Source organism: Glycine max, chromosome 16, assembly GCF_000004515.6.
Source record: "Glycine max cultivar Williams 82 chromosome 16, Glycine_max_v4.0, whole genome shotgun sequence".
Lineage (NCBI taxonomy): Eukaryota > Viridiplantae > Streptophyta > Magnoliopsida > Fabales > Fabaceae > Glycine > Glycine max.
The window spans coordinates 22,174,364-22,246,452 of record NC_038252.2 but is presented as its reverse complement, the minus strand read 5'-3'; the positions used below and the strand labels follow the sequence as shown (position 1 = coordinate 22,246,452).

The 72,089-nt window shown below is 39.0% G+C and overlaps 2 protein-coding genes and 1 pseudogene across 2 annotated transcripts; 2 read left to right on the top strand and 1 right to left on the bottom strand.

The window, feature by feature from the left end:
- Window positions 1-46,606: 46,606 nt before the first annotated feature.
- LOC100796114 (pentatricopeptide repeat-containing protein At1g77360, mitochondrial) lies at window positions 46,607-48,635 on the top strand. Its single transcript, XM_003548648.5, has one exon. The coding sequence runs from the start codon at window positions 46,911-46,913 to the stop codon at window positions 48,387-48,389; it is 1,479 nt and encodes a 492-aa protein (XP_003548696.2). The 5' UTR covers window positions 46,607-46,910; the 3' UTR covers window positions 48,390-48,635.
- A 17,024-nt stretch (window positions 48,636-65,659) lies between these two features.
- On the top strand, window positions 65,660-67,611 carry LOC100797168 (NDR1/HIN1-like protein 12). The gene has a single exon (XM_006599136.4). The coding sequence runs from the start codon at window positions 65,970-65,972 to the stop codon at window positions 66,591-66,593; it is 624 nt and encodes a 207-aa protein (XP_006599199.1). The 5' UTR covers window positions 65,660-65,969; the 3' UTR covers window positions 66,594-67,611.
- Window positions 67,612-70,022: 2,411 nt separating this feature from the next.
- LOC100798245 (serine hydroxymethyltransferase 3, chloroplastic-like) overlaps window positions 70,023-72,089 on the bottom strand; it is a 17,034-nt pseudogene continuing 14,967 nt past the window's right edge.

Genomic DNA, 72,089 nt, shown 5'->3' with positions numbered 1-72,089 from the left:
CTAAATACACTCCCTTTTTGCTTTTTTTTCTGATTCTTTTTCTGTAACGTTACGAATCACGTAACGATACTTATTTTCTTTCCGTAATGTCACGAAACTTTACGGATTACGCAACCATCCCCTCTTTGACTTCTGGAATGTTACGAAACTTTACGGATTACGCAATAATGCTTCCTTTTGACTCCCGACATGTCGTGGAACTTCACAGATTGCCTAACGATGGGTGTCAAGTACCTCGAAGCGGTCAAGCGAAGGTTGCCTCCCACCAAACAGATGGTCCCTGGACGAAATTAGGGTATGACAGTTGTCCCTCTTTACTTGTCTTTTATTGGAGATAAAAGGGAAGTAAGGATAAGACACTAATTTCGTTCGAGCGGAACATCATTCGGCCGGTCAATATCCCCGCCAGCAGAACCTGTCGTTTAGTAAGAAAAGAAAAGGCATCAGAAGCGTCAATAAACTTCAATGTTTTGAAAATGACAAAGTTTGGACAACCACGACACTTCTCTTTGCTATTGCACCCAATTGTCTCTGCCCAACAGAGAAGAATTCCGCGCATCGCTGGACTTGAATGTTTCTGGACGACGAGAGTGAAAAAATTGCAAAAATTTTGAAAATGATCAGCACCGAACGACCAACATCATCTTCATATTGCCGAATTCGTTCCTCTCGGTCGACGAAAGGCGCGGATGACCATAAGGTATCTCCACCCACCACCCGACTCGCTGCCCCTGGATGACAAAAGATGTGCGTGTCATCAGGCATCGAGTCTTACAGATAGCAAAAGCGTGCGGATGACCATAATTTGTCTTTGTGTGCTATCGAACTTGATTGTCTCTGGATAGTGAAAAAAAGGTGTGGGACCATATGGTTTCTCCACATGTCATTGGACCCGCCGTCTCTGGATGACAAAAGGCGCAGAATGACCATAATTTGTCTCTGCGTGCCAACGGACTCACTTGCCTCTGGTTGACAAAAAGGTGTGCGGATGACCATAATTTGTCTCCACCTGTCATCGGGCTTGCCGCCTCTAGATTAAAAAATGCGTAGAATGACCATAATTTGTCTTTGCGTGCCATCGGACTTGATCGTCTTTGGATGGCGAAAAGGTGTGCGGATGACGATAATTTGTCTTCGCATGTCATCGGGCTCGCCGCCTCTGGATGACAAAAGGTGCAGAATGACCATAATTTTTCTCTGCGTGCCATCAGACTCGATCGTCTCTGAATGGCGAAAAGGTGTGCGGATGACCATAATTTGTCTCCGCATGTCATTGGGCTCGCCGCCTCTGGATGAAAAAAGATGCAAAATGACCATAATTTGTCTCTGCGTGTCAACGGGCTCGCTTGCCTCCGGTTGACAAAAGGTGAGGAATGACCATAATTTGTCTCCACATGTCATCGGGCTCGCCGCCTCTAGATGACAAAAGGTGCAGAATGACCATAATTTGTCTCTGCGTGCCACATGGCCTCAGGGTCAGTATGACAGTGATTGTGGGGCGGCCGACAAAAGCGAGTCTCTTGCTCCTACGTATCCTCAATTTGTGATGAGGAACTCAGACCTACGTAGTTCTGGATAGTTGTGAGACTAAAATAGTCTCGGTGTTTTCTTCACTAAAATGCGAACATGCTTTAGTAAAGAGACAAAACTTCCAACTGATTAGAGCAACATATGCTTTTTTGGATGACAAACAATGTGTCTATCGGGGAAGGAGAGTATGCTGATGAAATTTTCTCATAACCATAAATGAGATTTTGGATGTTAGCATTTCGTTTCTAAACGACCATTCAGAGGAAACACTGGGTCCAACAAAAATAGAAGGAAACCACTCAAAGTGTATCAATCTCACACGGGTAAGTGTTTCATCCTAATTCCGAACCATAGATATGTCATGACTTGATTTCGCAAATCATTTCCTATCAAATCAGAGATTACATGCGTGATCATGGATCAATAGGACTTTTTGTTGGGAATGGTTTGTTTTCTTGGTGGGAAATTTGGCATTGAGTGTTTTTGGCCTTTTCCTTTTCTGTTTTTGTTTAGTGTGAGGTGAACAAGTCACCGACGCACAGGATTTTGGTTGGCAATCAAAAGGAGAGGACCACTTCAGGTCGTGGTTTCCCTTCTCTTCTTGTTTTTTTTTTTGTTTACTTGGTGACAATTCTGTATTGTTTAGATGTTGTCTGGTCCAAAGACCTTTTTTCATATTTCTTCTTTTTTCTTCCGATCCTTGATCAGGAATTTTCTTTCTTCTTTTTTTTGATTTCTCCCACTCTTTGATTGGGAATTTTCTTTCTTTTTTGCTTTCTTCCACTCTTTGATTGGGAATTTTCCTTTTTTTTTTTGTTTTCTTCCGAGGGCAAGGATTGACATTCTCACCCTGGGTCAAGGTTTATGGTAAGTTGGGATTTTGGCTCAAGGCTTGTAGAACGGCTGGACATGATATCTGTCAGGGTTTGGCCAGCGGTTCGGGGATAAAGGGGATGTGCCACATTATTTCCATGATACACATGCAACAATGATGATTAGGAAATTTTGTGCAAAACTGGTAATGCATGCACCTATGTGGACACTCAAGCATCAAGTTTTTATGGTCATGTGATACTAGGGCTCATGATTCATTTTCTCTATTTTAGTCAACCTAGTGTTTCCAAAATATGTTCTTTTATCGATTCATGCATTCATCCGAGTCTATTTTGGGCGTTTGGGAAAATTTTCATAGCATTCACTCTTCAGGTGTATTCACATTTTTTTCAAAAACTAGTTATGATCAGTGAATTTTTTCAAAGAAAAGCTGGAAGTTATCTGTTTTCAAAAGCATGTTGGTTTTTTAGCTAGACAACTTATTATTATTATTTTTCTTTTTTCTCTCTTTTTCTTTTTCCATGAGGTATTTTGCTACCTAAACATATGTATATTTTTGTGAGGTATTTTGCTATATACATGCATGTCCAAGGTATCTTGCTACCTAAACATACATATATATGTATTGTGAGGTATGTTTGCTATATACATGCATACATGCATATCCAAGGTATCTTGCTACCTAAACATACATACATATATATATATATATATATATATCACACACGCACGCGCTCTATATATATATATATATATATATATATATATATATATATATAGATATATATATATATATATATATATATATATATATATATATATATATATATATATATATATATATATATATATATATATATATATATATATATATATATATATATATATATATATATATATATATATATATATATATATATATATATATATATTGTGAGGTATCTTTTTGCTACATACATGCATATCCAAGGTATCTTGCTACCTAAACACACATACATATATTTTGTGAGGTATGACTACCTTCCGAGCTTGTGCTTGTTTTATTTAAATTCATATGATCATGAGCAACTAGGTGTGTCCTACTATGACTTGCGAAACAAAAGGTGATCAAATAACAAACAGAAATTTAAAAGTTACTAGGTTGCCTCCTAGTAGCGCTTCTTTAACGTCTTGAGTTGGATGCATGATGACTTGTCGGTCACGGACCTAGTACGTTGCTTACCTTTGGCTTTGGACTTGGTCGCTTATTGTTCGGCCATGTGTCGTAGGCAACACTCTAACCTTTTTGTGGATGAGCTGAGGTGAACTCTAGAGGTGGTGGCGGTGCGTCTGTTGCCCGCTGCCAGTCATCCCTAGGCTGCTGTGGTATTTCGCCTTGCGCCTGCCTGGGGGTGCAGTACTTCTTGATGAAAACTCGATTAGTAGGGGGCCTGATGACCTTGCTGGGGGCGACAGGCACTCCGTAGAACTGATAGAGACCCGTAATCAGAGCTGGCAACTCCAAGACCCTATTGGACTTCTTCGGGTCCGCTGGGTGTCTTGCAGGTGCGATCCCTGCAAACAATAGATGACATCCGAAATCAGTTGAGCGATGTGCATACTTACCTATGTCATGATGGCATGACCTTTCTGGGGGAACGGGCACCCTATAGGACTAACAGAGGCCTGTAACCAGAGTTGGAAACCCCAGGGCCCTGTTGGACTTCTCCGGGTCCACTAGGTGTCTTTGTGGGTGCGATCCCTGCAAACAATAGATGGTATCAGAAATCAGTTGAGCAATGTACATACTTACCTATGTAACAATGGCACAGACCAACTGATACTTCCGCAGGGGGAGATCGGCATTGTGGTCGCTGGACGGAATGTTGCTAAGTAGCAACGTCATCCATATTTGTGTAAGAGTGGTCATTTTGGTGCGCATGATTCGCACTCGTCTCTTTGCAGCGGCACAGGTGAAATCTTGCCCCTGTATGCATAGTAGATGCGTGATAGACTCCCTCTCTGGTTGTGCTCGCACAGTTGGTCGCCCTCCAATATTAAAGGGTGGCCCAAGAACTGATAAAAGGAAGCTATTGGCCCCTTAACCGGGAGTGCAAGTCTCAGTTAAGCATTAAGGGCAGAGGACCTTAAATTCTCTTAAAGTGCGGATGTGGAGCCCATTGAAAGTGAGGACGCATAGCCGTCTAAAGGCGAAGGCGTGCAGCCCTCTGAAGTCGAGGACGTATCGCCCTTTGAAGGTGAAGGCGTGCAACCCTCTTAAGGCGAGCACGTGCAGCCCTTTAAAGGTGAGGGCGCGTAGCCCTCTGAAGGTGAGGACGAGCAACTCTCTAAAGGTGAGGACGTGTAGTCCTATGAAGGTGAGGATGTGCAGTCCTCTGAAGGCGAGGACGTGTTGTCCTCTGATGGCGAGGACGTGTAGTCCTCTGAAGGCGAGGGCATGTAGCCCTCTAAAGGTGAGGACATGCAATCCTCTAAAGGTGAGAACATGAAGTCCTCTAAAGGTGAGGGCGCGAAGCCCTCTAAAGGTGGGGGCGCGTAGTCCTTTAAAGGCAAGGGCGTGTAGCCCTCTGAAGGCGAGGACGTCTAGTCCTCTGAAGGTGAGAACGTATAGCACCCTGAAGGTGAAGACGTGTAGCCCTTTGAAGGCGAGGACATCTAGTCCTCTAAAGACAAGGACATCTAGTCCTCTGAAGGCAAAGGCGTGCAGCCCTCTGAAGGCGAGGACGTCTAGTCCTCTAAAGCCGAGGGCGTGCATCCCTCTGAAGGCGAGGACTTCTAGTCCTCTGAAGGTGAAGGCGTCTAGTCCTCTGAAGGTGAGGACGTGCAGTCCTCTGAAGGTGAGGACGTGTAGTCCTCTGATGGCGAGGACAAGTAGTCCTCTGAAGGCAAGGACAAGTAGTCCTCTGAAGGCGAGGGCGTGCAGTACTCTAAAGGTGAGGACGTACAGTCCTCTGAAGGTGAGGGCGTGCGGCCCTCTAATGGTGGGGGCGTGTCGCCCTCTAAAGGCGAGGACATGTAGTCCTCTGAACGTGAGGACGTCTAGTTCTCTGAAGGTGGGAACATGTAGCCCCCTGAAGGTGAGGACGTGTAACCCTCTGAAGGCGAGGACATCTAGTCCTCTAAAGTCGAGAACGTCTAGTCCTCTGAAGGTAAGAGCGTGCAGCCCTCTGAAGGCGAGGACGTTTAGTCCTCAAAAGGTGAGGGTGTGCAGCCCTCTAAAGGCGAGGACTTGTAGTCCTCTGAAGGTGAGGGCGTGCAGCCATCTGAAGACGAGGACGTGCAGTCCTCTAAAGGCGAGGACGTGTAGTCCTCTTAAGGTAAGGACGTGCTGTCCTTTGAAGGCGAGGATGTGCAGTCCTCTGAAGGCGAGGACGCGTAGTCCTCTAAGGTGAGGGTGTGTAGCCCTCTAAAGGCAAGGACGTGCAGTCCTCTGAAGGCGAGGACATGTAGTCCTCTGAAGGCGAGGACGTGCAGTCCTCTAAAAGCGAGGACGTGTAGCCCACTGAAGGTGAGGACGTCTAGTCCTCTGAAGGTGAGAACGTGTAGCCTCCTAAAGGTGAGGACGTGTAGCCCTCTGAAGGCGAGGACATGTAGTCCTCTGAAGGGGATGGCGTGTAGCCCTCCGAAGGCGAGGACGTCTAGTCCTCTGAAGGTTAGAACGTGTAGCCCATTGAAGGTGAGGACGTGTAACCCTCTGAAGGCGAGGACGTCTAGTCCTCTGAAGGTGAGAACGTGTAGCCCATTGAAGGTGAGGACGTGTAGCCCTCTGAAGGCAAGGACATCTAGTCCTCTAAAGGAGAGGGCGTGCAGCCCTCTGAAGGTGAGGACAAGTAGTCCTCTGAAGGCGAGGGCGTGCAGTACTCTGAATGTGAGGACGTGCAGTCCTCTGAAGGTGAGGGCGTGCAGCCCTCTAAAGGTGGGGGCGTGTAGCCCTCTAAAGGCGAGGACATGTAGTCCTCTGATGGTGAGGACGTCTAGTTCTCTTAAGGTGGGAATGTGTAGCCCCCTGAAGGTGAGGACGTGTAGCCCTCTGAAGGCGAGGACGTTTAGTCCTCAAAAGGCGAGGGCGTGCAGCCCTCTAAAGGCGAGGACTTGTAGTCCTCTTAAGGTAAGGACGTGATGTCCTGTGAAGGCGAGGATGTGCAGTCCTTTGAAGGCGAGGACGCGTAGTCCTCTAAGGTGAGGGTGTGTAGCCCTCTAAAGGCAAGGAGGTGCAGTCCTCTGAAGGCGAGGACATGTAGTCCTCTGATGGCGAGGACGTGCAGTCCTCTAAAAGCGAGGACGTGTAGTCCTCTGAAGGAGAGGGCATGCAGCCCTCTGAAGAGAAGGACGTCCAGTCCTCTAAAGACGAGGACGTGTAGTCCTCTGAAGGAAAGGACGTGTAGTCCTCTGAAGGCGAGGACGTGTAGCCCTCTGAAGGCGAGGACGTCTAGTCCTCAGAAGGTGAGAACGTGTAACCCCCTGAAGGTGAGGACGTGCAGCCCTCTGAAGGCGAGGACGTGTAGTCCTCTGAAGGGGAGGGCGTGTAGCCCTCTGAAGGTGAGGACGTCTAGTCCTCTGAAGGTGAGAACAAGTAGCCCATTGAAGGTGAGCACGTGTAGCCCTCTGAAGGCAAGGACATCTAGTCCTCTAAAGGAGAGGGCGTGCAGCCCCCTGAAGACAAGGATGTGCAGTCCTCTAAAGACGAGGACGTGTAGTCCTCTGAAGGAAAGGACGTGCAGTCCTCTGAAGGCGAGGACGTGTAGTCCTCTGATGGCGAGGACGAGTAGTCCTCTGAAGGCGAGGGCGTGTAGCCCTCTAAAGGTGAGGACGTGCAGTCCTCTGAAGGTGAGAACATGCAGTCCTCTAAAGGTGAGGACATGCAGTCCTCTGAAGATGGGCGCGTGCGGCCTTCTGAAGGGGGGGCGTGTAGCCCTCTGAAGGCGAGGACGTGTAGTCCTCTGAAGGCGAGGGCGTGTAGCCCTCTGAAGGCGAGAACGTCTAGTCCTCTGAAGGTGATAACGTGTAGCCCCCTGAAGGTGAAGACGTGTAGCCCTCTGAAGGCAAGGACATCTAGTCCTCTAAAGGAGAGGGCGTGCAGCCCTCTGAAGGTGAGGACAAGTAGTCCTCTGAAGGCGAGGGCGTGCAGTACTCTGAATGTGAGGACGTGCAATCCTCTGAAGGTGAGGGCGTGCAACCCTCTAAAGGTGGGGGCGTGTAGCCCTCTAAAGGCGAGGACATGTAGTCCTCTGAAGGTGAGGACGTCTAGTTCTCTGAAGGTGGGAACGTGTAGCCCCCTGAAGGTGAGGACGTGTAGCCCTCTGAAGGCGAGGACATCTAGTCCTCTAAAGTCGAGCACGTCTTGTCCTCTGAAGGCGAGGGCGTGCAGCCCTCTGAAGGCGAGGACGTTTAGTCCTCAAAAGGCGAGGGCGTGCAGCCCTCTAAAGGCGAGGACTTGTAGTCCTCTGAAGGTGAGGGCGTGCAGCCATCTGAAGACAAGGACGTGTAGTCCTCTTAAGGTAAGGACGTGTTGTCCTGTGAAGGCGAGGATGTGCAGTCCTCTGAAAGCGAGGACGCGTAGTCCTCTAAGGTGAGGGTGTGTAGCCCTCTGAAGGCAAGGAGGTGCAGTCCTCTGAAGGCGAGGACATGTACTCCTCTGAAGGCGAGGACGTGCAGACCTCTAAAAGCGAGGACGTGTAGTCCTCTGAAGGAGAGGACGTGTAGTCCTCTGAAGGCGAGGGCGTGTAGCCCTCTGAAGGCGAGGACGTCTAGTCCTCTGAAGGTTAGAACGTGTAGCCCCCTGAAGGTGAGGACGTGTAGCCCTCTGAAGGCGTGGGCGTGTAGCCCTCTGAAGGCGAGGACGTCTAGTCCTCTGAAGGTGAGAACGTGTAGCCCATTGAAGGTGAGGACGTGTAGCCCTCTGAAGGCGAGGACATCTAGTCCTCTAAAGGAGAGGGCGTGCAGCCTTGTGAAGACAAGGACATGCAGTCCTCTAAAGACGAGGACGTGTAGTCCTCTGAAGGAAAGGACGTGCAATCCACAAAAGGCGAGGACATGTAGTCCTCTGATGGCGAGGACGAGTAGTCCTCTGAAGGCGAGGGCGTCTAGCCCTCTAAAGGTGAGGACGTGCAGTCCTCTGAAGGTGAGCACGTGCATTCCTCTAAAGGTTAGGACATGCAGTCCTCTGAAGATGGGCGCGTGCAGCCTTCTGAAGGGGGGGCGTGTAGCCCTCTAAAGGCGAGGACGTGTAGTCCTCTGAAGGCGAGGGCGTGTAGCCCTCTGAAGGCGAGGACGTCTAGTCCTCTGAAGGTGATAACATGTAGCCCCCTGAAGGTGAGGACGTGTAGCCCTCTGAAGGTAAGGACATCTAGTCCTCTAAAGGTGAGGGCGTGCAGCCCTCTGAAGGTGAGGGCGTGCAGCCCTCTGAAGGCGAGGACATGTAGCCCTCTGAAGGAGAGGACGTGCAGTCCTCTAAAAGTGAGGATGAGCAGCCCTTTGAACACGAGGATGTGTTGCCCTCTAAAGGCGAGGATGTTTAGTCCTCAAAGGGCGAGGGCATGCAGCCCTCTAAAGGCGAGGACTTGTAGTCCTCTAAAGGTGAGGGCATGCAGCCATCTGAAGATGAGGACGTGCAGTCCTCTAAAGGCGAGGACGTGTAGTCCTCTGAAGGCGAGGACGTGCAGTCCTCTTAAGGCGAGGACGTGTAGTCCTCGGAAAGTAAGGACGTGCTGTCCTATGAAGGCGAGGATATGCAGTCCTCTGAAGGTGAGGGCACGTAGTCCTCTAAGGTGAGGGTGTGTAGCCCTCTGAAGGCGAGGACATGTAGTCCTCTGAAGGCGAGGACATGTAGTCCTCTGAAGGCGAGGACGTGCAGTCCTCTGAAAGCCAGGACGTGTAGTCCTCTGAAGGCGAGGGCATGTTGCCATCTGAAGGCGAGGACGTCTAGTCCTCCGAAGGTGAGAACGTGTAGCCCCTTGAAGGTGAGGACGTGTAGCCCTTTGTAGGCAAGGACATCTAGTCCTCTAAAGGAGAGGGCGTGCAGCCCTCTGAAGACGAGGACGTGCAGTCCTCTAAAGGCGAGGACGTGTAGTCCTCTGAAGGCGAGGACGTGCAGTCCTCTAAAGGCGAGGACGTGTAGTCCTCTGATGGCGAGGACGAGTAGTCCTCTGAAGGCGAGGCCGTGTAGCCCTCTAAAGGTGAGGACGTGCAGTCCTCTAAATGTGAGCACGTGCAGTCCTCTGAAGGTGAGGACATGCAGTCCTCTAAAGATGGGCACGTGCAGCCCTCAAAAAGGGGGGCGCGTAGCCCTCCGAAGGCAAGGACGTGTAGTCCTCTAAAGGCGAGGGCGTGTAGCCCTCTGAAGGCGAGGACGTCTAGTCCTCTGAAGGTGATAATGTGTAGCCCCCTGAAGGTGAGGACGTGTAGCCCTCTGAAGGCAAGGACATCTAGTCCTCTAAAGGAGAGGGCGTGCAGCCCTCTGAAGGTGGGGGCGCGTAGCCCTCTGAAGGTGAGGGCGTGCAGCCCTCTGAAGGCGAGGACGTGTAGCCCTCTGAAGGTGAGGACGTGCAGTCCTCTGGAAGTGAGGATGAGCAGCCCTTTGAACACGAGGATGTGTTGTCCTCTAAAGGCGAGGGCGTTTAGCCCTCTGAAGGTGAGGACGTTTAGCCCTCTGAAGGTGAGGACGTGTAGTCCTCTGAAGGCGAGGGCGTGTAGCCCTCTGAAGGTGAGGGCGTGAAGACCTCTGAAGGTGAGGGTGTGCAGCCCTCTGAAGACGAGGACGTGCAGCCCTCTGATGGCAAGGACGTGTAGTCCTCTTGAGGTGAGGGTGTGCCGCCCTCTGATGGTGAGGAAGTGTAGTCCTCTTAAGGTGAGGGCGTGCGGCCCTCTGATGAGGAGGACGTGCAGTCCTCTAAAGGCGAGGACATGTAGTCCTCTGAAGGTGAGGGTGTGCAGCCCTTTGATGGCGAGGACGTGTATTCCTCTGAAGTTGAGGGCGTGCAGCCCTCTGATGGCGAGGACGTGTAGTCCTCTGAAGGTGAGAACGTGTAGTCCTCTGAAGGTGAGGGCGTGCAGCCCTCTGATGGCGAGGACGTGTAGTCCTCTGAAGGTGAAGGCGTGCAGCCCTCTGATGGCGAGGACTTGTAGTCCTCTAAAGGTGAGGGTGTCTAGCCCTCTGCAGGCAAGGAATTGTAATCCTCTAATGGCGAGGACGCGTAGTCCTCTGGAGGTGAGGGCGTGCAGCCATCTGAAGGTGAGGACGTGTAGTCCTCTGAAGGCGTGGGCGTGTAGCCCTCTGATGGCGAGGACATGTAGTCCTCTGAAGGTGAGGACGTCTAGTCCTTTGAAGATGAGGACGTGCAAGCCTCTTAAGGCGAGGACGTGTAGCCCTCTTAAGGTGAGGACGTGTAGCCCTCTTAAGGTGAGGACGTGTAGTTCTCTAAAGGTGAGGGCTTGTAGCCCTCTGAAGGCGAGGGCGTGTAGTCCTCTAAAGGTGATAGGTTCTAGTACCCTAGGGTCCATCCTTATGAGAAAGGAAGAGGTTGACTCATTGGGAGGGCCGGTCATCCGAAATTTAGAGGTAGGAAATCTATGCAGCTAACATGATTTTTAGGGATGCATATGTATGCAGCCTTTGTCGTGAAATTTGGTAAATGCGGACTTCATATGAAACAATGCAATGTAATGGAAAGTTGTACAATGTTCATGACATTCTTTCCCTATTTTATGATTTTGATTTTGATTTAATTTTTTTGGAAAACACAGATTGACTGTCCTTTTGAAAGAGGTGATAATTCATGCAACCTTATCCTATCCTTTGCAAATCTCTCCGTGAACTCCCTCAGAGTGTATGTTCTGTTTGATTTAGTCACTTGACCATTTTGGAGTGACGACAATGGAGTTGTTTGATGTTTAATCAATCCATTAAAATTCCAGGGTTTGTCCCCCCCTTTTTTTGTTTAAAAACATCGACGGGTGAGAACTTTTGATCTGCCCCTATGTTCACTTGAGGCTCATGCACGATGCCCCTCATTGCCCTAGTGTAAGGCTTTGAGGTACCGATTGTTATCTTTTGTCATGACCTTGTAGCTGGGAACCTATTGGGTGAGAACTTCTAATCTGCCCCTAGGTTCGCTTGAGGTTTATGCATGGTGCCTTTCATTGCCCCAGTGTAGGGCTTTGAGGTTCCAATCATTGTCTTTCGTCATGTCCTTGTAGCAGGGAACCTATTGGGTGAGAACTTCTAATCTGCCCCCAGGTTCACTTAAGGTTTATGCATGGTGCCTTTCATTGCCCCAGTGTAGGGCTCTAAGGTATCCATCGTTGTTTTGTTTCCACAACCTTGTAGCAAGGAAGAATGAAAGAAAGGTTGATTCTTGCAAAAAGAATTTTCCAAGGACGAGAAATAGTTGAAGGATTTTTTCAGTTGACGGGTTAAGTCAAATGACTCCTATTCTTGATAACTAACTTTTCTCTAAAAAAGACAAATTTTTTGGAATGATAAAATGAGGTCACATGAACGTCTATATTTTTACTTGAAACACAACCAATCAAATGTTTTTTTCTTTTATTTTGAACTTTTTTTGCTTTACTCGTCGTTTTACGGCACCCCCACCAACGTGCAAGATGAGTAATCTCTGATTGAACGGTCTTGGAAGTCAACACTCAGGAGCGCAGGTCGCTTGAGCAAATAGACCAATGGCTTGCACTCACATTTCGGTGGAAGTTGAATAAGCAAAGATGTGTTTGTGAGAGGATGAGGGACAAAGATGTCAAATTTATCCATTTTATTTAGCATTGTAACTGTGGTTTACAATAACGGCATAAACTTGAAAATCCTGATGAGTCATGAGAGACATCTAACAACAGCTTCCAAAATTGCCCCATGTGTGGTGTTGCTTGTCAATGTTAGGATTCACAAGCGATTCTCCTCAAGTTTCAGTCAGCCTGCATTAATTAGACTTTGCACCTTACGCTTCAAGGTCATACAGTGCTCAATGGAATGTCCCGGAACTCCTCCATGATATGCACACGTTGCGTTCGAGTCGCATCCTCGGAGAAATGGAGGTTGAGGAACCTTGGTTGGGGTCATGGCTACCATTGAATTATCGAGTGGATATGGAAGCAAGTCATCATAAGACATCGGAATTAGGGTGAATTCTACAGGTTTTTTTGCTGCAAAATTCATTTCTTGGTTGGTGCTTTGGGTTTGTGCTAGAGGTGGTGTTCGTCATTGGAAGTGCAGTAGACAGGCTTTGTGGTTGATTTAGGGATGGCCTTTGCAGATAACTGGGTGGTGGGTAAGGAGAAGGTTTGTTATTGGCTGAGTAATGACATTGTTGGGTTGGTGGGAAACTTGGTTGTATAGGAATGGCAGTCACAGCATGGGTTTCTTCCTCATTCTCACCCTCTTCATTTGCCCCAGTTTTTTGCATTTATCAAAGCATGATGATCAGATTTGCCTCTTTTTAGACCCACTTCGATCATTTCGCCAGCGAAGACCAAATCCGCAAAGCTTGAAGGTGTGTAACCCACCATTTTCCATAATAGAACACTAGTAATATGTCTACTATCATTGTTATTATTTCTTTCTTCGTCATTGAGGGAAACACTTGGGCTGCCAGATCCCTCCACCTTTAAGCGTATTCTTTGAAAGATTTGTGCCCCTTTTTTGCACATGTTCTGTAGTTGCATCCTATCCGAAGCCATTATACTGGCACTGCCTAACGAAGGCAACCATTAGGTCCTTCCAAGAATGGACTCGGGAAGGTTCCAAGTTAGTGTACCAGGTAACAGCTACCCCAGTAGGACTTTCTTGGAAGGAATGTATCAGCAATTCCTCATCTTTTGCGTATGCCCCCATCTTCCGACAATACATCTTTAGATGGTTCTTGGGGCAAGTAGTCCCCTTGTACTTGTCAAAGTCCAGCACCTTGAACTTAGGAGGGGTGATGATATTGGGTACTAGGAACAACTCTTCTAGGTTAGCAAAGGCATAATCTTCACCTCCTTCAATGGCCCTGAGCCTTTCCTCTAGATGATCCAACTTTCCCATTTCTGCCATAGCATGAGGGTTTTTACTTGTTGTGGAATGCAAGAGGTATAGTTGTGGGTGATACTGAGGGCCCTCCAAAGTGTTTTGCAGGGGTATACCACCAACTGCTTGCCCTCCAGTGGCATATCCGAGGCAAGGCTCGAAGTCGACTAGATTGTGGTGGGGAATTTCATGTGTCTCCCCCACAGTTTAAGAGACATGTGCATGATCAATTTGGGGTTGTTGGCTCTCAATGGGTATAGGAGTGGAGTTATTGACATTTTCATTGGGAGTGTACGCCACATTGGGTGGCGTATAGTTGGGAGGCAAGCCATAGGCGGGAAGGCATGCTCGTTTTGAATTTGCACATCATGGGGTTGTCCGTACTTCCCAAATATTTGCCCACCATATCTGAGGTTGGATGATTCATTTGGTTGAGATCAGATGGGGTCATCGGGTTCACCTTAGCAACATCCCTGGTAGCGGCAACTGCAACCGCATTGGCTTCCATTATCTTCTTCATGCTCATCATGGCCTCCATCATTGTGGCCATTTGCTCTTTCATGGCCTCCATGTCGGCCTTCATCTGCTCTTGCACCTCCTCTACTTCATCCATTACTCTAGCTCTAGCACGGGTTCAGTAAGGGCGCCCTAAAGCGTGTTCTTTTCTTTTTGATAACAATGATTAAGTTCTTTTTTTTTTAAGGAAAGAATGCAACGAGCAATGCAACCAATGAAAAGCACGGATGTATGCGAATGATGCACAGTATTGTGAATTTTTATGCAGGACATGGGGTTGAATCAATTTAGATTTTCAACATGGTCCATGACATCTTTGTCAAGGTGAAACTGGAAGTAACAAAAACATCAACAATCCTAAATGTGTTTGGCAGTAGACGAAGTAGTGATGTAACTCGATCCATCTTTTGCCCCAATTTTTGCAAGATGGTTACTTCCATATTTCAACTTGACTTGATGAACCTTTCCGTAAAAGCATGAGCTTGGTTCAACCCTATAATCCAAGGAATGGCAATTCTGATCGCCAATACTTCAACAACATTTCATAGGGATGAATGACTTGGGCATACTTTAAGCTATGCATGGAAAATGTAATTATGAAATTGAGATGCCCGAAGAAACATCATTTCCTAGTTAACCATGCATTAGGTACCATGCTCAATCATTTTGTTTTGTTTTTTTTTTTTAGAAATGGGTTTATGATCCCAACATGGTTGGCTCATGGTACCTCACACATGTAACTAAGAATGTAGTATGAATTTTCATGCCTCTCCTTTTTGTTTTCATTTTGCAGACGAAAAGGCAAGGATCATGCATGAGCAAACATGAAAACAAAAGGTATGCGGTTTGTAGAACAAAAAGTATGTTAAACGCATATGCATGATGATGCAATGACTCATGCAAAATGTGATGCTGGAATATGATAACGGACAAATGCAGGAATGATATGTTCATTATGATGCCATGAAGAGATGCTTATGTGATGCATGATATGAATGCATTTATGGACACGAGAGCCCGGAAAATTATCTCTTCTTACTTTCGTATTCGGGGACGCAGTGCCCCATGTGTGTAGTTAAGAAGGTGATATGGACCTTCCGGCTTCCCATGACAAAAGACAAGACCAACATACAACGCGTGTGTGACAACATGATGCAGATGCGCAAAAGCATAACACGGGGATGTACACAGCATGGCAATATCCACAAATAATCATACAGCAATGGCATACATGACATTTAGGTTATATGCATGGCAGTGTTTAAAAGGCATGCGGCGTGTTTGCTTCGTGCCCCTATTTTAGGGACCTAATTGGGAGAAACTAAAAGGCTTTTAGTGATGATTCCTAAGGTGGTCATATCTCTCTTGATGGTCTCTAGAGGTATCATCCCCTTCGAAGAACATATTGCGGTAGTAGGGACTACTAGCAACAATATGTTATCAAAGAGAAAAACTCTAGATGAGGGTTCACTATAATCAAGCAAGTCGGAGACCTAGCATGACCACAAATTCACCTCCACTCCTTATGTTCCCATGAACCCGGGTATAGGGCCCCATTCCAACTCACCGTGTGTGCAAATAGTGTTTTGTGTGCATCAAATGAATAAATATTTATCTCATGCACACATTTAAAGAACACACTAAAAGCATTAAAAGTGTTTATATACACAAGAACATAAGGAAAAAGACAAAGAAAAAGAACAAAAGGGAAGTCATAGTAAGGAAAGCACACTGATTGATTGGCCTAACTCTCTAACAATAGTCCCCAGTGGAGTCGCCAACTGTCGCAACCTACCCTTCAGCGGGAGGGCGACGTGGGGCTCACGGGAGCGTCTTCCATGGGAGGAAAATGCACGGAGTCGCCACCAACGTTTATTCGAGGAAAACGTCGGAAAAATCGGAAAAGGTGTGGTCTACGAACTTTAAGTGTGAAAGGTTCGGGAGTTGTATTTATGCACGGGGAAGATATTAGCACCCCACGCGTCCATCACAAGGGACGGCAGCCTTTAATCGAGTGTGCAAATATGACTTCAATTTGTTTTATTTCCCTTTTATGTTCTTATGTCTTTTATGCCTTTTTTGTATTTTTTATCTTTTTGTGGTCGACAAGGGTGTTTCCCTTACTCCTACGTATTCCTTAATTGTGATAAGGAAATCATACCTACGTAGTTCTTTGAGAACTAAGCGTTGGTTAAGTTGTTTTTATCTTTTTTTGCAAGATATATTTTGACTGAACAAAAGGTCATTTAAGGTGTTGGACCATTAAATGATCTTTTGATTTTGAAAGGAGAGAAACGTTAAGGTGCTGGACCATTAACGATCTCTTGTTTTTTGAAAGGAGAGAAATGTTAGGGCGTTGGAACATTAACGATCTCTTGGGGTGGTCGACAAAAGCGGGGATTTTGCTCCTATGTATCCTCAATTGTGTTGGACAAGTGGCCTCAGATATCTTAAGAAGGGGGGGTTGAATTAAGATATTACAACTTATTTCCCCAATTAAAATTCTATTTCACTTTTTGTTCAAGTTACAAATTCCCTTAATAATGAATTTCTTAAATATTGATTCGAATAGAACAATTTGAATATGAATATAAATCAATAATAAATAAAGGAGTTTAAGGGAAGAGAAAATGCAAACTCAGATTTATACTGGTTCGCCACACCCTTGTGCCTACGTCCAGTCCCCAAGCAACCCGCTTGAGAGTTCCACTATCTTGTAAATTCCTTTTACAAGTTCTAAACACACAAGGACAACCCTTCTTTTGTGTTTAGAATTCTTTCACAACAAGAGACCCTCGGTCTCTTAATCCCTTTTCAGAATGAAGAAGAAGAAATCTCTCTTGAAAGAGATAGATTGAACAATTTGAGCACTCAAATAATTCCTTATTGACTCACAAGTAATTTGGCCAAGGAATTTGTGAGAGGATAAAACGATTTGCTTATTAAGAGGATAATACCTTTTTGTTCTGAAAAACTCTTAGCAAATTCGTGTCCCAAGTCACACATATATAGGCCTTTGACAGCCATTCAAGAATCAAGTAAAAAGATGTGACTGTTGAGAATATTTTCTGAAAAACTTCTCTGGTAATCGATTACAGTATGTGTGTAATCGATTACAAGCTTTAAAATTTGAATTAAAAATGTTTAATAACTGCTGGTAATCGATTACCATATATGTGTAATCGATTACACAGTACAAATTTTGAATTCAAATTTAATAGCTGTTGTAAATCGTTTTTGGCCACTGGTAATCGATTACATCCTCTGGTAATCGATTACCAGAGAGTAAATTTGTTGAAAAAACCTTTTGAACTTAGATTTCTTGGCCAAACCTTTTGCGACTTCAATTGGAATTCCCTTCCTATTTAATATACCATTCCTAAGACTCTAGAGACTGTCTTGATCATTCATCTTGAATATCTTTGTCTTGAATAAATCTTTGAGAAGCATGTGATTCATGTAATCCTTTGGCATCATCAAAACATTCAGCTTGATCCTTTGTCTACAAATTGCGATGAGGAAATCAAACCTACGTAGTTCTTACAAAAGCGGTAAAGTTACATGTTGATTTTATGCTTTTGAACGGTCCATGTTAACCGATAAAAGCAAAAAGGACCGTTTAAGGCATTGGACCTTAAAACACTTTTTAATGATTTTTGCGGACAAAACTTAATTTGTGAGTTGATTTTAGCCTTAGTTTCACTTTGGTTATTAGTCAATTGATCCAAGAAAACTTCCAAAGAAAAACGTCCGATTGATTTTTTTGAATATTTTATTCAAAGATATTTTGATTATTTTATTATTATTTTTCAAGATATTTTGATTATTTTATTATTATTTTGCTTTTTTTTTGTTTAACCGAGGTTACAACGTGAACCATCGGTTAGATTTTGTTTTAACAGTGATTAAATGAGATTACAACACAAATGATCGGTTGAAATTCATTTTATCATTTATTAGGCGAGATAACAGCTTAAACGATTCGTTAAAGCGCGTTAAAAACAGATGAAAAGAAAACCGAAAATGAACGAAATGAAGATGAAAGCTAACAAAACAAGAAATGAATTGAAAGTCTCGAATTCGAAAACTTACCCGTTGAAGAACGAAGAACGAACGAAGAACGGATGAAGAACAGTGAAGAACGACGGAAAACCTTCACGGATTTGCTCACGGAAACGTCTCGGAAGCGCTACGGAAGCACCTCGGCATGGATTTTCTTCACGAAAACAATTTTTTTCACCCAAAACAGCTGAAATGCATAGCCAGGGGAATGAGGGATATTTGGAACAGCCCCTTTTCGCCTATTTATAGGAAAAAGGGGGAGGAGGTTGCCGCCCAGGATTGCTTCTGGAGCAACCCTGCTTCGAAAATATTTTGGAAGGGCCCAGATTTGAAATTTGAAAATTGCTATTTGCACCCCCCCCCTTTTGATAAGTTCACCCCCTTCTTTCATAATTTTACGGAAAAGTTACGGAAGTATATAGGACTTGAATTTCTTCTTTTTTCTCTTCCTTCTCACCCATATTAAGTGATATATGTTTATTTAGGGTTTTAGGAATTTTACGGAAGCATTACGGAAGTTTTAGGCAAGCATATAGGACTTGATTTCCCTCTTTTCCCTTTTCTCTTTCATCAATATTAAGTGAAATAAGCTTACTCAAAGTTTTAGGAATTTTACGAAAGCATTACGAAAGCGTCAGAAGCTCCGGAAACCATTTTCCAACAAAACGTGGAGGATTTTGATAAGTTCACCTCCCCCCTTTGCTAAATGCACTACTTTTTATTTACGCACCCCTGTTTACTAAATACACTCCCCTTTTGCTTTTTTGTTGCTGATTCTTTTTTTGTAATGTTATGGAACTTTATGAATCACGTAACGATACTTGTTTTCTTTCCGTAATGTCACGAAACTTTACGGATTATGCAACCATCCCCTCTTTGACTTCTGGAATGTTGCGAAACTTTACAGATTGCGCAATAATGCTTCCTTTCGACTCCCAACATGTCGCGGAACTTCACAAATTGCCAAACGATGGGTGTCAAGTACCTCGAAGCGGTCAAGTAAAGGTTGCCTCCCACCAAACAGATGGTCCCCGGACGAAATTAGGGTATGACAACCCCAGTAAGACTTTCTTGGAAGAAATGTATCAACAATTTCTTATCTTTTGCGTATGCCCCCATCTTCTGACAATACATCATTAGATGGTTCTTGGGGCAAGTAATCCCCTTGTACTTATCGAACTTCGAAGGGATGATGACATCAGGCACTAGGCATAATTCTGCCATGTCAGTAAAGGCATAATCTCCGCTTCCTTCAATGACCCTTAGCCTTTCCTCTATCCGATCCAACTTTCCATCTTCAACCATAGCAGGAGGGGCTCTTCCCACCGCAAAATGCAAGGGCTGCGGTTGTGGGCAAAAATGAGGGCCCTCTGAAGTGTTTGGCAGAGGCTCACCACCAACTGTTTGCTCTTCAGTGGTGTATTCAAGGCAAGGCTCAAAGTTGGCTTGATTATGGTGGGGCATTTGGTGTGTCCCCCCCCCCCCATGGGTTGAGAGACATGTGCATGACGAGGTTGTCGGCTCTCAATGTGTATGGGAGAGGGAGTTATTGACATCCTCACCGGGAGTGTATGTCAGATTGGGTGGTGTATAGTTGGGAGGCAACCCAAATGGCGCGAAGGCGTGCTTGTTTAGAATTTGCACACAATGGGGGCTGATCGCACTTGCAAACTCTTTGCCTCTCACATCCGAGGTTGGATGACTTATTTGATTGAGGCCAGATGGGTGAGTCAGGTCCACCTCAGCAATGCAACCGCATTGACCTCCATTATCTCCTTCATGCGCATAATGGCCTCCATCATTGTGGCCATTTTCTCTTTCATGGCCTCCATGTCAGCCTTGATCTGTTCTTGTACCTCCTCTACTTCACCCATTACTCTAGCTCTAGCACGCGTTTGGTAAGGGTGCCGTAAAGCGCGTTCTTTCCTTTTCATAACAATGATTAAGTTCATTTTTTTTTCAAGGAAAGAATGCAATGATCAATGCAACCAATGAAAAGCATGGATGTATGCGAATGATGCACAGTTGAAGTATTGCGAATTTTTACATAGGACATGGGGTTAAATCAATTTAGATTTTCAACATGGTCCATGACATCTTGGTCAAAGTGAAACTAGAAGTAACAGGGACATCAACAGTCCTAAATGTGTTTGGCAGTAAACAAAGTAGCGATGTAACTCGATTCATCTTTGGCCCCCATTTTTGCAAGACAGTTACTTCCATACTTCAACTTGACTTGACGAACCTTTTCTTAAAAGCATGATCTTAGTTCAACCCCGTAACCCAAGGAATGGAAATTTCGATCGCCAATACTTCAACAACATTTCACAGAGATGAATTACTCGAGCATACTTAAGCTATGCATGGAAAATGTAATTATGAGATTGAGATGCCCGAAGAAACATCATTTCTTAGTTAACCATGCATTAGATACCATGTTCAATCATCCTATTTTTTAAGTGAAACGGGTTTATGATCCCAACATGGTTGGCTCATGGTACCTAACACATGCAACTAAAAATGCAGTGTGAATTTTCGTGCTTCTGTTTTGTTTTTGTTTTGCATGAAAATAAAGGGTATGCAAAAACATGTTAGATGCATATGCATGGTGTTGAAATGACTTATGCAAAATGCAATGCATGAACATGATAACTGACAAATGCAAGAACGATATGTCCATTACGATGCCATGAAGAGATGGTTATGCACTGCATGATATGAATGCATTTACGAACACGAGAGCCCAGAAAATCATCTCTTCCTACTTACGCATTTGGGGGCGCAATGCCCCATGTGTGCAGTTTAAGAAGGTGATATGGATCTTCCGGCTTCCCGTGACAAAATGACAGGACTGAAAAACAACGCACGTGTAATGAAGTGACACGGTTTAAAACGCGCATGGGGAAGCAAAAGCATGGTAATATGTTATTTAGAGGACATGCATGATAGTGTTTAAAGAAGACAAAACAAAAGCACAGAGCGTGTTTTCTTCGTGCCCCTATTTTGGGCACCTATACAGGAGGAACTAAAGCTCTTAGTAATAATTCCCGAGGTGGTCATATCTCTATTGATGGTTTCTAGAGGTATCATCCCCTTCGAAAAACATATTGCGGCAGTAGGGACTACCAGCAACAATATGTTATCAAAGAGAAAAACTCTAGATGAGGGTTCACTGTTATCAAGCAAGTCGAAGACCAAACATGACCACAAATTCACCTCCACTCCTTATGTTCCCATGGACCCGGGTATAGGGCCCATTTTCAACTCACCGTGTGTGCAAAAAGGTGTTGGTGTTGTGTGCATCAAATGAATACATACATATTTATCTCATGCATACATTAAAACACGCTTATAGCATCAAAAGAACATAAAGGAAAAGGGAAACTGATGATGCATCGGGGATGATAATCAGAGGTGGAGATGGGGAACTACTTCAAGCTCAGGAGAAGGAGGTGGATTCACCACTGGAGATCGTGGCTCAGCTGACATTGGTTCAACCCGTGCCAGTATCAGGAGAAGTAGCCTCATTATGTCTCACCAATGGAAGTTGAGCTTCAGGCCAGGCTACTTGCTCAAGAAAATACTCCATAGGTATGATTGGCCTGTTATGAGCCAACTCTCGCAGGCTGTGCATGATAATATGTTGTCCTCTGAATAAGCTTTGTAGCATAGGGACTAAGGTTTGTAAGTGTTGGACATCTGGTCCTATGGTTGTTGACTGAGGAGCTGGGATGGATGATGAAGGGATGTCATCGATTCTAGCCCTCTTTCTTGATGCCATCTGCAACTAAAAAGAACTCAAAACTTCTTAGAGCAAATTTATTCAAGTTCAAAGACTGAAAAAGACATTATGCGCTTAGCGAGACATAGTTTGCTTAGCTGGCCTTCACAAAAAAAACACACTACTGCTTAGCAACATGCGAGACCGCTTAGCGGAAGTTACAGAAATTCAGCTTCTGCATAATTGGCTTAGCTAGCAAGTGCCCGCTAAGCCTAATGTCTGTCGCTAGGATATGCGCTCAGCTCTTTATAGGCTACGCTTAGCGGCACCATACAGTTCACAAAATACACTAAGTATGGGAGCTTAGCGAGCGGGGCTCGCTTAGCCCAACGGATGCCGTGACGAAATGTCCTTGGCTTAGGAAAGCTCGACTTAGCGCGCGGCTATCAACAAAAAATTTTGACTAAGTTACCTGGGCTTAGCGGATCAGCCTCGCTTAGCCACAGGTATTTCAGCAAGAGGATGAGTGTTCATCCTCAAATGATAAACTCGCTTAGCGCGGTAGGCACCCTTAGCGAGTTCTACTAAAAACACATGTATTCAAAGAATATTGATAAACTCGCTTAGTGCAGCAGGCGCGCTAAGCAAGTTCATCACGTTTTCCAGAAAAAATGCAGAAAATGCAGTGCGTTTTCTTCCATTTTTCAAGCCTCTAAAAGGCATATCAAACATGCAATGTTCCCAAAATAATCTATACATTCCATTCATATATAAAGTCCTAATCTTTAACTACTTCTAGCAACATTAAAATCCTAAAAATCTAAAGCTAAATCTAAGGTTTTCTATCCTAAAGTTCAACAAAGCAAAAGAGAAAAGGAAGTAAGGAACTTACTTGTATCTTTGATGCTTTGTGATTTGAAGTAGACAATGCAAAAAGAAAGCACAAATGCAAGATGTAGAGATTTTGGGAGAGAGAGAGAGAGAGCGGGGGAAGTGTTTGCGAAAATCTTGGGCAAATGTGAGTGTAACTGACGTTACACTCAATTAAGCAATTTTTTACCCTCTCGCTTAGCGGAATGCCTCGCTAAGCAAGCCAGAGAGACGTTTGGTTTCTCAAGGAGACTCGCTTAGCAGATCTACGCGCTTAGCCACATTTGAAATTCAATTTTTTTTTAAACACACAAAAGGCTTGGCTTAGCGCGCGGATAGGACCGCTTAGCGAGTTCTACAGATCAACAAACCTGCAACTCTCGCTAAGCTGGGCTCTGGGCCGGCTTAGCTAAAATGATGCATCTTGAGTACAGAGGAGCATGCGCTTAGCGGAAAAGGAATCGCTTAGTGCTAACACTGTCGCAAGCATATGAGCTTAGCTGCCATAAGTGGCGCTTAGCTCGATGAAACCCAGTTTAGGCCGCAAGGAGTTCAGCTTAGCCGCCATGACTGGCGCTTAGCTCCATGAACCCCAGTTCTGGCCGTAAGGAAATGAGCTTGGCGGCAATGAGTCACACTTAGCCAAAGACTACAATACGCTTAGCGGTCAGGCCGTCGCTTAGCCGAATTCAAATCGAATTGAAATTGGCTTAGCTAAGCCTTGGCCAGCTTAGCGGACCAAATCAGCCTCAGATGCAAGGGTTGAGCGCTAAGCGCTTGAGACTCGCGGCTTAGCGCATGACCAAAGATGCGCTTAGCGCGAGGCTTGCGCCTAGCGAAAGGACTATTTTTCAGAAAATATTTTCTAAGTTATTTTTCAGTCCCTTTCTCAAGAAATTGAAACCCTTATATCTAACATTCAAGGATAAGCTGATATACTCCAATGTACAGATTATAAAGCAAGTTCCACATGATATAATGCATAAAAAACAAAGATAACGAAAATTAAAATTGGGTTGCCTCCTAGGAAGCGCTTCTTTAACGTCATTAGCTTGACGCTTTTACCTCAATGGGTGATATCATGTTTTGGTTCTTACCTCCAGAATCTCTTGACCCACTTCCATTACTTGTAAGCAAACATTTTTTTCTGGAGCAGGTTTGTTTTCAACAAACAAATCAAAATCAATTTTCTGATCTTCAAAACCCATCTCCAGCTTCTTTCTACCCATATCAACTATGCAGCTTGCAGTTAACATGAATGGCCTTCCCAATATTACAGGAATGTCAGTATCTTCATAGATATCCATTACCACAAAGTCTGCCAGGAAGATAAAATGTTTCACTCTGACCAGAACATCTTCAATTACTCCATATGGTCTGGTAATGCAGCGATCAGCAAGTTGTAAAGTCATCTTAGTGGGCATGATCTTGAACTCTCCCAACCTTCTGCACATAGAGAGTAGCATTAAATTAATACTGGCTCCCAAGTCAATAAGAGCCTTTCCCACAGTGACTTCTCCAATTGAAAAAGGAATAGTTACACTCCCAGCGTCTTTATGGTTGGGTGGAAGGATCTTTTGAATCACAGCACTACAATTTCCTTCCACTACGATGTTTTCCTGGTGAATATACTTATGTTTCCTTGTTAACATATCCTTCAAGAACTTGGAGTAGAGTGGCATCTATTGTAAATCTTCTCCAAAGGGCATGGTTATTTCCAGTTTCCTAAAAATATCTAAAAATCTCGCCAAATGACAGTCCTTCTCCTTCTTGGAAGGTACCACAGGATATGGTACTTCCATACCTTCGTTCTAGCTTTATCACTTCTACTCTTCTATTCATTCTCATTTTTTTCATCTTTTTAATTTTTTTATTTTCTTTTTCTTTTTCTACTTCTTTTTCTTTTTCTTGGTCATTAAATTCTTTTTCTTGACCATTATTTGTTTCTCTTTTTCTTGATTGCTTTCACTTCTCATATCATTTTTCTTGCCATTAGTACCTTTCTTTTCTGCAGCTTTCTTCTTGTTCACAACACTCTCCTCATCCTCAGCCTCCTAAACCTCTTACTCCTTGTCATCACAGCTTTGCATTCCTCCTTGGGATTCTTTTCTGTATTTGCCACAAAACTGTTGGATGACTTGTCAGCTATCTGCTTGGCCAGTTGTCCCACCTGGACCTCAAGGTTCTTTAGTGCTGACTCAGTGCTTTTATGATTTGACATTGTTACCTGCATAAACTGAGTCAAAGTCTCCTCCAGCTTAGTAGTCCTCTGAAAGATGTTAGGCCCTTGTTGGATTGGCCTGTTCGAAGGTCCACCCTGGTCTTTGTTGAACTGATTTCCAGGGTGTGACCTCCATTGTCCTTGTTGATTATAAGGACCCTGAAGGAAGCCTGAAAATCCTCCTTCAGTATACCTTTGTCGCTATTGATTTCCCATATAATGAATTTCTTGAGTGTTTTCTTCAATGGGAATATATTGGCCTGTTTCATGAGCCTCACCACAGGTAGTACAACCTGTAACCTGCAAAACAGAAGAATGTGTAGGTTGACAAATAGATAGTTTAGTTGGCAACTTACCAAGTGTTTCTGTTAAAATCTCAACTTGCTTAGAAAGCAACTTATTTTGTGCCAATAAAGCATCATGTGATGATAGTTCTAACAATATTTTCTTTGTGGGTTGATGGTGTTGGATCAAGTGGCCTCAGAATAATTAAGAAGGGGGGTTGAATTAATTATTAGTGAACCTTTACAAATTAAAAAACTATCCTTCTTAGGCTTTTACTATAATGTTAAGAAAGTAAAGAATAGAAATAGAAACTTAACCAAAAGTAAAAGCGATAATTAAAGTGCACAACAGAAATTAAAAAGTGTAGGGAAGAAGAAGACAAACACAAGAGTTTTATACTGGTTCAGCAACAACCCGTGCCTACATCCAGTCCCCAAGCGACCTGCGGTCCTTGAGATTTCTTTTCAACCTTGTAAAATCCTTTACAAGCAAAGATCCACAAGGGATGTACTCTCCCTTGTTCTCTTTGTAACAACCAAGTGGATGTACCCTCCACTTGAACTGATCCACAAGAGATGTATCCTCTCTTGTTCTCAGTTACAACAACCCAAGTAGATGTACCCTCTACTTGTACCACAAAGGATGTACCCTCCAATGTGTTAAGACAAAGTTCTCAGGCGGTTAGTCCTTTGAAACTTTGTGAAGGGGAAACAAAAGAATTCTCAGACGGTTAGTCCTTTGAAATCTTTTGTTTAAGGGAAAGGGAAGAATTAAAAGAATTTTCAGACTGTGTCGTTTTGAATTCTTCGAAAAGGGAGAAGGGAGACACAAAAGAATTCAGGCGGTTAGTCCTTTGTTCTTTTGGAAAAGGGAGAAAAGAGACACAAAAAGAATTTAGGCGGTTAGTCGTTGGCGAATTCTTTTTGGCAATGGAAGAAGAGAATGAAAAGATATAGCACACTTTTGTTTTCAAGGTTTGGAAACCCAAAAAACTTTTAGAAAGCTTTTGGCAAAGGAAGAAGAAGAAGAAACTCAAAAGGATGTTCAAAGGTTGTGTGTATAAGATGTAAAAGTTTGTAATCAGATTTTGAAATGCAAATCAAGGTCTTGCTTTTATAGACTCTTCATGTCTGGTCAAGAAAACCATTGGAAGAGTTATGACCTTGAGAAAAACCTGAAAACCATTGGAAGAGTTACATCTTTTGATTTTTGTTCAAAACTTGTCACTGCTAATCGATTTCCAAATCCTTGTAATTGATTACACAAAGCTTTTTATGAAAGGATGTGACTCTTCACAATTGATTTTGAATTTCAACGTTCATATACACTGGTAATTGATTACCAATATATTATAATCGATTACACCATTTTGAAATCAATTGGAATGTTGCAAATTCAGTTAAAAGCTTTTTAAATCAACCTTTGCCACTGGTAATCGATTACAGGAAATTGGTAATCGATTACCAGAGAGTAAAAACTCTGGTAACTTAGAAAATTTTGAGAAATAACTCTTTTGAAAAATAAAATTGTGCTATGTTTTTTTTTGAAAAATCTTTTCAATTTTCAATACTTCCCTTTTGAAGTCTTCTTGATTTCTTTTCTTGAACCTTGAATTCATCTTCTCTTGAATCTTGAATCTTGTTCTTGAAATCATTCTCTTGTATTCTCTTGGGATTTTTGTCAACATCTTTGTTATCATCAAATCTACTTGAATCAATCTTGATTCATCATCATGAAGCTTGCTTCTACATATGGGTTCTATCGCACAGAATGGCATGATCACTGGCTGACATATTCTCAATTAGCTCTGTTGCTTTTTTGGGGTCTTCAGCTTTATTTTTCCCCCTGCAGAAGCATCTAGCAATTTCTTGGTTTGTGGTATCAGCCCATCTATAAACATATTCAATTGAATTGTCTTGGAAAACCTATGGGTGGGAGTTCTTCTCAATAAACCTCTGAACCTCTCCAATGCTTCACTCAGAGATTCATCAGGGAACTGATGAAATGAAGAGATTACAGCTTTCCCTTCCGCAGTCTTGGACTCTGGGAAGTATTTCTTTAGAAACTTTTCAACAACTTTTTCCCAAGTTTTCAGACTGTTACCCTTAAATAAGTGAAGCCACCTCATTGCCTCTCCTGCCAATGAGAATGAGAATAGGCTGAGTCTAATAGCTTCATCTGGCACACCGGCAATCTTAACACTGTTGCATATTTCAATGAACGTTGCCAAATATGCATAGGGGTCTTCATTAGGTAATCCTTGGAATAAATTCCCCTATATTAAATGAATTAAAGAATGCAGGTAGTTCATGTTGTGAGCTTGCACTTCAGGACATGCAATGCTAGTAAAGAATTGTGGTACTGAGCTGCTTGAATAATCCTCAATGGTGATCCTCTGGTGTTGCTCGTCTGCCATGATAGTGGTTTTAGGCAATTGTGTAGCAAATTCCCTTGATGATGGTGAATCAGGTGATAATGAATCAGAAAATGAGTTTCTTCCTCAAGAATGGATGCAACTGTTCAGTCTTGCAGAAGTTTCCTTCTCCTCTCGACCTTGTTCCTTCTCAATGTAGCTTCAATTTCTAAGTCCAGAGGAACTAAATTTCATGTGGGAGATCTATGCATATAAAATACTAATAGAAAATACGGTTATCCAATTCAATAAGAGAAGACAAATATGAATTGAGAACAAATATTCATAGATAATCAAAGAATAACGAATAAAGAATAGGCACTTAAAAATGAACTAACTTTCCAAATAAAAAGAAGTTCCCTGGCAATGGCACCAAAAACTTGTTCGCTTCCAGCAAGTGCACCGGATCGCACAAGTAGTATAAAACAGTAAGAACCGAGTATCGAACTCTCGGGGAACTTGTGTAACTTGGTAAAGCTATTTCAGTGAATAGGTGTCTAGTGTGAAAAGAGATATGTTTACTATGAACATGTGTGTAACCTAACTATTAAAAGGAAAATCACATGTGTAATGATGTGTAAAGACAAATAGACGACACGTTGGTCTTCCTAATAGGTGCCTAATGTTAAAAGGATATTCTCTACTTAACAATGCTTATGTGTTCTATGGTGTCTCCTGAAATACTAAACCCCGATTCCTCATGATAGTCTAGCCTAATCTTGATCAAGCATCATTTGCAGATTCCTCTTGTTGGACTAAACTTGGCCAGGACCGCATTAAGACAAACATACAACAACTAGGTTATCGTACCCCGATCCCTCCTGATAGTACGACAAACTAGCCCTGTCCTATCAAGTTCTAAGAATCAGACTAGTTTCCACTGTTGAATGACCCTAACAAAGCATGCATCTACGTGATCAAGGTAAAAGCATACTAGAATGAAATACTGATAGCACAGAGAATACACAAAACATCATTAGATAGATAAAAAGATATTTACATCAAGTGCCTACAAGGAAGATCCAACAGAGGATTTAGCTTTCCATAACTGGGAAGCTTTCTTTACAACAAAGAGAAGAGAAAGATGAAAGATTGTAGAAATATAATTAGTGGGGATGTCTCCTCCACCTCTAAGACCTCACAATCACTCACAAACTCATCTCAAGCTCTTAAGACGGCTTCCTCTTCAAGCTCTGGTCTCTGCAGATCTTCACACAACAAAATCTCAAACTCTCTGGAACTTGGACATTTCTCTCTCTAGAACTCTTTAGACATGCAGAAGCTTCAAGAAAAGGCCAAACTCCTCTCCAGAATCTGATTTCAGGCTTAAATAGGTGGCTTTGTTCGTGCTCATGCGCTTAGTGCAATTATGAACCGCTTAGCGTGCATTGGTGAATTTCAGCTTAACGCGGGCTTTTCTCGCTTGGCGAATGGACTGAAGTGGTGCGCTTAGCAGGATGGCCCTTCGCTCAACGAACATGCACAGCTCATCCTTCTTCCAGATTCTTCCTTGCGCTCAGTCGAGGAGTGTTGCGCTCAGCGAAAGGCTCGCTAAGTTGACAAGTTGGCTTAGCGAGAGGGTGAAAATCAGCACTATACAAACTCGCCTAATTAACCTAAAATTGAGAGAAAATAATTATTAAACACATAAAATGGAAGTACTAAGTATTTATTACCTATCTTTACCCATAAGTAGTTACAACACTACAAAATAACCATAAATTGGAGGAGTTTAATACAATTTACACAGGTTTTATACACAAAAGTTAGTCGTATTCTTCGACTAACATGGGCGCATTGGGTGCTAATACCTTCAATATGCGTAAACAACTCCTGAACCCTTATTTTCAAAATTTGCATACCTCTTTTTGGTTTTTCCTAACTTTTTCCTTAAATAAACGTTGGTGGCAACTCCCACGCGTTTTCTTTTTAGAAGATGCACATTTTGCTTTTTACCTGCACGCCCTTCGTAGGGTAGGTTGCGACAATTGCAAATAATTGCTTAACAGGTTTGAGATGGAAAATGCTAAACAAATGGCCACTCCTATAAGCACTACTTGCTATTTGGATAAAGATGAAGCCGATCAATTAGTAGACATAAATATAGAGGTATGATTTGATCTCTTCTTTATTTATCAACAAGTAGACCTGATATCATGTTTAGTGTTTGTATATGTGCTAGATATCAAGTCAATCCCTAAGAATCTCACCTAAGTGTCGTTAAAAGAATAATGAGATATTTATTGGGCACTATAAATCTAGGATTATGGTATCCTAAGAATTCTTCGTATAACTTAGTATAATACTCTAATTCTGATTTTGCTAGATGCAAAACCGATAGAAAAAGCACTAGTGGAACTTGTCATTTTATTGGTTCTACTCTAGTATCATGGCATAGTAAAAAGCAAAATAGTGTTTCCTTATCAATTGTAGAAATAGAATATATTTCTGCTAGAAATTGTTGTGCACAAATCCTTTGGATGAGACAACAACTCTCTAATTATGACTTAAAACTTGATCATATACCTATTTGTTGTGATAATACGAGTGCAATCAATCAATCCAAAAATCCTATTTTGCACTCTAGAACAAAGAATATTGAAATAAGGCATCACTTCCTTCAAGACCTTGTTCAAAAAGGGGATTGCATATTAGAGTTTCTTGAAACAAAGAATCAATTAGTTGATATATTTACAAAACATCTTCCCAAAGAGAGTTTCTTTGCTATTAGAAGAGAAATAGGATTTATGGACCTAAATGACTTAGATTCCTAGCCCATTTGATTGCCTATAATGTTTGCTAGCTTGAAAATTTCATGCTTTAGGGTATGGTAATCAATTACCACTACCTGTAATTGATTACAATAGAACAAGACTGCAGTAATCGATTACAATAGGTTGTAATCGATTACCAGAGGCAGTTTGGCAGTTTCCTCCCACGTCTGTAATTGATTACAACAGGATGTAATTAATTACAACTTGTCCCTGCCTATAAAAACCACATTTTCTCTCTCTTGTTGCAGAACCTTCTTCCTCCCTCTCTCACCTACAGCGTCCTTCATCCCCAAATCTTCAAATCCTCATAACTTTATCATTTCTTCAAACAAAGTGCAAACTTTATCATTTTTAATTATCTAAAAACCCTACCGATCAAATCTTCAGAAAACTCATGAAATGGTAGAATCATCAAAGAAGCGCAAGGGTTCACTTCCTCCACCACCACTACAGGTCAACACCGCCATGGCACTTCCAATGATCCTCTAGCACCACCCAATCCCTCCCTTTCCTCACCATGCTCCCTAACTTTATTTTCCTCCGACGATCAACATCAAAGGTACTACTTCTCTTTTTCAAATTGAGTCATTCTTGATCCTAAGTTTCTAGATTTTGAGTTCTTTGAAGGAGAAACTTTTGACTGTTATCAAGTATTCCAAAACTCTGAATTGATAGATTTTATGACTCTAAAGTTGCCTTACTATCTTGAATTAGTTTGTCTCTTCTATAATAACTTGAAAATTCGTGATGGAGTCATATTTTCTAAGGTGCATAAAATTCCTATTGTTGTTGATCGGTCATTATTCTATTCTCTGGCCAAATTAAGTAGTCAAGGTGTACCTTTTGAGGGAACCTTGGTTGATGACTAGAAATCCATTTATTCTGTCATGATGCCCGAAAAATGGCCTGTAATGAAAATGCTGAAATGACTGACCATTTGCTTGCTGGATCATACACTTTTGAGTGTCATATTATGCGTTACATTTTGTGTCGAGTTGCTTCCTTATTTCGCAAATCTTTCCCAAGCTTCTAAGGAGGTTTTAATTCTATTGTGGGCCCTCCAAACTGGTCGTCAAATTGATTGGGCCCATCTTTTCTGCCACCGTATGCATAAGGCATTATGGCAAAATGCACCTCTTCCTTATCCCCTCCTTGTTACTCATTTTCTACAGCACTTCAACATTCCTCTTGATGATGAACCTTTTGTCAAAGTTAAACGTTCCTTTGCCATTGGAGCTGCTGTAGTTGCCTCATTTGGTTATCGAAAGGATCTAGATGGTCAATGGATTCGTAAACAAGACCTTCCATCTAATGCTCCTGAAGAATGCACACCTTCTCCACCACCAAGGGATCCCTCCTCTTCTTTGCTAAATGATGTTCTCAACAAGCTTCAGGATCTTCATGCCTTTGTCGGTGACTGATTTGATTCTATGGATTCACATCTCACGTAACTTGAGGATGATATGAGCTTTATTTGTCGAGGCTTTGATCCTCCGGCTAATCCATAGAATGTATCCAGTACCATCCTTTACATAACATTATATGCCTTTATGTTTCTTCGTATTTCAGATTTCCTAACTTTGGATATTTAGGCTTTGATATTTTATATTGGTATTAATTTTGTTTCGGATTTGGTATTTCCAGCACTATGTTTTGTTATGGTACTTTACTTTATTTGCTTTCAGAAATTGATACTTGTTTATTCTGCTCTGTGGATGATTTTTCTATTATGGTATTATTTCTGCTATGTGTATGATTTTTCTACTCCTTCTTTCTTCTTTGTTATGGTGCTTCCTTGTTTTTTATGTTGCCAAAAGGGAGAGATATCTATAAGGTAAGGGAAGTTTTACTTGACAAATTTATTTGAAACATTTCTTCTGAAATTTTTATTGCAAATATTTTTTTTTCAACAATGAAATCATTCAAAAATTAAGGGGGAGCGCACGTGCCACAACTAGATACTTTCTTTACTCCTTCCCTTCAAATGGTTGTCGTCATCAAAAAGGGGGAGAATGTGAATGTATGTATACGAAGTTTTGAGTATACAGGTTTTGATGATGACAAAGTGTAAGCACACAAGATCGCTTCAAGGATAATTCAAAGTTAAGCAAATATGATTGCTTCAAGATGAATTCAAGATCAAGCAAACAAAAATCAAGAGAAAGATAAGGCTTAGTTTATGTGTTAAAAGAATCTCACATTGTTTGATAAGTTTTGGCCTCATCAATTGCTTTTCAAATGTTTTTATCAATTCAAAAAAATAAATGTTTTTGCACTGGTAATCGATTACCATGTATTGTAATTGATTACCAGAGACAGATTGCAAATGGGCTTTTCAAAAAGGGTTTTGAAATTTGAATTTTAAATCTTGTAATCGGTTACCAAGTGTCTCTAATTGATTACCAGTAACGACACTTCAGAAAATACTTTGAAAAGTCATGACCCTTCAAAATATAACTGTGTAATCGATTACCAAAAATGCTGTAATCGATTACCAGTGAAAGAATTTTGAAAAATATTTTGAAAAGACACATCTCTTCCGAATTGTTTTTGAATAGCCACCAAGGGCCTATATATATGTGTCTTGACTTCAAAAATATTTAGAGTTTTTCTGTGGCGTCCCTAAATTAATGACTGGTTTAATAGTAATAATTTAAATAACAAAAACCATGGTAAATTTTTTTTTTCTTCTTTTTCTTTTTCATTTCTTTCTCTTTTCACCATAACTAGGTTTAGAAGGAAAATCCTCACTATAGAGTCCTGAATGGCCAGTTCACAACTCTATTCGGAGTCATTTCTTTCTTACCGCCCATAATCTCTAAACTATTTTGCTGTTTCAAAAGGAAGAATATACCAGCCATTACTTTAGGTCGTCACGTGAAAATAAAAGGATAAAATACAGTCGATAAACTCTTTTACAAATAAAGTTGCTAATGCTTTCTTTTCAAATAACAAGATTGATCATAAATGCATTCATCATTTAAAGCTGTCCAAAATATGGGAGTTTTACAAAATACAGTGTCGTCCAGAGCAAAGGTGTCCATAGTGGTGGCTTCAGCCACATGTATACAATCATCAAATTCCTATACATCAGGCCTACCCATACAAAAACAAAAGAGTAAACCTAGCAGTCAGTCCTAGATACACCCACCCTCAAAAAGTATACAAAACTAATCCAAAAAGTTGTCCACTAGGATGAAGAGCCTCCGCTGATCGCCGTCTCCCCCGGGCCACTATCCTCCGTAGAGTCTGCCTCAGATGCCGACATGACTTCCTCGGGAGAATCCACCTCAAGAAGTGGATCCTCATCACCCTCTAGAAAGTCAAGGGCATCCACAGCAGGCTCAGGAGGTAGCTCCTCCAGATCCTCCTCGGGGTCTTCCTCGGATGACGTTACCTCGATCACTTGGACGGGCTCCACTAGACGATATGGTGTAGGCGTGGGTAGTATCCACTCCACAGTGCGCTGAAGCGTCCGTGCAGGTTCATCTGGATGCACCAAAGAAGTAGCCGTGAATCGAATAGTGCCCCGAAATCGGCACCTCGTGTTGCCTTCGAGGGTCTCCCAAGCTCCCTCTAGGCACTCCATCTCTACTCGATCACGGATTAGCTGCGCCGCCATCACGATCTACAAGAAGGAAAAGAAAGGGGTAGACTCTTTCACAAGAATCTAACTATGTCGCCGCACAATGCGTCTCATAACCACTACATGCAATTAAAAGGAGTATCTTAAGGCTTTTCATCTCTGGTAATCGATTACACAGCCTTGGTAATCGATTACCAGAGACTAAACTTGAATTACACAGCCTCAGGACATGAAATATGCAAAAATGCACTGTGTAATCGATTACACATACCTAGTAATCGATTACCAGTGACCCATCCCTCTGTGTAATCGATTACACAGGCTGGTAATCGATTACCAGAGGCCTCCACAATGTTCCAGTCCCCTTTCTAAGCCTGGTAATCGATTACACCCCCTTGGTAATCGATTACCAGAAGCCCTCATGGCTTCCTGACCTCGTTTTCAAGCCTGGTAATCGATTACACCCCGTGGTAATCGATTACCAGAGACCATCTTAGCCTCCTGTCATCATTTTTGAGCCTTGTAATCGATTACCCACCCTTGGTAATCAATTACCAGAGGCCATAACCCACATATTAATCAAAGTTCACAGCTGGCCAGCCACTACAAGCCTCCTTGCTTTGTGGTCTTTGTTCCTTTTATCTGTTGACTGCCAGGAGCTCGCCTATTTAGGTACATCACAGGTTCTCACTGACCGACTATGCCCGGGTTGGGTCGGGATTGGTCAAGCTTGGTTTTGGGCAATAGCACCCCACCTGACGTCCCCAAGGTCTCCTGACCCCCGCGACATATCTCCAGGTACCATTCTGTGGTCAACGAATAAAAGCAGGAAGTTTCGCCCTTCTACACTTCCTCAACTCAAGCTTGTAGGATTATGGGGTACCCATCACATGTGGTACTAGGTGGCGGTCAGGCAATGGTGCACAACAAGTTTTCCACATCCACAAAGCGCGCATAAACCCATCATCCCCTGTTGCCCACCTCCATCTGAGCTCACGTACTCCCACGTAGCCCATATCCTCGTTTCTCTCAACACCGGGTCCCCATCAATCCTCCCAAGCTTCCACAACATCCAAACAAAACAACATTCAAACAGCACAAGCTATCACAGCCAAGCAAAACAGGGCAAAGGCAGAAAACTCTGCTCAAACACCAACCAAAATCACAGCTTTTCTCACTTAAAGACCCCAGTAACAATTCCTTCGATCCAATTCGTTAACCGTTGGATCGACTCCAAAATTTTACTGGAAGTCTCTAGTAAATAAGCCTACATTTTGACCGTTGGGATCTACTAGCAAACATCCAGAACTCATTCTGCACTACTCTTTTCATAGCCAATCACACACAAGTATTTTTCTGCACAAGCCAAAATCCTGCTGCACCTATTTTGACAGCAAAATTCTGCATAAGTGCAGATTTCGAAAATCACACTTCCCCTCATCCAATCTTGCCCAAATCAATTCCTACAAGTCCCAAATCATGTATCAATCATGTCTAAACCAAAGTCAAGCTTCAAACCACAGCAACACCAAATCTAGGTGTCCAAAACCCCTCAATTCAATGGATTTTCTAGGCTTTAGAAGTGAAATTGAGAATGGGACAAATTTGAAGCAAACTCTCACCTCACACAAGTCCATAACATCAATCTAAACTTGCTCAAACTGAATTTACACCTAAAATTCCACCGAATCAAAATTTGACTCCTCAACACCCAATTTTGCCCTAGAAATGGCTCTTGGTTCACTTTGGTCATTTGTTTTTCTCTCTAGCACAGCCTAACCTTTATCATAAGTCCTAAATGGCATTTCAAGCTAGGATTAACTCACTTTAATCTCCATTTACCACAGAATTCAGACTTAACCTTCCAACTCTCAAAGCCTCACTCTTTTTCCACTCATAACACCACATTCTCACTTTCTAACCCTAGGTTAATTCTACCCTTCATCTCTAACAGTTTTCCATAAGCAATTTCAGCATATAAACATCACAAACATCATCACAAAAACCCTAAAACTGAATGGGTATGTTTAACTCTTCCAAACATGGCAATTTCAACATGCTTTCAACAAGTTTCTTCACAAATAACTATCATGAAGCAGAAAACTAGCAAAACTACCCATCATATCTCCCAAAACCCCATACCCACGAAAATCAAAGGAGAAAGAAGTCCACCCAAACCTGAAATTTCGAAGTCCCACTCGTAGACACGCACTTCACGACTCCGAAAATGCTCTCCTTTCACTATTTGGGGCAGAAATGATGGCCAAAGGTTGAAGCTTTGTTTGGAGCTTCAATGGAGAATGAAGAAGAAGAGAATGGCAACGTGAGGGAGAGAGAGAGCTGTCTGAAAAGTGTGGGGCTGAGTGAAGAGAGAGAGAGAGTTGCTTTTTAATTTTAAAAAAAGCTTTTTCCTCATTTCTTATTATTTTATTATAAACTATGCCACATGTCTCCATTTGAGTGGAGCAAGAAGGACCCACTTTCTCTTTTGATAGCGACCTATACTCAGCCACAAAAGTGAGAAAAGTTTGACCTTTGAAACGCTAAAATCCTGCCTCGGTTTGCATGTCGTTTCTCTGGTTCCAATTTCTCGCGTTTCTCTGCGTCTGTCGGGGCCGGTTTTCGAAAGTAACCAATATATATATCAAAACGCTCAGAATAAAACCCCGAGCGTGGTTCAGAGGTTGGTTTCGTTAAATTCTAAGTCGCACGCAAAACGATGATTTTTAAACTAATTAATTAAGAATTAACCCATAACCTCCCAGTTATGGATTTCTCTTCCATAATTAGCCTAACCCGCATATCTTGCCCCCACTACTCCTATTTCTACCAAGAACATATATGCATATACACTGAATAATACTTATATATATAATCATTCAAAATACATCTTTTTCGAAAATTCCGGGTAGAAATTTCCATGATGTCACATTTTCAATCAAAACATTAAGTGAAAAATTCTCTCAAAACAAACAATTGGCCAAACACTTGCAAATCAATTGAGAATTCTTCTAAGATCTTCACCTTGTATTATCATCTCTAAAAGAAAGAAATCCTTATGTACAATTCTATGAACTTTTTTGTGATCAAGAGATTTTTCATCTCCTGACTTGTGAAAATCATGAGCACAAGGGAGAGATATCCCAAGGTGTGTTCAGAAGTTGTAAAGAGTTTACAAAGTTAGTGGAAAATCTCAAGTGGGTTGCTTGAGGACTGGATGTAGGCACAGGGAGTGGCCGAACCAGGATAAAATGAGTTTGCATTTCTCTCTTTCCTTATCTTAGTTAATTTATTGCACATATTTTTATCTTGCATACTTAAAGAACATTGTTGAAATAATTTGAATCTTCATCTTCAATATTCTGAACCTATCATTTTAAAAAGGGAATTAGAACTTGTTGATTGGAAAAAAATTTAAACTTAATCCACCCCCTCTTAAGTTATTGAGGCCACTTGTCCAACATATTCAACCCCCCTTCTAGTGTGATTTGTGATATTTCACCCCACACTTGGGTGAGGCTTAGCCACAGTTGTCTTCATCTTGTTGGTGGCTTGAACAAAATTTCATATAGGGGAGGATGAGGAATTAATTGCCAGATCAAACACTTTAAACACTTCCTCCTCATCACCCAACCTCTAAATTATTTTCCCTTGTCAGAGATCAACCAAAACCCCTCATGTAGAGGAAGGGTCATCCCAAAATAATTAGGATTTCTTCATCCTCCTTCGTGTCCCAAATCACAAAATCAACTAGAAAAATGAATTTTCCAACTTTAACTAACAAATTTTCCATTATTCCTCGTGGATAAGTAAAAGTCTTGTGTGCTAGCAAAAGAGAAATGTTAGTAGGTTGGGATTCTTGTAACCCCAACTTCTTATAGACATAATAAGGCATCAGATTAATGCTAACACCTAAATCTCATAAATCTTTATTAATTTGTAAGCTGCCAATAGTACAAAGGACTAAAAAACTCCCTGGATTACTAAGCTTAGGTGGAAACTTCCTTAAAACTATAGCTGAACATTCTTTGTTGAGACCAACTATTGAAAAGTCCATAAAAAAATTTTATTTGAAAGAATTTCTTTTAAATATTTGGCATTTTTTCATTTGAGCAATTTCCTCAATAAAGACAAATCTAGAAAATTGTCTATCCTCACTATTGTCTTTCAATCTTTAAGGGAAGGAAACATTACCTGAGGAGGTATTGATACCTCATTCCCACCCTCCTTGTTTGCCACTGGATTCCCATCAGTAGGAACCTCAACTTTCCTAAGTGCTTGGTCCTTCTCAGTAAGGACGTCATCTATAGCTTTTGGGAAAGAACTTTTATTCTCCTCGGAGTCCTGTTGAATCCTCTTACTTCTAGTCATCACAGTATTGACATCCTCCCTCTTAGGATTTGGTTTAGGTTGGGAAGGGAGGTTGCCTAGCTATCTTTGTGACAAAAAAGATTGTATGTTGGATAGTTGAGACTCCACCAATTTCATTCTTATATCATTATGGGACATATATTGAAGCATGGTCTCTTGAAGAGTGAGTCGTCTCTCCTCTTGTTTAGGTCGCTGATTTTGCATGGGTTGAGGCCTATACATCCCTAATTCTTCCTAAAGCCATGTCCTTGATTGAAATTGTTGGGGTATTGATTTTAAGAATTTTTCCTCCTCCAACAAAGTTGATCTCACCATGGTTGCACCTAGCTTGTCATCAATAGTGCATTCTTCTAGCCCATGCACAATCCCACATCTATCATAGGTTGGGAATGAAGGTGCAATGAAGGGGACTTGGGCTTGAGCTCTCATAAGTGTCTCAATCTTCAATTTCAAAGCTTGGATACGTTTTCCCAATTTAATTTTAGAATCATCTTTCTCCACCTGGTTAATGCCTCTCTTCATAATCCTCCTATCCCATGAGTTATTATAGGGGTTGGAGCACATATCTTCAATGATCATGATGGCATATGCAGGGGTTTTTAACATGAGGTTACCCCCACAAGCAACATCCAAACTTGTCTTGTTCTGTGAGGACACTCCACCGCAGAAAATGTTAACTAGCCTCTATGGGGAGAAGCCATGACGTAGGCAACTTCTAATCATCTCTTGCAATCTCTCCTAGGCTTGACTCTTTTGTTCCCTCTACACAAAGTTTCCAATGTCCCTAATGTACTTATCCATCTTCATGGGAGAGAAATACCTTTATAAGAAGGCATTTGTGCACTAGTTCCATGTAGTGATGTTGTTCTCAGGTAGTGAGCACAACCAATCTCATGCCTTCCCCTTAGAGAGAAAGGAAAAGCATAAAGCCTGATGTACTCTATTGGTACACAATTTTGTCTCATCGAGTTGGTCAACTTGATGAACTTCCTCAGGTGTTGCATAGGATCTTCATGAGCAACACCATTAAATGGGTTGCTTTCCAGCATTTGTAGGAACCCATGGATGAAGTCAGATATGACTCCTTCAGGCAACTCAAGCAGTAAGATGGTATTGGTGTCTCCTAGGTAGGGGTGTGGTAATCCATTAGTATCTAAGTCTAATTAACTACCATTGTTGTTTCTCTCTCTTCACGGACATCTGCATGAAGTTTCCATATTAGGTTGTCAATATCAGGTTCATAATGCAATGGTGGATTTTGGGACCTAGTTTGCATGCACTACAAAATAAAGGAGAAAATCAAGTGCAAATAAAAATAAAATAATAGAAATAATTTCTATGAACAAAATTGTTTGGCTTAACAAAATTAAACTAGTTGGGAATTTTGCAACTAGTCTCCGACAACGACCAAGAAACTTAATGTGTAAAATATGTTATACTCAGACAAGGGCAAGTGTACCCAATGCAATAGTAATAGTGAACCCGAAAGTTTGAATATCAAACCCAAAGGACTAGTTGTATTCCCAATTAGTAAAGTTAAGTAAACTAATAGTAGAGATGATTAAAAAGGATTTAAATATTTTTATGATTGTGATTTTTATAAGAAAGCAAATAAATGAATATAAAGAGAAGTTTGAGTTATAATAAGAGTGATCAGGGGTTATGACTCACTAATACAAAGTTTCCTCCAACCTTAGTCCTAATGAAATTCCTTCCCCAGTTAATTACCAATTCTCAAAATCAACTAAAGCCAATTATCAAGGTCAGAAGATTCTCTTTGTCTTAAATCAATACCCCATTGATCATGGATCTATCAATTTAAGTCAAAAGAGAAAATCAATTCTGGGGATGATTAATTAAAGATTAACTAATCTATTGGAGATTAAACAAATAGATTGATTGTGAATTTGGTACAAAACATTCTCTACCTAGATCTACTAATTATATGCATATGATCACTACTATGCAATCGATTAAGTATTAGAATGGTCAGTTCCAAATAAACATTAAAATAAGGAAGAAAATTAATTAATAAAACAATGAGGAATTCCATTGAGAACAAGGAGAGGAGTACATTTGGACAGTTATATCATAACCTTCGGACTAAGGGGACTAGCCACTCATGATTAGAGCAAAACTAGCAATCTTATAAAAAGTAAGCATAGACATACCAATCGGCAGGAATGATAATCACAATCCATTCTAGTGGTGTTGTCCACGCTCTTCAACTTTCAAAAGCCCTCAAGGTTCTGTCAAATTCGTAAAAGATAAAAAATAAAACTCAAGATTAAACTTAAAATGAATTTTACAAAGCTTAGAGACCTATATATAGCTTCCTAAAGATATTTTCACAAATGGCGCACCACGGTCATGGTCAGAAGTGACGCTAAAACCTTGGGCCATTATGGATTGACCATGACCCTCTTGGTTGATTATGACCCTCATGATTTAATCCCTCTTGGTTGACCATGGCCCTCATGAGTTTACCACGACCCTAATGAGTTGACCATGCCCTCATGATTTGACCATGGCTCTCATGAATTGACCAAACGTGGTTGTCGGATATTGGCATTGTTCTGAAGGGTTTTTATCACTTCAATGTGGTTGTGTTGATTACCACAATCATGGTCAATATACCACATCCGTGATCAAGTGCAATATCTTTAGATCTTCTTAAAATCATGCAATTTCTAACTCTTTCACTTAATTGTGGCTTTACTCCTACAATGCAAGACTAGTGTCCAAATGTGAGTTTTGCCACGAAAATACCTGCAAAATGGCATAAAAATGCACAAAACATCACTCAAAATATGGTTTATCACAGAAATAAAGATAAAGGGGAAATAGAAAGCGCGGGAAATGGTGGGGGATAAATTGAAAGTGTTGAAAATCATAATATAATATTCTAGTTTATTAAAAATTACGATTTATAGGCACATAACCTTTGCTTTAAAGAAAATAGAATATCATCTATTCATATACAATTAATGTAATTAGTCTATAATAAGCACTATTTTTGTGCCTCATTGAGGACCCATTATCCCTGTAGAACCTTTATGCTTGTTGCCCTTCTTTTCATGACCCATTTCTGCAACTTTTGTGACTTTTTTAGTCACTATTGTCGAGCATTATCACAACTCCATCAACTTTTTCATTGGCAACCACATCATCAAGAGCTTCATTTGTCAACCTATCCAAATCCCATAACCGAGTCCTTATTGGAGCCTAGATGCTCTCTCACATGCATGGACTTAGTCCAATGTTTTATGTCAACAATGTAAATAATTAAAAACAATGGCCTTTTTAGTGCTTTATAAATCTTTGGAAAATTATATATGGTAATACTAATGTTGGAGATGGTTCCTACAAAATATCTCATTATTGAGTTGATTTAATTTTTCAAAAATCCAAAATTGTGGGTTATAGAGTTAGTCCAGCAACAATAATTAAATTAAAAATAATATTTTTAGTGTTGAATTTTGGGAAACTAAATTTATATGTTGAAATATGCATGATGTTGAATGTCTATATAAATTCCTATGAGATTTTAAGTTGAAATGCTATGCTACAAAAAAATTTAATATTATTATGATTAATTGAACTCATGATTTCTTTCAAAAAAAAATTGAACTCATGATTAAGTGGTACTACCCTAAAGGGAGACCACTAGACCCTATAATTGAATTATTGGATTATTGTGATTTAATACCTACTTATTGCTCATTTATATGTATTCTTGAATTGAATTGTGCATGCAAATCGTGTCCTTAATGGGAGGCAAGGGAACTCCAAGTGTAAGCTTGTGTGTAATAGAATAGTGTTCTAGAAAATAGTACCACCTTTGTCCCTATATATAAGATTCTTTCAAATTACCCCTGTAACATCCTATTTTTCGTAAAATAAATTAAAAATATTTTTTATTTAAAAACAAATAGAGTTTTAGAAAAATGATGAGATTTTTATAATTAAATAAATAAGGAGAAATAACTTTATCAATTAAGATAATGATTTGAAGGGAAATAAAATGGACATTTTATTTATTCATTTGACAGAAAATAAAATAGAATTCATTTTATAAAATAAATAAATAAAGAAAAAATAGAGTAAATAAAAGGCTCAGAGTATTCTAGCAATAAATAGAGACGTAATAGGTCAATCCTTACATTTACGACATGTCTCTACGCTTTTTCTTCTTCTCAAATCCATTTTTCCTTCTTCTTTTTCCAAAATTCTCTCTTTTTCTCATATACACTCAAACATTTCTCAGTAAAATGAAAATCCCGGACTTGTTAACCATTGGATCATCTTGAAATTTTGTCTCCTTGGGTGGAACTTATTTTTGCACACAACCACCATTGGGATTCTTGGGATAATATCTTTGGTGGAAGAAATGTCCCTCCCACTGAGCTTTCTCTTTTCCCATAGACACCCAAAACCTATCCCAATAAAACTATGATCTCGAACTCTTCAACCGTTGGATTGTCATGAAATTTGGACATCGCCTTAAAAAAACATATTCCCACATTGTCACCGTTGAGATTTTCTAAATAATTTTTCTAAAGAGAGAAATTAGTCTCACACGTTGACAGTAAAATGGAGGCTACAATCTCTTCCCCTTGTCTCTAACACTTGGAAACCCTAACAGAGGAAACAGAGGAAAAGCTCAAGGAATCTTAGGGAACTGCTAGAGATGTTGCTATCACTGTCAAACTACACATGTGATCCCGCTTAGAGGTAAGGGATGAGTTTATCGCAATTAGGGTTAGAATGAGCATGTGTAGGGGATCAAATTGTGATTTACTTTGGGATGTTTATTGTATTGTAATTCTTCATGTATGATTATAATTGGGAGATTGTTATATTGTAATCATAAAATTGTTATTGAAATTGTGTGTAAGTGATAAATTGAATATGTGATGAATTGTGAGATAACATGTTGCATTGAGATCATAATATTGTTATTGAGATTGAGTATAAGTGCAAAGTTGAACGTGTGTTAATTTGTGAGATATACGTAAACATGTGATGGTGGATTGTGACATTATGAAATTTTAAATTATGGACATGAGATTTGGTTGTGAATAAGTATGTGGTTAACACTTGATGTGACAATACTTGTGTTATAAGCTGTGAATTATACAATAACTCGACTGGTGTTTACCTTGAGAAAAGTGTTTATGCGCAGTGTTAAAGGGAAAATGTAGGATTCCTAGTTAGGAACCTAAAGTGTTAAATTGTAGCACAATGTGTTAAACGTGTTTGAAACATGAGTGTGAGGTCTTGGATATTGTATAATTCATGAGCAGTGTTTGCATGCAAAAATTATTTTAGGGGTTGGACCTGAATCAAGAAGGTCAAGCCCTAATGGATTCTTCGGAGTCTAGGCCTTGAAGGTAAAGACACTCGATTTGAGTGCTCCTTTAAGCATATAACTAAATTTATAAAAACAGAGTGACCCTGACTGGTCACCTTATGATTTTACTTAGTGAGAGTGACCTAACATACTCATTGTGTGGTATGTCTTGCTATATAATCTTTAGTGCCCTGGTATTATTTTTCTAACATGGTATCACATTACATATGAGCTTAAGTCTTAGTATAATTGTTTCATAATGTTTGCTAATTGTTTATTATGAAACTGATGAGTGTTATTTTGACTCGAGTGTGTGATTCATGTATAATGTGATTGGTGATTGAAAAATGAATTTTAAATGATAAAGTGGTGAAGTGACATGAATTGTATTAAGTTGAGCTATGTTATAAATACTTTCATAATTTATTTTGATTACGTCTTTGTTTATTTATATTTTTTTAGAAATGTGATAACTCACTCCCTGTGTGTTATTTGTGTTTAGATCATGTGATGATCTCGAACCTTGTGTTCATGGGAGTATATGATTAGGTGGATGACTTTAAAGAATCTCGTGCTAGAGGATGTCAGGACACAATGTCCTGATAGAATGTGACATTGGGGATGAGTTTTTATTTTAATTGCATGATGTTATTTTATTTTACCTCACTGATTTAACAAAATTTCTTTTGTAAACTTTTGACGGCCTTGTTTTGAGCTAGATATGTTTTTAATAAGTTTATTTGGTAATATTAAAGCGAATGTAACCCTTTTACTCACATAAGATCCTTTATGTTAATTGAATAAAATCATTTTAGTTAATTCCAAATTTTTATATGTTTTTTTATTTATATGTATGTCGGGGTAGAGGATGTCACACACTCCCTTTAAAAAAATGGTTAATTTAGTTAATCACGTTAAATTTATAAATTATTTGTAATGCTCTTCAAAAATCACCTTCATTTCTCTCTCCACTTAAGTGTTTCTTACCAAGGAGTAATTAATGCTTGGTAAAAGAATGTTGTAATTAATTAAGGGTATTATAGGATAAAAATAACTAATGCACCAAACTTTTAGAATAGGATTTTATAAATAAAAAAAGGACAAATAATAAAGCGAACAACAACAAACCAACCATTAATAAGATTGAGAACATAATAATTATATGCAAGATCTCTGCAAGACCGGATCTTTAAGCACAAGATCCTTACTTAAGATCTGACACTAAAGATGCTCTAAGGCAGTCATCGAACTCTTGCTCAGAAAGACAATCCACCAAACTCCCTCATGCTTCCATGACATAATCTCATGCATTTTTTTTACCCACATGGGCTGTACATTTTGCCTTCACATTCTTATCAATGTGAAACCAATACAACAAGTTGGTTGCCTCAGGGCAAACAATTTTCACTGCATTCATCAATGTTGAATTTTTATTGGTAACAATAACTTGAGGGATTATATCACGTCTCATAAAAATACCTCGAAACCATTCCAGAGCCCAAACAACATTGTTTATACGTTCTCCCTCCAAATAGGCAAATGCAATTGAAAATGTCATCTCAATTGGTGTCACGCCAACAATGTCAAGTAAAGACAGTCTATATCTATTTGTTTTGTTTGTACTATCTATGAGAAATACCAAATTAATTACAAGCATTGGTTAATTTCACTACATCATGATGACTCCAAAATATATCATGTACAACATTTTCATCCTTCAGTCTATGCTAATGAATATACTAATTGCATTCAAGAAGTTTCATTAGTTGTTGCATTTAACTATTACTTCCTCTTATAGAAGAACGGTATGTATATCTTGCATTGTATACTTGTTTCATTGTTGTACAACTGGTGGCATTGTGCTCCTTCAACGTCAAAAGGATATTCTTTAGTTTGACCATTGACTTTGTCATATCACCAATAAGAATCTTCTCATCCTTAGTTAGTCGATTAGCATATGGATGTCCAATAAATGACTTAGCCAATGCATGATTATGACTCCTACATATTAATTTCACCATCCATCATTCACCTCCCAACACTAGTTTTGCTCACAACTTAAAGGGACACCACACATTTTCTATTACTAGTAACTGTTCATACTAAATCTTTCTTGTATGTCCTATATTTTACACTCCTCTCACAACCAATTAAAATATATGAGGTCCTTCCTCTCTTTCCAGTATTTGTGTTTAACCTCATTATCACCGCCACAAAACAAATATCATACGCAACAAAGCAAGCCCTATGCAAAACGTCATCACGGGTAGCAAACATCTACAAAAGTGATAATACATCTTTAGTCTTCAAGGGATATTCATTTACTTACTTTAACAAAATACAAAATCATATCAATACATGATAAGTATTGAAGGCATCAGAACAATCAATATTTTCAAACACATCACGTTCCTCTCCATTGTCTTCATTCACATTAACTTCTTCCGATAGTATGTTGTCACATATCCATTGATCTTCGTCCATCTTAACAAAACATTGAAAAAAAATCAATGACAAACTAACAACCTCATACATAATTCTAATTATTTATAAATAAATCTATTTATTTTAAATAACTTTCATGTTAAAATTTATTTTAAAATATTCTACACTACATAAGTATGTCGATATATCCATAAATATGTTTTTTAACATACTATCACACAATTTTATTAGTTTTTTACTACATATACAAATATATTATATTAAATTCATAAGGATATATATAAAAATTTATATCTAAATTTTCATATTTTATACACTTGCATAACTAGTTAATGTAATAATATTTCCACAAATATTATAAAAAAACTATAACTAAATTTATAAAAAAAATATTAAAAATTATTTTTTTTAATTTTGAAAATTGTTTAGGTTATACGAATTAACAATCTGTCATATTTATAAATTATTAATTTATATGACTCTTACGGATTACAGATCCATATGCTTATTAGCATAAATCCAAGTTGAAAGAAAAAACTAACCTTGATCACGACTCACGAAAATGAATTGTGTATTAAGAAAATAACAAAGAAGTATGAAGAAGAAGAAGTTAATAGCAATAATTTTGGAATTTTTACAAAAATATTGGGCGTAGAAGAAAATTTGCAAGAAGAACACAACACAAATCATTCTTTGTTCAGTTTGTTGCCGCGAGGGTCACTACACTGAACTAGTCTGAACCACCATCAAAACCCCATTCTCCTCTTCGCAATCAACCTCCAAATCCAAATTTTCTCTCTCTGCCTTCACATTCCAATTTCAAACACCATCCGAATCCAATCCAATCAAAACAAACTCGTCTCTTCCAGCGTTTTTGAAAACCCTCTCGATGCCCCGACCCAGACCCATTAATTCATGAGTCACGAGATGGAGGCACTGGCAGAAAACCCAGGTAGGTCAAGGGACTTAAAACACCCATCGAAAAACCCTACAAAACCGCCCCAACCGAACCAATTTCCCTCCCACCTCGACGCGCCCAACGTCTCCTCCACGGCGCGTGCCCTGTGCGACATCCTCACCCGAAGCTCCCCTCAGGACATCGAATCGGCGCTCTCCTCCTCGGGAATTGTCCCCGAGGAAGAGTGCACGAACGAGGTCCTGAGACTCTCGTACAATTACCCCTCCTCGGCCGTCAAGTTCTTTCGATGGGCTGGGCGCGGGAAGAAGCACCCTGTCCACACGTGGAACTTGATGGTTGACCTGCTGGGTAAAAACCAGCTCTTCGAGCCCATGTGGGACGCCGTTAGGTCCATGAAACAGGAGCAAAAGCTTTCACTATCCACTTTCGCCTCCGTTTTCCAGAGCTACTGCACCGCCGCTAGGTTTAACGAGGCCGTTATGAGCTTCGACGTGATGGACAGGTACGGTGTCAAGCAGGACGTGGTCGCCGTTAACTCGCTCCTCAGCGCCATTTGCAGCGAGGACAACCAAACCTCCTTTGGCCTCGAATTCTTCGAGGGGATCAAGGCGAAGGTGCCACCGGACGGCGACACCTTCGCCATTTTGCTCGAAGGGTGGGAGAAGGAAGGCAATGCTGCCAAAGCTAAGACCACCTTTGGGGACATGGTGGCCCACATTGGCTGGAACAAGGACAATGTTGCTGCCTACGATGCGTTTTTGATGACCCTCCTTCGCGCTGGGCTCATGGATGATGTTGTGAGGTTCCTTCAGGTCATGAAGGACCACGACTGCTTCCCAGGTTTGAAATTCTTTACCACTGCACTTGACTTTCTTGTCAAGCAAAACGATGCTGATCACGCTGTCCCCGTGTGGGATGTAATGGTGAGTGGTGAACTAGTGCCTAATTTGATCATGTACAATGCCATGATTGGGCTGCTCTGCAACAATGCTGCGGTTGACCACGCATTTCGCCTGCTCGATGAGATGGCCTTCCATGGCGCTTTCCCAGACTCCTTGACTTATAACATGATCTTCGAGTGCTTGGTGAAGAACAAAAAGGCGCGTGAGACAGAGAGGTTCTTTGCCGAGATGGTCAAGAATGAGTGGCCGCCCACAGGCTCTAATTGCGCTGCAGCCATCGCGATGCTGTTTGATTGTGATGACCCCGAAGCAGCACATGAGATTTGGAGTTATGTTGTTGAGAATCGTGTCAAGCCACTAGATGAAAGTGCGAATGCATTGCTCATTGGTCTTTGTAACATGAGTAGATTCACGGAGGTGAAGAGGTTTGCTGAGGACATTCTTGATAGAAGGATTAATATATATCAATCTACAATGAGCATACTGAAGGATGCCTTCTATAAAGAAGGTAGAAGTGCAAGAGACAGATATGATAGTCTTTATAGGAGATGGAAAGCTCATGTCCAGTTGTAATCCCAAAACTAATTTGCATTTCTTTGTTTTAAAATTTTTGGCTGTTCAACCTTTGTTGCCAAAGACAGGCAGGCAGGCTTTGCTTGTTCTTGACCGTTTTGGCATTGCCTTAAATATGGTGTTTCACAAGTTTCATCATATGCACTCCATGGTAGCCTTTCCTTTTGATAGTCTTTTTTTTCCTAGTAGTATATTTCCTATCTAATTCTTTTTCTTCTCCTTATATTGAATGTTCGTATTAATATTGTTTAGGCTTGTCACACTGCAACTTGGGATGAACTTATTAGTAGTTCATGAATAATAGTCGATTTGCATACAGATTTTTTCGAGTTAAGTATTCATGACTGCATGATCGTAATATAAAATGTTTAGTAAGAATATAATGCTTTCTGTAATTATTTGCACTGGGCTTTCAGTTTATGATTGTGATCCTTGCAAATATCTCTCCAAATTTTGGATCACATTTTGTGGTACGTGTTGTTCTTTTTGGCCCTTTTCATTAAAACCGTGCATCTTAGAACAAAGTGGCAAATTGAGTTTCTTTGTTTCATATTTCTACATGGTAATTTTATAGAACCAAAAATCTTCCAAAGTAGTAGATATAAGAACAAGGATCATACACCTCACCTAACAGAGTCCCCAAATATTTGAAAATAACAAGATCATCCTAATTCTTATTTATACTTATATCTATATATAAATGGCACTCTCTTCCCTTACCATACCCCACACAGTTGTTGTGCCTATATGTGAGCTTTAATTCATGCGCCTCTTGCTATTGTCTATCAAGTTCTGTATTATTATATTATTGGTTTCATTGTCTTGGTTCTGTAAATATGGCCATGATTTGGTGGACCATAACTTGCTCCCAAATTGGATTATGTGATAAAGCTCCATTAGTGGCTCCGTTTACATGCCTCTGAGGAGGGTTTTACTTTTTGTTATCTTGTCAGTTTCATACACTTATATTCGCATTTCAAATATTTTATGAACAACGTTAAATAGCTGTAGCAGTGCTATAGCGCTATTGCATAGTGGAATTTCTCAGATCCGTGATTGTGACCCCATCCACTATTGCGGCCACTATCATTGTTGTGGTTGTGGCATGTGTCTTGCATCCTCTTGTCGTCTCTTGCGAATCTTCAGGTAACTGAACTTTTGAGTTAACATTATGTCAATTTTCATGTATTTTAATATTATTTACATACAACATAATTTTTTTATGCATATATAATTGATATATATCTTATATTTCAACTGTTATGTAACTTTCGCTATATGTTAGCGACGATATCCACTATATCATATAGAAAAAATTATTGGCTTTCCGCCATTTCCGCAATCTGCAATTGATAACACTGATATGCATTTCAAAGAGGGCTGAGACAAGGTGACCCCTTGGCACCTTTCCTCTTTGATCTAGTGGCTGAGGGATTGACAGGACTGATGAGAGAAGCAATTTCTCAAAATAAATTCAGAAGCTTTTTGGTGGGGAAGAACAAAGTTCCTGTGAACGTTCTTCAATATGCTGACGACACTGTGTTTTTTGGAGAAGCTTCCATGGAAAATGTCAGAGTAGTGAAGACCATTCTTAGAAGCTTTGACATGGCTTCTGGGCTAAGGATCAACTTTGCTAAAAGCCAGTTCGGTGCTGTTGGCCAATCTATGGTTTGGTGCAATTCTGCTGCTACTTATCTCAATTGTGATTTACTGCAACTTCCCTTTTGCTATCTTGGAATTCCAGTGGGTGCTAATCCTAGAAGGAGGGTGGTCTGGGATCCTGTCATAAGGAAGATTGAGGCTAAGCTGAGCAAATGGAATCAGAGATTTATTTCTTTGGCTGGTAGGATCACACTCATCAATGCTGTCCTAACAGCATTACCTCTTTTTTTCCTGTCTTTTTTCAGGGTCCCTTCAGCTATCATTCATAAGATTTCTGCCATTCAAAGGAAATTCCTTTGGGGGGGAAAGCAAGAAGGAAGGAAGATTGCTTGGGTGTCTTGGAGACAGTGTTGCTCTCCTAAACATAAGGGTGGGTTGGGGATCCGAGATATTCAAAGTCTCAACCAGGCTCTTCTGTTCAAATGGAAGTGGATGATGTTTCAACAACCAGACCAACTTTGGACCAGAATTTTGATCTCTAAGTACAATGGCTGGAGAGGATTGGAGCATGGGCCTAGAAAACAGTACTTTTCTACTTGGTGGGCTGACTTAAGGGTCATCTTTCAGCATCAGAATGTGATCAATGCTGCTAACCAAATCAGGTGGAAGCTGGGGAGAGGTGACAAGTTCCTCTTTTGGGAAGATCCTTGGGGTGATGAAGGAGTTTCTCTCAAGGACCAATTCCCTGAAATGTTCAACATTTCTTCTCAAAGAGACTTTAGGGTAGCAGAGGTGGGATCTTGGACAGAGAATGGGTGGGTTTGGAACATGGTTTGGAGAAGACACTTGTTTGATAACGAGGTGCAGTTAGCTTCTAAATTCATTGATCACATCCACCAAGTCAGTTTAAACAACAATCTCAATGACACCTGGGTTTGGAGAGCTGAATCCACTGGGATTATCTCAACTAAATCTGTCTATCAAGTTATTAAACCTGAACTTCATGATGAAGGTCAGCACCTGGGATTCAAGAATCTTTGGGAGACCAAAGCCCCTCCTAAAGCCCTATCCTTTGCTTGGAGGTTACTTTGGGATAGACTTCCCACGAAGGACAATCTGACCAAGAGGCAAATTCAGGTGGATAATGATTTATGTCCTTTCTGCCATAGTCAACCTGAAACTGCATCCCACTTATTTTTCACTTGTGGCAAAATTATGCCTATGTGGTGGGAATTTTTATCTTGGGTAAAGGAAGACAAGGTGTTTCACTGTAGGCCAATGGATAATTTTCTCCAGCATTATTCCTCAGCAGCATCAAAGGTCTCTAATACAAGAAGGATAATGTGGTGGATAGCAGCTACACTTTCAATTTGGAGGCTCAGGAATGATATCATTTTTCAGAATCAAGATTTTGATATTACTAGGCTGCAAGATAACTCCTTGTTCCTATTATGGACCTGGCTGAGGGGGTGGGAAAGGAACTTCCAGATTCCTTATTATTGTTGGTCTTCAAATATGTCCACAGCTTTTAGCTAAAGCTTCTGTTTTTAGGATTTTCATTCGTGTAGGGGGTTATATTTCCTGATCTTTCAGGATCCTATTTGTAATATGTAGTACCTCTGGTACTTTTATTATATAATATAATTTATCTTGGCCTTTCAAAAAAAAAAACTAAAACATTCTTTTTTATAATACAATTACAAAAATCCACTAAGTGAGGTTAGTTACATGGATCTCACAATGTAATCGGGATAAGTTAAAGACCAAATTCTCAGGAATATTATTCATCATGAGGCTCCTCTTAACAATTTCATCCAATGTCTTTCCTGGTCTCCCTTTCCCTGTTTTCAAATGACTAAAAACCATGCAATTTAATCCTTATTGGTGGTTCTATTGACATTTTGGCCCGTATCCAAACCATCTTAATCAATTGTTTATCTTTTTCTCAATTGGTACCACACCAATAAATCCTTGAATATAGATAATTTTGTATTTTTTCCTTTTTTGATTGACCATTCATTTAGGATTTATCTTGACATTTTTATTTTTGCTACTCCCACATTTTTCTCTTGTTGACTCTTGTAGCCTAACATTCACAGTCTTTTTCTAATACATGCATTAGTAACAGTGTTGTTAAAAAGCGGCCATGGCGGCGCCATGGCGGAAAGGCGTGGCGGTTTTTTGAAAAAACGCCACCGAATAGCGGTGGCGTGGCGGGTTTCGAATGGCGGCCGCCATAGCCATGACGGTCATGGCGGTTATGGCGGCATGGCGGAAAATAGCGTTTTCTTTTTGTTTTTTTCTGCAGTAGGTGTTGGGCTGACAGTGATGACCCCACGGCGGCAACAAGCACCGGCACGAAGGGCGGCGATGAGCACCGGCACGAAGGGTGGCGACGAGCACCGGCATGAAGGGCGGCGACAAGCACCGGCACGAACGGCGGTGACAACGCGCACGAAGCAGTTTCGCACTTCCGGGACCGATTGGCCTTGTGCGAGGTCACCCTTTCTAAGGTGCAAATTCTCTCGAATCAGATCTTCCTTTCGAAGATCTTGGGCGGAAGGCGCCGACGATGAGTCAGCCGAAGGTTCGGAATGAGCTTCTGAGCCCGAAGAAATGGGATGAGAAGAAATGGGCGCCGACGACGATATTTTCCTCTGTGTACATGGGATGAGAAGAAATGGGCTGACCTGACCTCCCGCTGGACCTTTGAGAAGTGGTGCGTGCAAGGTGTAATTTTTTTTGTTTTGTTTTTGCTGTTTGACACCCCTTTTTTGTGTCTGCAGCTTTTTTTTTCCTTTTGCTAATTGACACCCTCTTTTTACTTTTGACAGTCCCATTTTTATTTTTTTTCCTATTTGACACCACAATTTTTTTTTCCTGTCCAGTCCTCTTTTGTTTTTTTTTTCAATTTCAATGAGTATATATATATGTATATATTTTTTTTTTTGGTCCGCCATGACATCCGCCATTTTCCGCTACGCCATCCGCCATATTTTTATGGCGGATTTTTGGCTTTCCGCCATCCGCCATTAACATCATTGATTAGTAAAGGAATAGGTTAACAGGCAGGAAGAGGAAGTGTGGTAACAGAATACCAGAGTATAAGAATTTATAATACCAGTAGATGTTTAGTGGGAAAATAATTGTAATAAAGAGAGAAGGAATAAATTGGGAAGGAGAAAAGTTAGTAAGTACTTAGATTTAGATCAGAATTCAATGGGGAGAATTCAGGTGTCTCTAATACCTGGGTTATATTTTCTGTTTCAGTAATTTGTCTTGTCCATCCCTGTTTATGAATTCATCTCCATTGAGTTACAAAGGGGGGATTGATTTGAATAAATTTTTCATTTTCTTATTTTTTCTGATCCAGTTATATCAAAGGTTTGTATGAAAGTTGTATGGAAGTCGAATTGTGGGCAGAACATGCTGCTACCACCCCCCCGTCCCCCCACATAGAACTTAGGCATTCCATTTCCTGCAGAAAAAGTCATGGACTACTCTTTCTCTCTTCCTCTACAGGTTGCATCTCATTCCTTACTCTAGTAATGGCTTGATATCAACAAAGAACCCCAGCAAAGCACTGTTGGTTCCTTTGCATTAAAAAGTTCTTCCTTTCTATACTAGTGTTTGGGGAATGAAGTTGCATTCTAGGTGAATACAAAACAAAGCTTGTTTGGTTACATGAATCAATGGACACCATAATATATAGACAAACTATTGACCTTTAGAGTTTACATCCTTTGTTAATGGTTTTGCTGATAGGTTTTCAATGTCCCCATTTGTAATCTGTAAGTGTATATAAGAATAACTAACCTAAGTTTTTCTACTGTAGATAGTTAACTGTTAGCCTTAGTCAGTTGACAGTTATAACAGAACCTCAGCAGTATAAATTCTGCTCTTGTAAGAGATTTCAGTGGCTTTGTATTTTCTTCTTCTGTCTGTAATACAAGTCCTGATTCTCTCTCTCTCTCTCTTTATATCTTCCCTACATAGTATCTAGAGCTTTTTAATCCTCTTTCATGGCTTCCACGAATCCTGGTGCTATTCCGGCTAACACCGGTGGCACAGGTGCTGTTCCAACCGGCAAGATTCCAGCCTATTCTGAGATTGCATTCAATTCTGGTGTGATTCCAGTTCACTCCTTTCAGATGAATCAAGATGTTACTGTTGCTTCAGTCACCAAGAATTTTTCACATCAAATCACTGAAAAGTTGAATGATAAAAATTTTCTACTCTGGCGACAGCAAGTTGAGCCAGCAATTTCTTGGTCTCAATCATTTCGTGGCCAGTCCTCAAATTCCTCCTCGTTACCTTTCCGATGCCGATCGTGAGCTTGATCATGTGAATCCTTCGTTTTCGCTGTGGCAGAAGCAAGATAAATTTCTGCTTGTTTGCCTACAATTGACTCTTTCGAGCTCGATTCTTGCTTGTGTTCTTGGATCTACTCACTCGTATCAGGTATGGGACAAGATCCATGTCTATTTTCATCATCAAACTCGGATGAAAGCTCGTCAACTGCGATCAGCTCTTCGTCATTCGACTCTTGACAATTGTCCTGTTTTGGAATTTCTTTCTCGTGTTAAGGTGCTCATTGATGAGCTTGCTTTTGTTGGCAATGCTGCCACATATCGTGAACAGATGGATTCTATCCTTGAGGGCCTTCCTCAAGAATTTGATTCTGTTATTGCTTTGATCAAAAGTCGCATCCCTCAAATCACCATTGAAGAGGCTGAAGGTTATATTCTTGTGCAGGAGCTGCGGCTTTGCAAATATACAAGGCTTGAGTCTTCGACTAACTCCTTCACTCCAACGGTTAATCTCACTCGGACAAGAGTGACAACTCGAATTCATACTCAGACACCAATGCTGTGTATACAAATCAGTATTCTTCAGATTCGCAAGGTTCTGGTGGCCATAATAAATGCAGAGGAGGTGGTTTCAACCACAGTGGAGGACGCGGTGGTGGTCGGAGTTCTGTTCAATGTCAAGTATGTTTCAAGTATAATCACACAGCTCTGACCTGTTGCAATAGGTTCAACCCTCAGTATCAAGCTGCCAATAGTTGAAACAACAACAATTATGGAAATGATACTAATCATAATCAGAACAACAACTGGAACAACAGGAATAGCAATCAAAATTGGGGTCAGAATCTGAATCAAAACAGCAACTGGAACAATTCCTCCTCCAATTGGAGTTTGCAGCAGAGTCAAAATCAGAATTGTAACTCTCAGAGTTCTAGTTCAAGGCCTCCAGAAGCTATGGGGGCAAATTCTGATTCTAAAGCTTCTTCATCATTGTTTCCAGATTCTGGAGCCTCTTTTCATGTAACCAATAACTCACAGAATATCCAGCAAACCTCTCCCTTTGAGGGTCCAGATCAGATCTTTATTGGTAATGGACAAGGTCTAAATATCTCAGCCTCTCGTCACTCCAATTTTGTTTCTCCTTTCAGTCCTAATGTCAAACTTATTCTTAAAAACATGCTTCTTGTTTCTCAATCCCCAAGAACATGATCAGTGTATGTAAATTTGCAAAGGATACCCATGTTTTCTTTGAATTTCATGCTAATCGTTGCTTTGTTAAATCTCAGGATTCCAATAGGATCCTTCTACAAGGAGATATTGGACCTGATGGATTATATCAGTTTCCAAAACTTCAATTCTGCTCTGCTGTGTCTTCCCCAGCTTGTGTTAATACTGTTTCTTCTGCTGCTTGTAATAACAATGTGCCTAATTCTGTATATATTTGGCACCTTAGGCTAGGGCATTTCAATTCTCAGTCTTTAAAGTTTGTACTGAATTGCCCTTTTGTTCTGCTTGTTGTATGGGCAAGATTCATAGATTTCCTTCTAAGCTTTCTCAAACTGTGTATAATTCTTCTTTGGAATTAATATACAGTGAATTGTGGGGCCTGCTCCTATGAATTTTCATTGTCAATTTAGATATTATATGTCCTTTATAGATGCTTATTCACGGTTTACTTGGATATATTTTTTAAAGAATAAGTCTGATGCTTTGCCTGTCTTTAAACAGTCCAAATCTCCTGTTGAATTGCAATTTAACAAAAAGATTAAAGCTATTCAAACAGATTAAGGAGGGGAGTTTCAAGTTTTCTCTTCTTTTCTGTCAGAATTGGGGATTGTTCATTGGCTGACTTGTCCACATACACATCACCAAAATGGTGTAGTGGAAAGAAAGTATCATCACATAGTTGAATTGGGTCTTTCTCTTCTTAGTCATGCTTCCCTGCCTCTTTCTTTTTGGGATCATGCTTTTCAGACTGCTGTGTATCTCATAAACAGGTTACCTTCAGCTCCTCTTAAGTTTGCCATTCCTTAGATGGTTTTTTTCAAACTGAATCTGATTATCAGTTTTTAAGAGTGTTTGGTTTCTCTTGTTTTCCTTTTTTGCGTCCTTATAATACTCAAACTTGAATTCAGGTCTTCTGAATGTGTGTTTTTGGGTTATTCACTCAGTCACAAGGGTTATAAGTGCTTGTTCTCTTCTGGGAAAATTTTCATTTCAAAAGATGCTATTTTCAATGAAAATCAGTCTCCTTATCCTACCCTCTTTTCCTCTCCTACTTCCAGTTCCACACCTACTGAGTTCATTTCAACCACCTTAACTGTCATTGAGTCAGTTTGTCATCCTCCTCTCAATTCTAATCCTTCTTCCTCATCCTCTATTGAGGCTCCCCACTCTTCACCTTCTGTTGAGGCTTCCAGGTCTGATCCTGTTGTCTCCCAACATTTTGATCCTGCACAGTCTTCCAATTTGGCTTCTTCTGCCTCTGTTACAGTGATGTCTGATGACCCTCCTCAGTTGTCTGCAACTGAATCTCCCAATCCTCCTCAACCAGCTCTTGTCAGACCAGACAATGTGCATCCTATGGTTACATGAGCCAAAGATGGCATAGTGCAGCCAAGAATTCATCCTTCCTTGCTTCTTGTTCATACTGAACCCAAGTTAGTTAAACAAGCTCTTCAAGATACAAAGTGGTTTGCTGCTATGACTGATGAATTTCAAGCTCTTCAAAAGAACAACACTTGGGACCCTAGTCTCTCATCTTCCTCACAAAAATGCTGTTGGATGTAAGTGGGCCTTTAGAGTTAAAGAAAATTCTGATGGCAGTATCAATAGATACAAAGCCAGATTAGTGGCTAAGGCTTTAATCAAAACTTTGGTTTTGATTTTCATGAGACATTTTCTCTAGTAATCAAACCAGTGACTATTAGAGTGATTTTAACTCTTTCTATTACTCACAAGTGGCCCCTGCAGCAGTTGGATGTAAATAATGCCTTTCTCAATGGGCTGTTAGAGGAAGAAGTTTACATCACTCAACCTCCAGGGTTTGAGTCCTCTGATAAATCCCTTGTATATAAACTGAATAAAGCAATTTATGGACTCAAACTTAAGCCACTTTATTGAAGTTTGGGTTCACTGACAGCAAATGTGACCCTTCTTTATTCATTTAAAAGACTTCCTCTACCACTACCTACATTTTAGTATATGTATTATCACTGGAAATTCATCTGCACTGGTGCAAAAGTTAATTCAGCAACTCATTGCTTCATTTTCTCTCGAGCAGCCAGGCTCTTTTATTTTTTGGGGATTGAGGTTCATTCATTATCCAGTGGAGCACTTTTGATGACTCAGTCCAAGTACATTCGAGATCTGTTACAGAAAACCAATATGCTAGAAGCAAAGCCCATTTCTTCTCCTATGAACTCTAGCTGCAGACTCTCCAAACATGGCTCTGATTTACTGCTAGATCCCTCCTTTTACAGATCTGTTGTTGGAGCCTTGCATTATGTTACAATCACTCACCCTGAACTCAGTTTTGCTGTTAACAAAGTATGTCAGTTTATGGCTTCTCTTGAGTCTCACTGGACTGCTGTGAAAAGGATTTTGAGGTACCTTAAAGGTGCCCTTCATGCTCGACTCATTCTGTATCCTGCCTCTCTTAAAAACCATCTTCCTCTTAGGGGCTTTTGTGACTCTGACTGGGCTTCAGACCTAGATGACAGAAGATCTACATCTGGTGCAGCTGTCTTTGTTGGTCCTAACCTGGTGTCTTGGTGGTCTAGAAAGCAAAAGGCGGTTTCTAGGTCCAGTACTGAAGCAGAATATAGAAGTTTAGTTGCTGCCACAGCTGATATTCTCTGGATTCAGACTCTTCTCTTGGAACTTGCAGTCCCTCATTCTATACCTATCATGCTGTGCGACAATTCCAGTGCACTGCAGCTAGCTCATAATCCAGTTCTCCATGCTAGAACTAAACATATGGAGTTGAATGTGTTTTTTGTCCGAGAAAAGGTTCTTACTAAGCAGCTGGTGGTTCAGCATATACCTGGCACAGACCAATGGGAAGATTTACTTACCAAGCCTTTGTCTTCTACTAGGTTCACATATTTGAGCTCCAAACTCAATGTAGCTGAGCTACCTTTGGTTTCTCATCGAGTTTTGGGTGTGTGTGTGGGGGGGGGGGGGGGGGGGGGGGGGGGGGGGGGGGGGGTATAAGTGTATATAAGAATATCTATTTTTTCTACTGTAGATAGTTAAAGCCTTAGTCAGTTGACAGGTATAACCAAATCTTAGCAGTATAAATACTGCTCTAGTAAGAGATTTCAGTGGCTTTGTATATTTTCTTCTGTCTATAATACAAGTCCTGATTCTCTCTCTCTCTCTATATATATATATACATACACACACACACACACATATATATATCTATATATATATCTTCTCTCTTAAATTTTAACACTCATCAGTCAGACAGGCAGGTTTTGCTTGTTCTGGACTGTCTCAGTTGTGCCTTTCTTTAAAGGAGTGTTCTATTAGTTTCCATGGTAACCTATCCTTTTGATAATCCTGTCCATGTAGTTTTCTTTCCTGTCTAATTCCTTTTCTTCTCCTCATATTAAATGTTTATGTTAGTATTTTTTAGACTGATCAAAGTCATCTACTTGAGATTAACTAAGTGGTTCATGAATTGTAGGGAATTTGCATGCTGCTTTTTTAAGTTAAGTAGTCATGATACAATAATCATTATAAAAAATGATTAGCATGACTGCAAAGCTTCATGCATGTTAAGTATTTGCTTTTGACTATCAGTTTATGATGGTTAACCCAGTCTCAGCATTGTCTCTCAAATTTTCTGTTCATATTTTGTAGGACAGGCAGTTCTTTTTTTTTTGGGGGGGGGGGGGCGCTTTTCGTGAAAGTTACACATGTTGCTAAAGCTGCAAATTGAATTTCCTTGCTCCATGCTCCTACATGGACATTTTATTATCAATGTAGGCTTTAACAAGTGCCTCGTGCTAATAGTGTATAATATATCTGTACATCTATTTTTGATGTTATTGCCTTGGTGGTGTAAATGGGGAGTCATGGTACCAGAATTCTGGCCGCGGCATTGATGTTTTCAAGGTCTCTGCAATTGTGTCCACAATTGCAATTTAAAACACTAGGACCACAACAAAGATCAGAGTGGATAGTTGGATAATAAAGTTCTCTAAGGGGTGTACATGCCATTGGGATGGTTGTCTTTTGTTATGTTGGTTTTGGTATCAGATTTTAGATTGATGTTTCAAATACTCTATGAATTCTGTAAGTGGGTCAAGGAGTTTCTATTTTTTTTTAGGCCCATTTCATACCCAGATCGACAGTTCCAAAGAGATACACCTTGCTCAACCATTATTTTTACTGTGTGCATTATTAAAGGTTTTTCTGTAGTCATATGATAGTTGAATTGTGGGTAACGTTTTTTTGCATCACACTCTGTCCCCTCCCCCGACTTTTGGGCTCTCACTCATAGAACATAGGTACTTCTGAATCAAAATTCATGGATTATTCCCTCACTCTCACCCTCCGTAGAATGCTTCTCATTTCTTGCTCTAGCCATGACATGATCAACAAAGAACCCTGGCAAAGCTCTGTTGCTTCCTTTTCATTAAAATGTTCTTCCTTTTGATACTAGGGTTTTAGAAACGAGATTTTCTTCTAGGCTAATAAGGTAACAAGATTGTTGATCTTCACAGAGGGATATTGTGCATACTGCTAAGTCTAACCACCTGTCTCCATTTTTTCTTCCATTTCCCCCTATCTTCCCTTTGTGTATTCATCTCTCAAACATGATGTCAAGCTCCAAAAGATGCTGATGTATTTGATGTAAATTGTCCATAGATTTGGTAAAGGTGAAGGTGATGTTTTAGAATTTAATGTGGTTGAAATTTACGGCCTTGTTAAAAAAGGTATATAGTTTAGTTATATGGTTTACAGTTAATGAGAATAGTTCTGAGATCTCATAAGTAATAATAAACACTCATCACTCATCTCATGTAATGTGTGCAAGGAATGTGCTACGAGTTGTGTATCTTGCGCTGTTAAACTTGTTTATTGACTAGTGATCTGTATTCTGCAGTTTTTCTTTTCCCCACATTTAGCTCATTTACACTGTTTGCACAGAAGAGGAAATATGTTACAAGTTTTTTTTTTTTTATTGCGAAAAGTTTAGGGAAAGGGGAAGCTACAATTCCTAGGCCAGGGCTTGCCAAGGGATTATGGTGTTCTTTATAAACAGCATACCAAGATGGATGCGTATCAAACCTAAGGCTTGTCAAGCAAAGTGCCTTGATCCTTACTAGTTAACCAACTTCTGGTGGCCAATAAATCTATTTATTACTTTGAATTATACTTATATATGGTCCTTGTGACATTTTGAGACTTGTTAACTTTGTATAAATGTTACATGCTTTGAGAAAATTACAGGTTGAAGCATATCTTAATCATACATCAATTGTTATTTTGCAATTATACCTTTTGAACATTATAAGTGATATCAACTATTCTGTTTTTAGTGTAGGTGCATAAAGCACAGCTTGAAAATGATATTTGAATCCTTTATACATCCTAAAGCATTTCTTCAATATACAGAGAATTGTGTAAGGTTAATAATTGTTCGTCTTACCAGCTATAAGTATGAGGATTTCATAAATGAATGTTACTGGTTGTCAATATATCAATATACCAATTGTTACTGCATTGGATTGTCATTGTTTTTAGGGATGGGGATGAGTCGAACAGCTTGTCAAAGGTCTTTGGCTCGGTCTATTTAAGGTTCGGCTCGATTTGACTTGTTTACTATAAAGGTCAAGTTCAAGCTTTTTAGATAAAAATGTCAAACTTAAACTATAAAAAAAACTTGGTAAGCTTAATAAATCGGTTTGTTTAAGTAATAATAATAATAATGTGAAAAATTAACATAAAGTGCTTAGAGAGTTCACTTGTATGTGAAAAAATTTTAAAAAGAAAGAGACTCAAGCTAAAAGGATAATGTAATCAGATTAATACTTCCAAGGAAAAAGAATGTTTTGTAGAGACATTTTCAGACAATTTAAATATTTTTGTTTGGCAATATTAGTATAAATCATCTCTAATCCATATATTTTTTTAATGTTATGCTCTCTTTTTTCATTTTCTTTTGATATATTTTATGTTTTAACGACTTGAATTCAATATGATTTTGTTTATCAATTATTTTTGGATTTGTACATTATTTATATGAAATTTCGTAAGTTTCTTTTTTAGTTAGTATTTCACTAGGTTTTAAAATAAGACAAAATTGCATTTTTGGTCTTCCAGTTTATCTCTAGTTTCGGATTTAGTCCTCCAGTAATTTAATTCACGAATTTGGTTCTCCTATTTTGTAAAATCGTGTAATGTTGGTTCCCCAGACTATAATTGGATGTTGACCGTTAACAAGTGATGTTGACTGTCACATGTCACGTTCTTATTGGATGATGATTGTCACATGTCATGTTTTGATTGGTCAATGAAAACAACAATGCATTTCATCTTTCATGGAGTTGACATCCAATCAGAACATAATTCGTGGTAGTCATCATCCAATAAGAACGTGACACATGATAGTCAACATCACTTGTTAACGATCAATGTCCAATTGTGGCCTGGGGGACCAACATTACACGATTTAACAAAATATGAGGACCAAATTTGTGAATTAAATTATTGGAGGACCAAATCCGAAACTGGAGATAAATTGGGGGACCAAATTTGTAATTTTGCCTTAAAATAATTAATTGATCAAAGACGTCTTTAAGCAAGCTTTTAAATAGGCTTGTAAGTCAAACCAGACTTTTATGTAAGTCGAGACTTTAAAAAAAGCCTATGACAGGTAATGAATCAACTCAAGTCGAGTTCAAGCTTAGTAAAGCTTGGCTTGACTCGGCTCATTTTCACCCCTTGTTTTGAAACATTGTTGTATCTTTTGAAAAAGCCCTTGTGCTTTTACAACTTTTGAGTCTAAAATAACTCTTAGCCGAAAATGAGATGGATCTTTGTGGCTTTGTCAGTTGTTAATGTCAATATTTGTAAGTAATGTATATACCAATTTTTTTTATCATGAACAAGTACACTTCCTCCCTTTGTTATAGTATCACATTCTGTTTGTCTTGTGATTAACCATATTAGGGGATTTGTTCGTGGGTGCACTGGACCATTGATTGTGAAACTAGCATTATTCTAAATTTTCTGTTTACAAAAAATGCGATATAAAGACATTACAAAAGGATTAAAGCGAACAAATTTGATAGTCCCATACGGACAAACCCTTGCTTAAGGTAACAAGAAGATAGCTCAAGAGTGTAGGAGGAAGCAATGAAACACTTTGAGAATTGACAGGACATAGTAACATTACATTTTTGCTTTACTTTCTTGTGGCAAAGATGAAGCACCTACAGTTGTCATTCGAAACAATTGACCATAGACTCTTAACACGTGAAACATGCCAAATTTAAATGTCAGAGACAATGAGAAAAATAGATGAAGAAATAGGAGAAAACTAGATGGAAGAAAAAGCGAAAATTTTGGTAAGAATCAAAGGTAAAATTAGAGTAAAAAGAAAGAGGAAGGTTAAAGAAAGAACAAAAAAATGGAGCAAGGTGAACGGAGGGATGGGTGCTCCTTTCCTTACAATAGTCGTTTCTTGGCTCTGAAATTGTTATTCATGAGCAGAATGCAAATGTCATTTATAAAAGTCATGATGTTTAATAGGGAATAAATTATCAATTCAGTCCATGAACTCACTCTCATTCTAAATAGTCTTTAAATCACTGTTTTCAAATTTGGATCGGATCGTCCAGTTCGGCCGAGAATGGATTACGATTTCGGTTTAACGTTTTCTAAAAATTTGTACATTCTTAAATCGGTTCAAAATCACTAAACCAATAAAAATCGGTAAACCTGATGAGTTAAGTGGTTTAATTGATTTTGCTTAAAATATTTTCTTAAAAAAAAAACTTTCAAAATGATGTCCTTTTGGTTTAAAAAAATATTATAACTTATGACATTTTTAAGTGAAGTTTAATTTTTATTATTATTAATTCATGAAAAATTTTATTTTTGTTCAATATTACTAGAATATTATATTAAAATATTGAAAATGTATATTTTATTAAAAATATATATTTTATTAAGATTGATTCGATTTTGGTTAAACTGTTGATCCTTAAATCAATATCTTTACCTGTTTGATGATCAGTCCAATTATGAAAACATTGCTTTAAACTAACAAAATTAGTTTTTAAAATATTAAATATTTATCAATTTAATTCTGGAATTATATATTTTATTAGTATGAAGGAATTAATTTGAAGAATTTTTCAATACTTAAAAGAGGTTATGTAGCATGATTTCTAACACTTTATAAACTACTTATATAATTATATAATTTTATTAGTTTATGGACTATATAAGAGAGAGAATGATATTTCATAGACTAGATTAATGGTTTATTTCCTAAAGTGATAAAAAAAAAAGGTCGTTGTGTCCTACAAGACAACAAATGCCAAGTTAAAGACGTGAGCTAGCAATATATTAATGTTTTGGTGAGGCCCATGACGACTGAGCTAAATTATAATTACCGGCTGAACAATTTACTGTCTGTGATCAATGTTAATTTCTGGTTTATTGGAGCTTTTTCTTTTTTCGTTCATAATACCTTTTATTTTGACTTTTTGGAAAAACCTTACAGATTACTGTAATCAATAGTAACAATGGAAGTTCATATTCTACCTTTTTTATAGGCAAATATTAGTTATTAATTGTTAGTTTTTTGTTAGTGAGAAAATTAAATCCACAACATTTCCTTTCTTCTTTTCTCTTTTATCACCAAATCAACTTTATAACTATAAATGAATTTGGGTTGTATGGCAGGCCGTTGTAAAATTTGCTTTGGAAGTTTTACCACAATCAAGAGTAATACTAATATTGAATCCTCTAAAAATTACTAAAAGATAAAGAAATAAAAAATAAAAAACAAATTCAATAAAAAAGGAAAATATTTAATATATTAAAAGTTATACATTATTTAATATTTTAATTTTAAGTTTTTAACAAATTTTTAACAATATTTTTATTAGCATTCCACTTTTATGAATAAATTAGCATTTTTTAAAGTGGGCTAGCTCATGGGCTAATTCTAGCAACAATAAATTAATGCAATAGCACTGTTGCTTCTTGCACCCCGTAAATATCATCCTGCATCCCTTCTAAGTTTATAATAAACTAAAACCATCGAATTACCCTTAGGGGGTGTTTGATAGATGAAAAAAAAATTCGTGAATCTTGATTCCTAATAATCATGTTTCCTCCGAATGAATTAAATTTGTCTGGTTAAACATCGAGAATTTTTAGATATGTTTCTTAGAAATTAAAGGACTATACATATTTTTACTGATTTTTTTAATTATTTGTCAGGTTATATATTTTCATAAAAAATAATATGATATTTTTACTAGGTCTCTCAAATGGGAAAACATTTTAGCCGTAGGATGTATATTTTATTGAAATAAGTGTGGGTATAAGAATGGTTACGCTAGATTTTTTTTTAAAACAAAAAAATGACCCCCTCTTCTTGACACCAACGAGGGCATCCATAGAGAGCTTCTTGACACCAACGAGGGCACCGGTGGAAAGGTGAGCACTAACAAGAGCTTCTTGTAGATGAGGTTGAAGCTGTCATTGCCCACAATCGGTAGGCCTTGTAGACTAGTTGATGTCTACGACAGCGTGGGAGAGGGTCGACTTCGATCAGATTGGCAAAGGAAGATGGTGCTGACAAGAAGCTTGACGATTTGAGGAGGAAGAAGTAGATGGAACAAAGAGACAAAGGTGGGGATCCTGGGGAATGGTGAACTGGATCTACATAACAGGAAAGGAGAGCATTTCCTTATATATATAAGATAATCCGATGTAGGTAGTCTTATTGCGGTCCTACACATTCTACACCCAAAATAACTTTTCCACAGGTTGGGGGGACTTAATTGGCTCTCCCACAATAGCCTGCTTCACCATGGGAGAAGTTTTCCAACCTACCTATAATTCTCGGAAAATAAAAAACTTACTTTAAGAGAAAAAATAAATTTTATTTAATTAAAAAATAAAAGTGAAAGAATAAATGTGAAACAACAAAATTGTGTGTATTTTACATGCTGAGAATCAATCATTCCTGGAAATACTTTTATTAAACTTGATGCACATTGATGCAAATGAGATCCACACGTGTGTTATGTCAAATTGATGCAAGTTAGAACCTGCACAAACAAAGGACAGAATTTTCTCTGTACACAGTACAAAGAAGGAACAGGGTAGGATTTAGCCCTGCAAGTTTGGTATTTTACCTTTATCCAAAACAAAATAACGGCCAAGAAGATTCGTAGTTGTTGAGAAGCTTATGCCATATATAACAAAATAAATATGCACTAGATCTTATGCTTTAAAGAGAGGAAAGGAAGATACCAAACCTTCATTCAATCCATTCAGTTCCCTCTCACTGCACAAGCTTCTCAAGAACTCTTTCCACCAAATTCCCATACCATAAAATTAGCAAGTGAACAAAGAAGCATGTTTTAGTCCTTTGTGTTTAATTTGTTCATGCTGTTTCTCTTTCTCAATGGCCACCACAATGCCGAAATTCAAGCGAAAACTTGTGATGGGTGCAAATGGTCGCACCAACCCCTTGGTGTGGCTAGTGGCGATTATCTGCACCATCATAGCAGTAGCAGTGGTAGTTGTAGGCATTGTAGTGTTCATTGGTTACATAGTGATACACCCTAGAGTGCCTGTGATCAGTGTCACCAATGCACATTTAGATCTTCTCAGAAATGACTATGCTGGTTTGCTCCAAACCCAACTCACCATCGTCGTGACTGCGAAGAATGGGAATGCCAAGGCTCATGCATCCTTCTCCGCGATCACCTTCAACATCAGCTACCAGGGCCAAGACATTGCTGTGCTTGTTGCTGACCCTTTTGAGGTGCCAAAGAACAGCTCAAAGGACCTCAGCTATGTTGTCCAATCTTCTTCTATACCCTTGACTCCTGATCAAATGGAGGAAGTGAATGATGCTTGGAAGAGGAATGAAATTGAGTTTGACTTCAAAGGGGCTGCAAGGACACAGTGGAGGGTAGGGCCTTTAGGGTCTGTGAAGTTCTTGTGCCATCTTGATTGTGACCTCAAGTTTCGCCCCGTGAATGGGACTTACATTCCCTCGCGGTGCACCTCCAAATCACACTGATTGTGTTGAAAGTAATAATTCTCGTAAGAAGAATGTTAATTAAGGACACACTTGCTGACACTTCCTTTCTAACACTCATTCTATTATTGGCTGAAATTCATTGGAAATAATCAATTTTGGTGAGTCATACTTCTGGTTTAATGATTCTCTATCTTAATTTAGAAGTAAAATACACCAAAATTTATTATTTTTAATAAATTTCAGTCAACCATAGAGATAATGTTAGAAAAAGAGTGTCCGAGATAATTGCTTAGATTTCTGTCTGATGCAGATATTATATCTCTTAGTTTATCATAGAATAGGTTATCTTCTGGTTTATCTTTTAGATTGTTTTTTCCATTTTGGCGAGGCCTTGCACATATATTTTCTCCACCTCTTCTTCCCTCTGTAGTTCTTTTCATATTTGTGTCACTTTCTTAACTAATGTAGATTTTCAGGTAATAAAACTCAGAATATTTTTGAGTCTGTTTTTGCAGGAGATGTTTTAATGTTGCTTGATAACTCAGCATGCATCTATGATGATACTCTTTTAGTAAACATATAGCACTATTGGTAGTTGACAGAATTAATCATCTGTGTATAGAGCATGTTTGTCAAATTTACTTTGTTTTGCTGCAACCCCATGTTTTGCTTTTACTGATTTTATTTATCGGCATTTAAAGTGAAAGAGGAAATATTAAAAAAAAAAACAATTTTTTGTTCAGTTTAATGGTTCTTCCCTGACAGAGAATGGGAAAGTAGAGATAATTTGCAAAACTGCACAATGCGAGATATTGAAGCTGTATGGAAATTCAAATTATCACCCACAAAGAGAATGGAAGAACCTAGAAAAAGCCAGACATTCCTACAACTGAAAAGTTGTTATGTATTTTACGCCTGGGCTTCTTTTTGCACCTTTCTAACGAAGTTTTTCTCTCGAAACTTGCATGTTTTACGGAATTGGCACTATGTTTTTTTTTTTCTTCTTTTGAAGCTATCTTAGTTGTTAAGTTTGTGTATGTGCTTGTATGGTATTACCTTTTTCGTTTTATATAATATAATTTGTGTGTAAACAAACTGTCCTAGTGTCATCTGGGTCATATCCCAAGGAAACTTTATCTTGAGCAAGTAGAACCAGTTTGAAGCTACCAGAATGTCCAATAACTAGTGCATAATGATCCAAAAAGCAATAAAGAGTAATACATTCTTTTTAGTAGAGGTTCATAGGCCTTAATTGAATAAAATAATGTGCTATCTTAAGTTAGTTTAATGTGCTTTGACTCCCACCGATAATAGAGAGTTAATTATTTGAAGTTTAAATATGTTTTTATTTTCAATAAATATTTAATTTTATATTTATTTTTTAATAAATTTTTATTTTATGATGAGTTTCTAATAAAATAATAATTTTATTTTTTATTTTTAAAATTTATTTTTAGTTCATAATAAATTAATAAATTTTTTACTTGTTTAATGATAAATATTTTTCATTTTTTATTAATATAGATTATAATAAAAAAATTAATTTATTAAGAAAAAAATATAATTTTTTAATTTATCAAGGACTAAAACAAAATATCAAGATAAAAAATAAATATATTATTTTATTAGAGACTAAAAAAATAAAAATTTATTAAAAAATAAACATAAAAATTAAATATTTATTAGAAATAAAAAATATATTTAAGTGATTATTTTTTTTCTGGATAAATAGTGAGAAAAATACATTCATTTAAATAAGCTCATATGAAAGATGAAACTAATGACCATCAATGTGAAAAAAGTGTACTCTGTAAGGGGGTTATTCTATGCATTAAAAAGGTAAGGTTATGGGGCGAAATTCTAAAAAATTGCAGACATGACAATGTAATATGGAAAAAAAAAAACAAGAAGAGGAAAAGAAAACCAACCAAGAAATTAGAATGTTACTTCCGGGGATATGTATATCATGTCAATTATATTGTAGGTTCTTTAAAATTGTTAATGTTTAAATTTGGTTCTTTTAAAAAATTTCATATTATTTTAGTTCTTTTAATTTTGAAATGTATTTTTTTATTTAAATTATTTTTATCCTTGTATAGAGCACTATCTAAAATATTTAAAGGACACAAGTGATACATTTCAAATTTAAAAGTATGAAAAAAAATGTTTTAAAATTACAGGGATGAAAATAATAATAAATTTTTTTAGAGGGATCAAATTCAAACATTAGTCAATTGAAAGGAACCTAAAACATATTTACCTAATTTATATATAATAAAATATAATGATTCTTGAAGTTCATAACAATGTGAATACATGACATGGTTTTGGAAGCCAAAATAATGTGTAGAAACTATAATCTAGACATGAACATTAACTTTAAAATGAATAATTAATGTCATTCAATATTGTATAAGTCATAATTTACACATTAACAAGATATTCATATTTTGAAGTTGTGGAATTAGTTTAAAACTATCCACACATATGTTGGGTTTTGGTCTTCCTTTTTATATGGAAACTAGTCTCCAACCCGTGCATATATGCACGGGTCGCTTGATTAGCGCAATTTTAATGTTTGACATACATTTAAATTTAAGTAAGGTTGAAGATTAAATAGATATATATTCATAATATTTATAAGAATATAACATTAAAAAATCATATACTACAAGAACTTGAAAAAATCATACTTTAAAGCACGATGTTAAAGAAGATTTTTTATATTAAAATTGTATTTTAAGACATAATTTCAATTTTTTAAATTTGAAATCATATACCCACATGATTTCAACATTTTTTAGTTATTTTAAAAAAATTGAAATCGTATATTGATATACGATTTCAATATTTAATAATAAAAAATTAAATCAGGTTAAAATATGATTTTAATTTTTAAAAAAATATATTTTAATAAAATAAAAAGTATAATCGTGTTTTGATATACAATTTTATTGTAAATGAAAGTATGATTTACCTATTTTCTTATTTTTTTAAAAATACCCATTATGATAATTTTGAGGTTGAGATAGTTTCAAATTAAAATTTTATGATGATATCAAAATCTATCCTAATTAATCTTGTTGGATTTATTAGCACACTTGTTATTAGACCTTTATCAAACAACTAACATATGTTTAGTTTTGTAAACTTCACCTTATAAGTTTTCTTAAAGTTGAGTTAGAACCCAACATTAAAAATCTTGACTTATTAGATAAAATTGGATCTTTGAGGTCCATGATATTAAATCACTTATCTAACATTAACTTGAACCACCTTCTGCAGGTTAAACTTTGTGGTCATGCCACATTAGCTACTACGCGCACACTATTCTCATCTGCTTTGGTGGATACCGATGTTATTGAATTTGTGACGATATCTGGAGTATTAATTGCCAAAAAGATCCCTGCGATCCATATCACCAGTGCCTCACTCGCAAAATGGTGAAGCTCAGGATGGATTTTCCTGCTAATCCTGTTACAGAATTCATATTTGATAAGAATACTTCACAACTTTCTGGGGCATTGAATGGTGCTTCCATAATTGATTTAAAGAGGACACAAATCAGAGATGACTTATTTGTAAGTCCTATATCCGCCATGTTTCATTTCTATTATTGTCTAGTGCACATCACTTACAACTTGGTCATTACTTTAGAAGCAACATAACCTAGTGATATTGCTATATGGTGAAGACCATTTTTCATCACTTATTTTTGGATGCATCCTTCATATCTGATAACCTGCTTGATTCTTGGAATAATAAAAATATATATCAGAGCCATATCCATCATAAGCAATTTATAATTCCAGAAAATGCATAAGTACAAAACATACTTTTCTCATGCAAGGGTAGTCAATGTCTCGAGGATAAGCACTGGCACCAACAATAATGAGTTTTGGTCGAAAAAGAGTAGTAATTTTCTCCAGCATATCATAATCAATAAGACCTATTGTGATTCCGATGTGGGTTAAAGAATAATTTATCTCACAAATGAGCCAATATATTTGTAATAATTTTAAAGAGAAAACAAAAAACACCTGTTGATTCATCAAGTCAATAAGGCATACATTCAAAATAAATTGATGTGGCTGATACACGTTTTTTAGGTGTCACGAACCCATGAGACAAATGTCCTCCGTGAGGCAAGTCCAAACCCTGGTAACATGCCATTGTACATTAGAACAGTTACAATAATGGGCTGCCAATTGGAATAGTCAAAATCCAGTGCGGGGAAAATAATTTACCATTATTCAATCATGTGGTTTAAGAACTGCAGTGAATACTGCAAAATTAGCTGGGGAACTAGATAAAGCTTGAACATTAACACCCCACTTATTTCCATCTACATGAAATGTAGCCAAAGCCCTTTGTTGACATAGGGTTTCAAGCTCATCAATGTACTCATTGCCACCATAGTACCTTACATGTACAATGAAATTTTATGAAATTTTAATTCTTTGAAAATGAATAAATCAAAAACATTTTTAATATTCTTATTTTCCAAGAACAAAAACTGGATACAAAAAAAAAACATGTTTTCTAAATCTTGAAAAAATGAAAATGAAAAACATTTTCTTAAATCAAAGAGACCTTTACCTTTTACCCGGCAATCCTTCTGAGTATTTATTTGTGAGGCAGGAACCAACTGCTTCCATCACTGCTCTAGATGTAAAATTCTCAGAAGCAATAAGCTCAAGACTTTTAAATTGCCGGTCCTTTTCCTTGTCAATAATTGCGCGAACTTCAGGATCAGCTTCACTCAAGCCATAGTCTAGGAAGCTACTTCCATCACCTAGTATTTGCAATTGCATGTGATTCCATGGACAAAATAGATCATTCTTAGTCATAAATTCAAATAACATATAAAAATTCTAAACAGCAAAATACAGAAATCGAGAACTCCAAAGCTACTTTGTTATTGCCAACTACAAATCAAATACATCATACACAGATGTTAACAGTTTCATACATATATTACTTGATGTTCACACCAAACTGAGTGCCATTTTTAAAACACTGCCAAATATCTACAATAAAGATAGAAGGAAGAACAAAGAACAAAGAAGATAAAACACTCGCAATCACAGATTAAAAGAAAAGCACTACTAGAAAATAAGGTTTCAACATCAGTTATTTAAGACTTTTAACATCGGTTATTAATTGATGTTGAAAGTACCGATGTGGAAAGTAGTATCGTTAACATCGGTTTTTAAAAACCGATGCTAACTAATAAATACAACATCGGTTATTTAAATAAGCGATGTAATATGATAAGAATTATGAAAAAAAAAGTTATAAATCTATATATCAACATCGGTTTTTAAAAAAACCGATGTTGTAAGTCACATTTAACATCGGTTTTTTAAATAACCGATGTTAAATGTGACATTTGACATCGGTTTTTAAAAAATTGATGTTGTAAGTAACATTTCACATCGGTTTTTTAAAAAGTTGATGTTGTAAGTGACATTTAACATCGGTTATTTAAATAGACAATGTTATATAATACGAATTATGAAAAAAAAAGTTATA

Coding starts and splice junctions, on each gene's coding strand:
- LOC100797168 (XM_006599136.4), top strand. CDS start 65,970: ATGGCCACCACAATGCCGAAATTCAAGCGAAAACTTGTGATGGGTGCA.
- LOC100796114 (XM_003548648.5), top strand. CDS start 46,911: ATGAGTCACGAGATGGAGGCACTGGCAGAAAACCCAGGTAGGTCAAGG.